Source organism: Actinia tenebrosa, unplaced genomic scaffold (genome assembly GCF_029948245.1).
Source record: "Actinia tenebrosa isolate PJP-AT-01 unplaced genomic scaffold, QUT_ActTen_1.0 PGA_scaffold10__47_contigs__length_13832649, whole genome shotgun sequence".
Taxonomy (NCBI): Eukaryota; Metazoa; Cnidaria; class Anthozoa; order Actiniaria; family Actiniidae; genus Actinia; species Actinia tenebrosa.
In genome coordinates, this window is record NW_028292570.1 from 11797149 (window position 1) to 11868733 (window position 71585).

The 71585-nt window shown below is 44.3% G+C and overlaps 4 protein-coding genes across 4 annotated transcripts; 1 reads left to right on the forward strand and 3 right to left on the reverse strand.

Annotated features, from left to right (window-relative positions):
- Nucleotides 1-29109: 29109 nt before the first annotated feature.
- Nucleotides 29110-30521, forward strand: LOC148913052 (uncharacterized). Its single transcript, XM_089026964.1, has 3 exons — nt 29110-29570; nt 29689-29943; nt 30329-30521. The coding sequence occupies exons 1-3, from the start codon at nt 29305-29307 to the stop codon at nt 30486-30488; spliced, it is 681 nt and encodes a 226-aa protein (XP_088883090.1). The 5' UTR covers nt 29110-29304; the 3' UTR covers nt 30489-30521.
- Nucleotides 30260-33183, reverse strand: LOC148913053 (uncharacterized). The gene is made up of 6 exons (XM_089026760.1): nt 32961-33183; nt 31954-32205; nt 31712-31883; nt 31422-31570; nt 30970-31167; nt 30260-30883 (listed from the first exon to the last, which is right to left on the reverse strand). The coding sequence occupies exons 1-6, from the start codon at nt 33181-33183 to the stop codon at nt 30756-30758; spliced, it is 1122 nt and encodes a 373-aa protein (XP_088882886.1). The 3' UTR covers nt 30260-30755.
- Nucleotides 33184-38204: 5021 nt separating this feature from the next.
- Nucleotides 38205-45338, reverse strand: LOC148913054 (uncharacterized). The gene is made up of 4 exons (XM_089026761.1): nt 45226-45338; nt 43647-45158; nt 38361-43599; nt 38205-38293 (listed from the first exon to the last, which is right to left on the reverse strand). Exons 2-3 carry the CDS (start codon nt 44855-44857, stop codon nt 38634-38636), a joined length of 6177 nt encoding a protein of 2058 aa, XP_088882887.1. The 5' UTR covers nt 44858-45158; nt 45226-45338; the 3' UTR covers nt 38205-38293; nt 38361-38633.
- A 294-nt stretch (nt 45339-45632) lies between these two features.
- LOC148913055 (uncharacterized) lies at nt 45633-46617 on the reverse strand. The gene is made up of 4 exons (XM_089026762.1): nt 46336-46617; nt 46078-46224; nt 45850-45994; nt 45633-45769 (listed from the first exon to the last, which is right to left on the reverse strand). Exons 1-4 carry the CDS (start codon nt 46615-46617, stop codon nt 45633-45635), a joined length of 711 nt encoding a protein of 236 aa, XP_088882888.1.
- Between the last annotated feature and the right edge of the window lie 24968 nt (nt 46618-71585).

Genomic DNA, 71585 nt, shown 5'->3' on the forward strand with positions numbered 1-71585 from the left:
ATCACTCATCACCACCATCACCATCACCACCATCATTATCACTATCATCATTACTCATCATCACCATCATTATCACAATCATTATCACCATCACCATCACCACCACCATCACCATCACCATCACCATCACCATCACCATCACCATCACCATCACCACCACCATCACCATCACCATCACCATCACCATCACCATCACCATCACCATCACCATCACCATCACCATCACCATCACCATCACCATCACCATCACCATCACCATCACCATCACCATCACCATCACCACCACCATCACCATCACCACCACCATCACCATCACCATCACCATCACCATCACCATCACCATCACCATCATCACCATCATTAGTCAGCCAATACTTAACCAACAATGCATTGACATCTTATAATACCCGACAATCAAACTGCCAATGATCATGAATGTCTTACTATTATATACTACTAAAACATATTAATATTTCTGTGTGGTTGGCCTGTAATAGGCACTTCTCTCGATCTGTCTCCTTACCATACGAGCTGACACCTAGCAGCAGGTAGGGGGACTCGCGATTACTGTCGGGAATCATATGGATATACCCCGCCCTCACGTAAAGGTGGCCGCATCGGGAACAACCCGTAAGGTCGCTATGGGTATTATCCGCGTAATTCAATTTGAAAAACTCTCTACGGGTTTTATTGGTGCCCCTGCGTTACTAAGTTTGAAACGTAATTTAAAAATCCATTGAAACATTTTGTCACCCACGGAAATTTAAATTTCGTAGGGCCACAAACAAAGGTTAAAATATATCCTAAATATAGACGGACGCCATCAGAAGCATTAAAAATAATACCGTACGCAAACTCCGAACTCAGGTGTTGGATCATTTAAATGCTGACTTCGCCTTTACGACTTTTATGGAGGGAGATACAGATGAAACTATGAACGAAGAAAGAGCTGAGAAGATAATCAACTTAATGCCCGAAGGAGATTACCGTCTTGAATTGACGTTTATTGAGTATTTAGATTGTGAATGGACGATAGAAAAAGGCCTTAACCCCATTAAATCGTCTGGTAAGCGAAACTTGTTCATATTAAATGAGCATACGCGCCCGGGAGCGTTGGTAGGCGTAGACATGTTGTTCTACGAAGTTGCCTATCCAGTTACCGTTGTCATTTACGGTGCTTACGAAATGAAAAAGCCGGATGTTAAGAAGCTTAAGCCAATGCGACATCCTGGCAACTGTGTAGGAAGATTGGTAAGGGAATTCTTTGAAGATTCCTCCCGTGGCGGCAAGCTCACATTAAAGAGAAGAGAAGCCATAAGGAAATAGGAAGATGCCACCCGCAAGGCTGGGGCCACAATAGACAACATTAAGAAATTAGAAACTGCCTTAGAAAGGCGAATACACGTAAAAGACATTACGGACGGGTTTATTTACCCCGGAACTCACAAATATGGAGGCAAAGGCGCACCTATTATCATTTACCAGCACAACGGGCATGCTTGGAGAGAATTAAGATTCCCCAGAAAGAAGGAAACGAAGATCTACGAAAACACGCCACTTGCGAAATTGGTCCACGAGAACTCCATTTGGCTGATGGATTCCGAAGGAAGTCAATTTATGACGCAAGACGGCACTTTATATCGTCCTGAAGTGGAACATCAACGCATTCAGAGCGCTTGTGAGACATTAGGGGAAGACGTCTCAGACGAAGTTCTTAGCTCCCGTAGCTTAGACTTTCTAGCCGCAAAGAAAAGAAATGGCTGGAAACCAACCCCAAAAGAGTTCGGAGATATAGCCAAAGCATTCGTGGAACACGGTCACGGAGGTTTATGGAATATGGAATACTACGAAGATGAGTATGTTTCCTTAGACATGAAACATTGTTACCCCGCATCTTTCAAAGGCCTTGGCGATTGTAAGGAGTATTACGACCGTTACGGGCATCCAGACTCGCAATTCTTCCGCGTATCTTTACCAGGTCACTACGACGCCCCAGCTACGGGGTTCGTTAGGCTAACCACGTGGAAGTTAGCGAAGGACTTACATCCAATAATTTACGCGTGGTATGCCAAACATCTCCAGGAAAAGCAATGGATACCCGTACCCCTTCTCAAATTCCTCGAAGAGCGCCAACTTCTCACATACACCGCACACGAAGCCATACTATGTCATTCCACCTTTACCAAGTGGTTACCGGAGCACAACCCCACAGCGCGTGTTATCATAGGTAAATTCACCCAAGGCGCTAAGGAAGGTGAAAAACACATGCAGCGACGTTTAATAACGGACGAAGGCGAACTAAGTTTCCTCATCAAACTTGCCCATGACCAGGGAACGATGGTATCTGTGGAGAAGTGGGACTACTTAGTAGAAGGTGAGCAGACTCGTAAATGGAATGCTTTATGTTACTACCAAGACCATCGACCACAGTATTACCATCTGCGTGCCAGCATGCTCTCTTACGCGCATATTAATCTCCTCGCAATGCTCCTGCGGTTTGACAAAGAGGAAGTACCACGCGTAGCTACGGATTCTTTGTATGTGAAACCATGTGTTCTGGAGAGGATGAAAGAGTATTTACACCGAAGATGAGTTGGCGGAAAGTGGTCAATGGCGCGTCAAAGATGAGGAGATAAAAGCTTGGAGAGAACGTGTAGAATATCACGGAGAACACCTCCGCGGTAGCGTGGAACCTAACTGAGGAACCTTTACCATCCGTAGCCGACCCCATTTCCTACCAACGCTTCTCCTATCTGTACGGTACCGGAGGCAGCGGTAAGACGACGCGTGTTTTGGAACTCTTTCCTAAGATAAAAGTGTTAACGCCGACGCATCGTTTGGAAAGGGAACTGCAAGAAATGGGTCACGACGCTCAAACGTACTACAGCTTCTTCCGTTGGAATGGCCAAAAATGGGTACCGGAAGCAATCCACGACATTCCTCCGGTGATACTTTGGGATGAAATTTGTACTGTGGCTTTAGAAATCCTGAAGGAGTTCGTAGACTTCCTCCGCGGGAAATGTCAGGTAATATTTGCCGGAGATCCTTGCCAGCCTCCTCCAATAGCTGGAGAAATGCCACACGAATAGTTATTAGAACTCGTAAACTATTCTGAGTACGTTGATACAGATTACCGCATCAAGGATCAAGTACGCAAGCTGAAAGCGGAACTGAGGGGTCTTACAGACGCCGAGCTATGCAAGACTCTCCGTAAACGTGTAAGGGCAAAGTCTTACGACGACTTCCTACTTGCATGGCATCCGGGGGACTTTGGTATTGAGTAGCAAGCGCGCAGCACAATCCCGAATACAAAAAGATCTATTCAGAGTACACCAAGAACGCTTCCCGGGGCATTTGGTACCCGTCTGTTACAAACCCCACGACACCCGCATGCAGAGGAAAGACGTTTGCGTGCCAGGCACCAATATTCAACTGCAAAGCGCGGATAACGCATGACAAAGCCTGGGTGCCAGTAGAAAAGGTGGAAAAAATAACCTCCCACCGAGATTGGCGGTTGGGTTATTGTATAACCATTCATAGCGTGCAGGGGATTACCATAAGAGAGACCCTGTGGATAATAGATCAGCGGCTATGTTGGAGTAACCTCATTTACACCGCTGTTAGCCGCGTGGAATATGCCAAGCAGTTGAAAAGAGCCTGGGGTCCGCAACTGTGTTACGATAAGACGCCAGAAGACGTAGCCAAAGAGAACATCGCAAAGAAGCTCCTCCGCTACAAAAGACATGATGAAGAAAAAAATATGACGTTCGACCTATGCGTGGACGACGTCTATAAGAAAGGCGCCCGTTGCGCAAAGTGTAACATACCTCTCTTATGGAGGTTTGACCCGAATGACGATCAGCAGTTCTCCGTGGATCGTATCAACAACAAGCGCGGGCATTGTAGAGGCAATGTAAGACTGACATGCCTAGAGTGTAATCGTGCGCGTGGAGCAGCACTACTCTGAGTCTTTGGGGACTATGAGCAGCTCTTCCTTGACGAATCCACGACTTAGGCCATTTAGGTAATACAAGACGGGTTGCCCTTCCTTGGTGACGGACTTCGAAATCTCATACGTTTCCAGAGACCAGTTAGGATTCGTGGCCCTCTTATTGCCACCTTCGAGTTCCCCCGGCTGATAGAGGTATCTGACCACTATGTTGCGGGGGAGCTTTTTTCCCTTCAGTCCGACCGCCCTCGAACTTCTGACGTAGGACTTGTGTTCCACGTGTTTCTTTTTCATAGCATCCTTGGGTCTTATTACCGTAGCCCTGGACTCCTCGTTGTTCAAAGCCGCGATGACCTGGGGGAGCCTCTGAGTCCATTCCCTGTTGCGTTTGGAGGGATCTTCCAGCTCTTTCCAATACTGGTATCCAAAGAGACGCTCGGCCAGGGTCTTATTGAATCTTTCGACGATGCTCTGACCTCTGTGGTACTCTGCTTCGGCTCTCCTAATCTTTGTGTCGTGGTCTTTCAGGGTCTTGGTAACCACGCCCATGAACTCCGTCCCCGCATCCACTTGCAGCATCTTAGGCCATTTGAAAACGCGCTTATAAATCCTACTTAGGGCTTCTGCGACTTCCCCAGAATCCTTGCTGGTTATGGGTTCGGCGTCCTTGTATCTGCTTGCGATATCAACTACGGTCAAAGCGTATCTATAGGTCTTTCTTCTCACCTTGTCGTGCGGTAAGAAAAGCAAATCCGCCTGATGAACTTCATTGGGGGCATTTACGGTGAAGCTGGTTATGGGTTCGGCTTCCTTGTATCTGCTTGCGATATCAACTACGGTCAAAGCGTATCTATAGGTCTTTCTTCTCACCTTGTCGTGCGGTAAGAAAAGCAAATCCGCCTGATGAAATTCATTGGGGGCATTTACGGTGAAGCTGGGCCTAGGAATGTACTTGGGCACGGGAAGATAAACCTGGCAGAGGGTTTGTTTTTTTAGCCAGTTCTTAGCCGTTTCTTTTGATACCCTGACCGCGGCTGCAAGTTTCTTGATAGCTGACGCTCCTCTCCAATAGCCTTCGGGCCCATAGTAAATCCTTTTGAGTTTGTCCTCAGTTCGACCCATTATATAAATTTGGTTCAAGCGAAGGATAAAACAAGATTGATCTTGCGTCCGTTGAAATCCACCGTCTCTCCATCCACTTTGATGGTGACGTTGATACTTTCTACCAAATGAGACAAGTCATAGCTTAAAGAAATGGGGGCGTATTATACCAGGTCAAATGGATTGCCTTTGGGCGGAAACTTGGACATAAGAGAAGACTTTTTTCCATTGTTGTAACTATGAACCAAATCGCAATAGACTTCGTAAGAGGATGCGACTTTCCATTTCACGGGTATGGCCGTGTCGGTAATCGTCTTGCCCGAGGCACATAATAAAGATCCCAATGGGTCAAACTTTCCAAAAGTTACTGAATAGTTTGGCATATTATGTTTGAGGGTCATTTCGTGTGGTAATCCCGTGGTGAGAGTATAACCGCGCTTGGCGAGCTCCTTAGCAAAAGTGATTGGCGTGTAATGTCCATCGGGTAGCATTTCACCTTGATATTTGCCAGGCGCCTTAAGTACGGTGACCATGCCATTGACTAGATTATACCTAGAATTGTACAAAGAGCAACTAACCAGCCGAACCTCATAGGCTTTAATGGGGGGATTCAAGTAAGTGGTAAAGTTATTCTTATCGCTTTCCCAAAAGACTATCATATATATTAGACGCTCATGCTTCGCGTCAAGCAAAATACGCCAAAGCCGCGCCTCCTGCCAGCCCTGCAACGCCTACGAATACCAGTTCATTGTCTTTTTGTTTCTTAGAAGGTTGGTAGTAATTCTTAAACTGAGGCCTTTTTAACCCCGTTAATGCCGCGGGGTGTGCTTGCGCATAGAGCTTAAAGGCGTAGTCTGTGTTTTCGAAGTTCTTATCCGCCTGCATTTTGTCTTGGTAGTTCTTATCCAACCAATCCCTGTAAGCTTGTCTTTTTTCATTCCAAGCAGCAACGTCCCTTTGATATTTCTCCAGCGCTAAGTCGTGTCTCTTCCTCTCCGCGGCGCCGCTTTTGTCGCCTCTAACTAATCTATCCAAATATTGACCGCCATAATTAGCTCCAGTGAATGCTAAAGCTGCGATGACTCCACCTGCGATTAAACTAGCCATATATCAAGGGCGTGAGCGTAGCTCACACCGTAGGGAGGTACGTTTCCTTCCGTAGGTAATCCTTTACCATGATAGCCCCGCCCACGGCAGTGGTCATCTTAGCAAAATTAGCGAAGCTCTTGCTTGGGTCTTCAGTAAAGTCTTCTTTGAGCACTTTCTTACCTACCCAACCAATACCCGCAACAATGGAAGTAATAATAGCGGCCTCTTCAACAGTTTTCAATAACACGGTTGACATTATATTACAAAGCGAGAAGGTTATTCCATCACGGGTATTTTGCTTCTCTTAGGGGGCTCCTGCGTCACATGTACGGGTTCTACCTTTGGCTTCGTAGCCCGCCATTGTAAGTAGAGGCTGCCTGCTGCTATAGCAACTCCCAACGCGCCGATGACGTACCCAGGATTAATAAAGGATTCGCCTTCGTCCTCCACCTTTTCCTCTTTTTTGGCTTTGTTCTTCCTATTCATCTCCGCGAGCTTCTTCCCTGCAGCGACTCTGCCTGGGGACTTAGCCTTGGTGATCTTTTGCTCCTCCTGAGGTTGCTCTGCGCTTGGTGCTTCACTCATTTATACTAAGGACTTGAAGGACTTGACAGGTAACTTAAGGTGACCTGGGTAAGTACTTAAGGACGACTTGACTAAGTACTTGAGGCGACCTGAGGATGACTTGACTAAGTACATGAGGCGACTTGATCAGGTACCTCGGCAAGTGCTGCCTTAAACACCTTTTCAACGTCTCTGTCCTTCTTGAAGTCCTTCCAAGACACCAGTACATCCTTCAAGTCGACGTGCTGAGCTACGTGAAGTGCCGCAGAGGCGACCGCCATTAACTTACCGCACTTCAAAGACAACCACCCACAGGTTATCTTAAGTTCTTGAGCAATAACGTAGTCCTCGCTTATGTCCTTCCGCAGTTGCTCCACGTCGTCTATGGGCAGTGCAAGTCCGAGAAGCTTGGTGGCCAGCTTGATAGCGGAGTCTGCTACGGCGTCCGTGGTCTTACTCGCAAGGGCAGCCTCGTACCTTTTATGGAACTTCTTAACCTCCTCTTCTGACAACTTATTTACCTGCTCATGGGTAAGTTCCTTGCCTATCATTTCCTTACACTTCCCAGATGACACAAGGTTGTTAAGTTGTTCCTTAAGGTTACTTTCATCTAGCTGTGTGGGGACTTCATCTATCAACTGCTCAATCTCCATATACATTAGGAGTTAAAGATCGGAGATTTTTACCTCGTACGGAAACCTCAAAGAGAAGATCATCTTAGAATGTTGGTGCGTCTTTAGATGCCGCATGTATTCATGCAACTGTTCCTTGGATATTTCACCGCCGTAGTCGCTTAAGATGGTTTCAAAGTCTGACTTACTTGGAGTATAAAATACGACAAGTGAACCTATGTTTTCCCTGAAAGGCTTAGAGACGCTGGTAAGCTGCTGCGAGAGCAACCAAACGCTGATATTGTCATGTCTGCCGCTAAAGGCGAGTTTAACAAGCTCGGAAGTGCGTCTTTTTACGTCTTCCCCACAGGCAATGTCATCCAGTATAAGGAGTGTCTGTGTACTCACTCGTCGAGCCTCGCGAGACGAGAATTGTTTATGCCAGAACTTAAGATGCCCAGATAACTCGTTAGGGTCTAAGATATCTACAAAGAAGTCGTCATCTTTCGCGCCTACGCCCGTCCAGGTGCGGTTATTCACATAGGTGGTGCAAAGTAGCACGATATAGTCGAAACGGTATCTAAAGGGTCCTAATAGCTGCTCCACGACGAACTGGGTCTTTCCGCAGCCGGTGGGTCCTACTATCAGAGCGTTACAAGGCATGTGATTCGGTTCCATTATATTTCAGCAAACGAAGTTTGCTTCTAGAAGGCAATTTATTGCCTGGTATATATGGAGCCCGTGGAAGCAGTCAAAGCAATGATTAACGTCGTCAAAGAAAAGTCAGACCTGAAAAGGACGGTCGAAATGCAAAGGGAGGAGATAGACCGGCTGAATGAACGCGTAAAGGAGTTATATGAGGAAAATTGCGGCCTGAAGCGCGCGGAACGATTTGGCGCGCTGATAACGATGGCAACGTGGGCTAAGGAGTCCGTCGTGGACTTCAAGAGGTATCCCATATAAGGATTATTAAATTCTTATTATATATGGAGTGTGCATATTGTGATAAGGAGTTCAGCACCAAGCAAATGCTTAAATACCACATAGAAAGAAAGGTCTGTATGAAGTCAAAAGAAAAGCGCTGTGAACGATGTAGTCGTCTGTTCAGCAGCAAGCAGATGTTAGGATATCACTTGGATAAGGAGGTATGCCTGAAGAACGTCTGTAAATGTTGTGAGGAGGATAAAGATGAGAGTTGGCATCGTTTACGTTGTTCAACGCGTTACGAATTAGACGGCATTGCGTGTGAGCGTCACGGCGATATCGCGGCCCGTTGTTGCCCTGAGAAAACCAAGGTGCGGTTAATACGTCGAAAGAAGCAAATAGATATGCGCTTTGCAATGTTTGACCGCGTGGAAGGCGTGCCCTGGGAAGATAGGGAATATTGGGAAGCGGATTGTGAGCGATGTGGTTGCAGAAGGGATGGACAACATTTGTGGCAGTGCCTCTATGCGCAGGCGGAACCAATTACGTTCAAAGAGCACATGGATCGCGTTAAGGAATGGCACGATGAGGCCATGAGAACCCCCAAAGAAGAGGACCAATAAACCCTTCAAGGAGGGGATCGATTACTATTAAATGGTCGGAAACCCTCTTAGTAGGGGGCTTATTTTTATTAAATTCTTATTAAATTCCCCAAAAACCCTCAAAGAGGGGGATCGATTATTATTAAATTATTATTATTTTATTAATATCTTATTAACGTATTAATGGGTACGCGGGGATTATTATTAAATTATTGTTATCTTATTAATATCTTAATAATAAATAATAAGAAATAAATAATAATAAGGTCTCCTCTTTGAGGGTTTCCAGCCATTTAATAAGAATTTAATAATGATCGATCCCCTCCTAAGAGGGTTTTTGACCATTTAATAAGAATTTAATAATGATCGATCCCCTCCTAAGAGGGTTTTTGACCATTTAATAAGAATTTAATAATGATCAATCCCCTCCTAAGAGGGTTTCCAGCCATTTAATAAGAATTTAATAATGATCAATCCCCTCCTAAGAGGGTTTTTGACCATTTAATAAGAATTTAATAAAAACATGCCCTCTTCCTTTAAGGGTCTCAATATATGGACTGCATTACCTGCGAGATATCCGAAGACTGCATACTTCCTGAAGTTCAGGTCATTAAAGTCGCGCTGACCAACCCAAGAAGATCAAAAAAAAGTCACCCTCTCCCTTAAAGGAAGGTACGACTGTCTCTACTGCCGTCGCACCTACTTAGGCGACGACTTTATGGACCATTGGTGCCGCGCCGATCCCAAAGCGCTGCGGACTGTCGCTGACGCACTTCTTTCGACGACTGAAGGATGAAGTCGTTTATCCACATAAGGGAGACCGGGTAACTCTCCTTTCGATATCAAAGACCCAACGCCCCTGCTGTTTACCATGTGAACGCAGATGGGTAAATTCTTCGCCCTGGATCACGTACCGGACTCTGTCAGGTGCCCACAGCGAATACTCCACGCCCTGTTCGTCTTTGAGAAGTAATCGCATGCGATTTAAATCTTCAAAGACTACGTAATTTTTTATCTCATATGCTTTGCCCTCCGTTAGATCACGCCAGTGCGTTTGCCGGATCATATATTCTATGAAATATTCTCAAATGCGTCTGCAAAGTCTGCGTGCATTTGAAGCGCTTACAACACCATCTGCATGGTAGACGCAGACCAAGAGCGTAGTCTCTTATTGCGCGGCAGATATCATCGTAATCGTTACTTATTAACACCTTATAGCCATTTTCTTCGTATTGCTGCAACAATAAGCGTTGATTCGCGGATAATGCCCCGTTGCCTTTCGGAGTCTTCAGCTCTATGCAGAAGCCACGGTATCGCACGTGTGCGTTCAAGATAAGGAGGTCAGGCTGGCCGCGCTGATATCCTTTCTGCCAGCACTTTATGCGTTTGCCGTCCGAATCCTGTAGTTCGCCTAGACCAGGGGTTACGAGCATTTGGGGGTAAAACCTACGGATACAATCCACCACCTTTTTATGCAGGTCGAATTCATTCTCTATTTTGAAGACCAACTTGTTAGGGCCGTTAAAGCGCTTGTCTATTTCATATTTGCCCGTCTTACGTAATGCGGGCAATACGCTTTCGAATACCCAATCGCGGAACTCTACGGCCTTGGGTAGTTTGGAGCTAAATATCAGCTGATACAGACCAGGCTCAGAAATGAACACGGAATGTGGCTGTATAGTAAGGGAGCGGTGATTTGAAGCCCCTTGTAAATCAGCCCATCTTTCCTGGTATTTCTCTGAAACGTGTGCTCTAATAGCGTCCCTGGAACGTTCATAACCTAACGCAGCAGCCACTGCCTTCGCCTTAAAGTACAATTTGTCGCCTTGCACAATGCATTGCAGTTCGGTGTCGTTGTTTTCGAAAACGCGTAACATGGTATATATACCATATTTTCTTCGAAAATATTCTAGAATGACTGAGGCAACGAAGTCATTAATATGCAACGCTTTTCAGTTGGCTCATTTCTACGCTTAGTTGCGCGTCAGACACCACGAAGATATAAGTGTTTACCTTAAAGTCGGTACCACTTCCTTTGGTGCGCTTGATCTCCAAAGTGATACCATCCTGAGTGTTGACCAGCCGCAGACCCTGACCGTGCATGGTTTCATCGTTGATGGTGCGCATGTCAATCCACAGAGCGTACTTATCCATGAAGAACTCCTCAGGACTTATCTGGTCGCCGAACTTGCGCATCGCCTCCCTGTACACGTCTGCGGGCTTTATTCCCTGGGAGTAGACCTTGTTAGGTACTCCGTTAATACTAACGCCAGCGTTGGTAATGTTGGGGTTAAAGAACGCCTCAGAGTCTCTACCGCCCGCGGTATACGTCTTTGCGAACAGCATCATTAACCTCGTGAGACTTCTTCGGGGAATGTTAATGCTTTCATTGATGACCTCGGGGCCATTATTTTGGAAGCTAAACGTCTTGTACATTACCACGTGGTCGTAAAGGAATGCCTTACCTGAGCTGTATTCCATTCCAGCACTACGGGCCAGCTCTTCGCTGTAGATCGTTTCATATTGTAACTCCAGGTTCGTGATGGAGTATGGTGTCGTCGTACTAGGTGCGGCACTTAATCCACCCAGGATGTTGTTAGCATCTGCTAATGTCACTTCGAACTGCAGCTCTGACAGCTGTCTTGGGTAATACACACCGTGGTTCGTAATTACTTCGAAGTCCAGGGAAATGGCATACTTGGTACCATAGGCGGTCTTTATTTCCGTTGCCTTAGCCACTGCATTCTCGCCTGAGGAGTCCGTGGGTTGTGTCTTCGTAGGCGTACGCACCTTACGCAAAATAACGCTACCAATTCCTTGTTCTATCCTTTGAGCACGGTCGAATGCAGTCAACCATAAGTCCTTGTACGTGGTGTACAGGTCGTACCTATTCAAATCCAACAAGGATTCCCCAGCGAACTTAATACGCATTTTGGACACCAGGTTACGACCTACATTATTGACGATAATCCTTTCATCCGTGGTAGTAGGTTGCACTGCTAGGTCAAACCTTAACGCCAAGGTGCCAGGAACCAACACTAGGTTATCCGTTAGGCGGGGTACGCCTACGTACAGGGTTTCTCCTGGTTTTGCGCTGCTGGGGGTAAAGGTGACCCGGTGAAAGGTTCGTTCTGCCTTTAGTTTGCCAACCTGCTTAGGTAATACGTTGGGGTTTAACTTTGAGCTTATCATATATAATGAAAGTAGAAGGAACGGATTTTGACCCCCTTACCGAAGAAGGTCAGGTGGACTTTAACGATGAAGAATTCGATGCATGGACTAAAGGCGCGGAGACCGACCCCCTAATCTACGACGCAGCTTTAGCAAATAGGTACGGTAGTAGGTGAAAAAGCTTCAAGGCCGCCCTAAATCGCTTATGGCAATCGAAGAACCGCGGCAGCCCCGTTCCTGAGTACTTAGAACTTCAAAATATGAACGAACAGGGGGAAACCGTAGAGTGGGCAACGCAAGAGCTACGGATACGCTATCCTAATTTCGAGGCGGACGACATAAAACTCACAGAACGCGGAAATAAAGTCCTCATAAGCGTTCAAGACATGAGATATCCCGAAGCTAACCGTTGGACCAAACCACAAGTCCTTTTCGATGATAATGGCTCGGTTAAGGTTAACGTGGCAAGATTAAGGGGCTTCCAAGTGGCTACCCGAAGTGCTCTAGAAAGGTTGCCAACCCTGAATGAGAGGGTCGCATTAGAAAAACGCGCCGAGGGGCTACAAGAAACGTTGGAAGAAAGGGAGGCAGATTACATGAGACAGAACCAACTGCTTGCCGATGCTCAAAAGAGAGAACTTGATGACAAAAATCAGCAAATAACAGAAATGAGAGACCAAAGAGACAATGCCCTACGCGATAGAGACCAAACTCAAAAAGCCTTCGATCTTGCCCTGCAACACCTGGATATGAGTAAGGAAGAAGCTAAAAACTTGCATGTCACCATAGCAGGCTCTTTGGAGGAACGGCGGCAGTTGGTTGCCGAAATTAACACCAAGGAAGAGCAAATCCGGCAAATGAGCCAGGCCATCGAAGACTTGGAGGGGCAAATAGAGCGGCAACAGGAAATAATCAATGACCAGGCCCGCCCCGAAGAGGAAAGGGTGGCAGCTCAAAAGGAAGAAGAAACCCTTCAGGTAAGAGTTGCGGAATTACAGGCACAAAAGGAAAACCTGGAAAAGGAGCTGGGGCTTACCACCAAGGAAAAGGTAAAAAGGGCCTTTTTGAAGTATGGTATTCCCCTTTCGTTCGCAGTTGCTATTTCGAGCGTAGTAGGAGTAATCCTATCCACTCTTAAGGCTACTGGCGCAGGTGTAAGTGCAGTAGGTAAAGGGTTAACGGCATTAGGTAAAAAAATGGCAGCAGCCTTACCTGGGCTGTTGGGCTCCGTAATAGGCTTAACACTTAGGGCCGGCGGGGAACTGTTAAAGTTCGTGTTGAATAACATTTGTATCTTGGTAGTAGCCATTGGGGTGGTACTCCTGAAGAAGATGAGGGGTTGATCTTATCCTTGTGTATTACTGGCGGCTTATCGTCGTCAAGCATCCGAGGCATCTTCGACTGGGGATAAGTAAAGATAGTATTCGCGCCACCCTGATAATTTGGTATCAAGGGCAGCACACTCATGGTGCTAATGGGCTTATGATTCCAAGTGGCATCCGTCGGGGTATTTTTTGACGGGGCGGCATTTATCCGAAGGTAGGCAACGTCGTTGGGGAGAACTTGTAACTTCGCATATTGACAATTGGCTATCATGTGAAAAGTTACCGGCGTTAAGTTAAGTCTTCTGTGCTTAACGGTGGGGGCTCCGACGAGAAATCAGCTGGGTTCCTATTATTATCTTTTTTTCTGTAGGGTAGTAATGGGTGGTCATCCTCATCAACGATCCTAAACCCGACATTACACGAATACCCCGTCGAAATGCAAATGGTACACATGATTAATCCCAGGCCCCCAACCTTCACCCACAGCCCGGTGTCATGCCAGTGCTGTTCTAAGTAGTCCTTCTCCTCCAAATAATGAAGAAACCAATCTTCCTTCGCGTGTGGGTTGTCCATATATTTAAAGGCTCACCACCGTAAGAGTGCTGATGGTTGCGTGGTTATAGATAGTATCTCTTTGATTTTCTATGCTATTTACCGTAACCTTTCCTGTATCGTCTACTCTTATCTGCAGCTTTACCTTCCCATGGCAATCGGCGACCATGTTGAAAGTCCAAACCGATAGATTTTCGGCGCTTTGGGGGTTGGGCTCTACGGAAAAATGCGCAGGCTCCCTGGTGTTCGTTTTCGTGCGCATAGGCTGCAGTATGCCGTTGTCATCCAGGAACCTAAAACCCACGTTGGCATGGCTGCTCGTACCAATGCAAATGCTGCATATTATCAGCTTCTTTCCCGAGTAGTTCAAGTCTACGGACATCCCGGTGACGTCCACCCAAGCCGCCTGGTCGTATTTTTTCTCGCCTGTGTAAGTCGTATAAACGCAATCTACTCCAGCTACGTAGGGGTTGTTCATCGCCATATATAATAACTCAGACCAACGCCTGCGGTGGCTAAGCCGGCCTTTAGCAGGTTATGGTCATATTCCTCAGGTGGCATAACATGGACCTTCTTTGTGGGCTTGGGAATTGGTCTTTCTGCGTGTACCTTCTTTGGCTTCTCTACGAAGTGAGGAATACCCTTGGTCATGTCAGAGTTCACGTCATTTACCCCAAACTTCATGTCTTTGGTTGCTCGCTGCAGCTTGTTGTTGTAACCCACAACGGAATTGGCGTTGATGACCAAATTACTTGGCATTAACCAACAACCAGGCGACAAAGCGTAATCTAACCGCACTTTAGATTGCTGCACCGCTAATTGATATCTTTGAACTGACTTGGATATGTCATTTTCTATTATTGCGGACTCAAACAAGGTTAGGAATTCTTGTTGCGTTTCCCGCGAAGCACCTTGGGAACCAACAATGGGGCTGCGGGTATTTACCTGCGCTTCCAGGGTGCAGTAGACGAATGCTTCAATGCTGCGGTTGATCCTGGCTAGGTTTCTTAGGCCTTTTCCTTTTAATAATACAAACGGATCACAAGGACTGGGGTAAATTGTCTCAATCCTATCGATCAGCGTAACGTCATTCTTGCGACCACCCAAGTCGTAAAACTTTAGGACCCCGGGGTATCTTTGATGGTGCATGTCTGCCGAACGCACGCCGTCAACATGCCAGGCATAGATAATGCCCAAGCCATGCGTGGCGCCCTCCCGATAACGAAAGTCTCTTTGCTGCGGCTTAAACTCATTCATTAGTCTTTCTAGGGCAGCGGAATCGTAGTGGCTATTCATTCTATTGAATGGCTTTTCCCCCGGTAATGGTACATTAAGCTCCTTCAATATGCACCGCATAGTAAAGGCAACGTGGAACCTTAGAAAGGCAATGTCGAACATATCCGCGGCAACCCCGCAGCCCTTCGTAGCCGCCCAGACGGCAAAGTTTAACTGCTGCGGCCAGTACTTAAAGTTAGGCCCCTTTAACCATTCGTGGGCTTCTTTTCCTGAAGTGTGCGTAAGGTTAAAATCCGTAAAGATATCCCTTATTACTACGTCAAACGTTTGCTTACCCATTGGAATCTTCAAATGCGTTACTATTTTATCAAAGTTGTTTGCGCCACCTTCAGCATCGTAAAATGGGTAATCCTGGTTGGTTATTAATAGATTCTTTGGAAAATTAGGTAGCCTTTCTTTATGCTCGGGTGCCTTCTTTGTCATTTTTGGTTTTAAATCCTCATTGCTGTACATCCTGGAGCCGTTAAAGTAAATCCCATCGGGTCTGCGCTCAAACTTACTGTGGTCTCCGTGTGGAAACATCTTCCTAAATGCCCTTCAGTTCCAGTAATCCCGGTTGTCGTGATGTGGCTGCTCCTCAATATCATTCCCAAAAGCGTCGTACATTAGTATATAGAATGGATGTTATACCATCAGCACCTCAGTTGTATCCTGATCTACCCAAGGAGGGTCCTAACGAACTAAATGCAGAGAACGTTCGTCTGAATAAGGCTAACTTAATCCTGGCTTACTTGGAGGGGCAAACAAAGCACTATGAGAAGGTCAGAAAGAAATACGCCAGAGCCCGGAGCACGCTGCACAAAATCGCAATAACAACCGGGTCTATGTCTGTCGCGTTAACAGGCTCCGGCGTTGCTACCTCTTTGACGGGTCCTGGCGTCGTCGTTGGGGTTCCTTTGGCCGGCGTTGGTGCAGTCTGCGGCATTGTCTCGGCTATTAGCACCAGCATTATGAAGTCGTTGTCTGGCAAAATATCCAAGCATGACACAACAATAGCTCTGTCTAGAGCTAAAGCTAATACAATCGCCGACCTTGTCTCAAAGGCATTGCGCGACCGTAAAATAGACGACGTAGAGTTCTCTTTGATCCTGGCTGAGGAAAAGAAATACGAGGAACTAAAGTCTGGCAACAAAAAAACAGTCGTAAAAGATCTTTCCGAGGAATCTCGCAAAAAGATCTACCAGGAAGTAAAAGAAGAGCTCCAAAGAAAGCTAGCTCAGTGAGCATCTGCTTTGAAAAGAGTGCAGCGGGCTTTTACTTACATATTGAGCGCCGGTCATCTCCTTGGTATCCATGCTAACAGTGGATGATTGGGATCTATTTTGTAAAATATTTCGTAAATTACGTCAGGGTAATAAGGAATATCCTTATCCAACCGACAAAACATTCACTCGGCTTTTGTCATATCAGAAACCTCGGGAATAGACTTACCGGTAATTTCAGACAAAAGGTAGGGAATAGCCTTGTAATATTTCCCTAGCTTTATTTTTTTCAATGTCTTCCGTAGACTTTGTGCGGTTGGCTCTTCTAAGTGGTCTATGATTTTCTTCTTTACTTCGTTGTCTAAATATACCGGGTGTAAACCTTGGATATGACTCATCCAGTCCCTAAAGTATTTTATTCTTTTGTATGGGGTCTTCTTACGACCTCCATTAGCGTAATATTGCTCTCTGGTAGCATTTGGCACGGCATTACGAATGTTCTTACCACACTCGAAACACTGTGATGACGTGTCATCTTCTATTTGCATCTTTTTACCACAACACCAGAAACCCTTGGGTTTGGGTATGATAACTTTGGGTCTTAGACAAATTATACAGAAATTGTGGATAAACTCTTTACATTCATGCATCGTATATCTAAGAAATATTTTAACTTAGTAACGCAGGGGCACCAATAAAACCCGTAGAGAGTTTTTCAAATTGAATTACGTGGATAATACCTATAGCAACCTTACGGGTTGTTCCCGATGCGGCCACCTTTACGTGAGGGCGGGGTATACCCATATGATTCCCGACAGTAATCGCGAGTTCCCCCTACCTGCTGCTCACCTCCCTAAGTAGTATAGGGGATGGGGGTTCTAAAACAACGACCACCGGAGGATTACCCGTCTAAAGTACCCCCCTCGATTTAGCCCGCCATTACACGCATCCCACTGAGATAGGTTTAAATATGTTAGTCTATATATGGAGTGCGAAGAGTGTAAAGAATTCTGTCCAATTTACGACTTTTGTGTAAAGTGCTTGAAACCCAAGTTTAAGCCCACCAAGCCAAATAAGTATATTTGTTGTGGTAAAAAAATGCGAATAGAAGAGGATACGTCAGCACAGTGTTACGAATGCGGCAAAAATATCCTTAATGCCGTACCAAATGCTACCAGAGAGCAATATTACGCCAATGGAGGCCGTAAGAAAACACCTTATAAGAGAATAAAATACTTTAGGGACTGGATAAGTCACATCCAAGGTTATCGCCCCGTGTACCTTGACAACGAAGTAATGGAAATGATTGCGCTTGACTTAAAAGAACCAACGCCACAAGGTTTAAGGAAGACATTGAAAAAATTAAAAGTAGGGAAATATTACAAAGGTATTCCCTACCTTTTGTCTGAAATTAGCGGTGACTCTATTCCCGAGGTTCCTGATATGACAAGGGCTGAGTGGATGTTTTGTCGGTTGGATAAGGATATTCCTTATTACCCTGACGTAATTTACGAAATATTTTACAAAATAGACCGCAACCACCCCCTGTTAGGATGGATTCCGAGAAAATGAAAATGTAAAACTGGCATTTGGGCTTACGGGGTTTATTTCATCCCGCGCCAGAGGCCCTCTAGTACGCACATACATCGTTCTTACGACCCCCCAGGGGGTGAACTCCGGACGGCGTCCCGAGACACCCCCTGACTTTTCCAACTTTTCCTCGCGAAACCCCCCGTCGCGGGGTTGAATCGCACTTTCTATTTTTCCTTTCCCACCCCTCCCACGGTTGCTGTGAGTGGGGGAGGCTTTTTTTTTTCCACTCACGGCAACCGGTCCAAATGTGTCTGCAGCGAGGCTCGAACTCGGGGACTCTGGGCCTCCCCAGATTCAAAGTCCAGGAACACAAGCGAACGCCAGACACACAGGACGCTTAAGTATGTGAAAATTATTATATTTAATTTGCATATGACCCAGACAGTCGGCGTTCAATATGCAAACAAAATTCTGTCTCGCTTTTTTCAAAGCAAATATTTATTGAGCGAGCTTTCTTTAAAGCTCCTCTTTTGCTTCTTGGTAGATCTTTTTGCGAGATTCCTCGGAAAGATCTTTTACGACTGTTTTTTTGTTTCTTATGTCCGTCTTTAGTTTCTCGTACTTTTCCTCTTCGGCCAGAATGATCGAGAATTCTACGTCGTCTATCTTTCTGTCACGCAATGCCTTTGAGACAAGGTCGGTAATAGTATTTACTTTAGCCCTTGACAGAGCTATTGTCGTGTCGTGTTTTGATATTTTCGTAGATAGCTTTTTCATAATACCCGTAGCAACAGCAGAAATAATGCCACAGGCTGCCCCAACGCCGGCCAAAGGAACCCCAACAATTATTCCCGGCCCAGCAAGCGAAGTAGCAACGCCGGAGCCCGTTAACACTACGGATATGGATCCTGAAGTTATCGCAATCTTATGTAGCGTACTCCGGGCTCTAACGTATTTCTTCCTAACTTTTTCGTAGTGTTTCGTCTGCCCTTCCAAGTAAGCCAGTTTTAAGTTCGCTTTGTTAAGTCTGAAATTCTCTGCGTTCATTTCGTTAGGTGTAGTATAGGGAAGATCTGGGTACAACTTAGGTGCCGATGGTATAACATCCATTATATATACTAATGTACGACGCTTTTGGAAATGACTTTGATGAGCAACCACATTATGGGGACTACTTAAATCGGGGAGATCTTGAAAAGATGTTTGAGCATCGTCAAGAACCTAATGAGGTGTATGACGATTTGAAACCCGCGCCAAAGCATCCTAAGATCTTACCGCCCGGTTATGTTAAACCAAAACCCGTGCATAAAGAAAGGCGAAAGGTAAGCAAACAGCCTAATTTTCCAAAGAATCTATTAGTAACCAATCAGGATTACCCATTTTACGATGCTGAAGGTGGTGTAAACGACTTTGACAAAATAGTGACCCATTTGAAAATTCCAGTGGGTAAGCAAACGTTTGAAGTAGTAGTAAGGAATATCTTTTTAAGGATTTTCACCTTACGCACACTTCCGGGAAAGAAGCCAGGGAATGGCTAAAAGGACCTAACTTTAGGTATTAGACGCAGCAGCTTAACTTTGTAATTTGGGCGGCTACGAAGGGCTGCGGCGTTGCCGTGAACATGTTTGACACTGCTTTCCTAAGGTTCCATGTGGCTTTTACTATGCGTCGTCTATTAAAGGAGCTTAACGTACCATTGCCGGGGGATAAGCCTTTTGATGGAATGAATAACCACTACGATTCCGCTGCCTTAGAAAGGCTAATGAATGAGTTTAAGTCGCAAAGGAGAGACTTTCGTTATCGAGAGGGTGCCACGCATGGTTTAGGTATTATTTATCTTTACCATCCAGATGGCATACGTCCTGCAGACATGTATCATCAAAAATACCCAGGTACATTAGAGTTTGCAGACTTAGGTGGTAATACGCAAGACCTTAATCTCATTGATAAAGTGAAAACGATTTACCCAAGTCCATGGGATCCATTCGTACTATTAAAAGAAAAAGGCCTAAGTAACCTAGCTTGAATTAACCGCAGCATAGAGGCATTTGTGTACTGCATCTTAGGAGCGCAGGTAAATACCCGCAGCCCCATTGTTGGATCCCAAGGTGCTTCACAGGACACGCAACAGGAATTCCTAACTTTATTTGAGTCCGCAGTAATAGAGAATGATATATCCAAGTCAGTGCAAAGGTACCAAAAAGCAATACAGGATTCTAAGGTGCGGTTAGATTACGCTTTGTCGCCGGGTTGTTGGCTAATGCCAAGTAATTTGGTTATTAATATTAATTCCGTTGTGGGTTACAACAACAAGCTGCAGCGAGCTACTAAGGATATGAAGTTTGGAGTGAATGACGTGAACTCTGACATGGCCAAGGGCATTCCTCACTTCGTAGAGAAGCCAAAGAAGGTACATGTAGAGAAACCATCAAAGAAGGTCCGCGTTATGCCTACGATACCTGAGGGATATGACCATAACTTACTAAAAGCTGGCCTAGCCACCGCAAGCATTGGTCTAAGTTATTATATATGGCGATGAACAACCCCTACGTAGCTGGAGTAGATTGCGTTTATACGACTTACACAGGCGAGAAAAAATACACCCAAGCATCTTGGGTGGACGTCACCGGAATGTCTGTGGACTTGAACTACTCTGGGAAGAAGCTGATAATATGCAGCCTTTGCATTGGCACGAGCAGCCATGCCAACGTGGGCTTCAGGTTCCTGGATGACAATGGCATACTGCAGCCTATGAGAGCTAAGACGAACAACAGGGAGCCTGTACATTTCTCCGTAGAGCCGCCAATGAATAGCGTCGAAAATCTATCGGTTTGGACTTTTCACATGGCCGCCGATTGCCATGGGAAGGTAAAGCTACAGATAAGAGTAGACGATACGGGAGAGGTTACGGTAAATAGCATAGAGGATCAAAGAGACAAGGCTTATAACCATATGACCATTAGCACTCTTACAGTGCTTAGGCTGTAACATATATGAATCCACATCAGAAGGAAACTCATTACGTTTACTATTTAGAGGAAAGAACCATGATGAATCTACTGATTGGAAAAACGCCGGCATGTGGGTTGAAGTCGGGGGCGCTGCATTGATCATTTGCACCATTAGCGTTAATACGGGCAATGGTGCGAATGCAGGGTTTAGACTTATTGACGAGAATGACGAGCCCCTGCTTCCTTATCGAACTTCGACGAACGCTAGGAAAGTTACCCATTTTTCAATGGAGCCCTGCACGGTATCAAATGAAGACTTAACGCCAATTACTTTTCATATGTTAGTCAATTGTAAGTATGCTCGGCTGCAACTTCTTCCGGCTGATGGCAACGTTCGAATAAATGCTGTGTGAACTCCTGCTATAGATGCTACTTGGAATCATAAGCTCATTAGCACCATGAGTGTGTTGCCGCTAGTTCCGTATTATCAAGGCGGCGCGAATACTATCTTTACTTATCCCCAGTCGAGGATGCCTCGGACGCCTGACGACGATAAGCCTCCAGTAATACATAAGGACAAGATCAGCCCTTCATCTTCTTCAGGAGGACCACCCCGATAGCTACTACCAAGATCCAAATGTTGTTGCCCACGAACTTCAACAGTTCACCGCCGGCCCTAAGTGCCAAGGAAACGACAGAACCCAACAGCCCAGGAATGCCGGCTGCCATTTTCTTCCCTAAGTTCGTCAAACCAGAACCCAGTTTTTTTACGCCTGCGCCCGTAGCCTTAAGCGCGGACAAGATTACTCCTACTACGGTGCTAATAGCGACCGCAAATGCCAGCGGAACGCCATACTTCATGAGAGCTCTTTTTACCTTTTCCTTGGTGGTAAGCCCCAACTCCTTTTCCAGGTTGTCCTTTTGCGCTCGTAATTTCGCAAGGCGTACCTGAAGGGTTTCTGATTCCCTTTGGGCAGCCCCCCTTTCCTCTTCGGGACGAGTCTGGTCGTTAATTATTTCCTGCTGTTGTTCTATTTGCCCCTCCAGGTCTTCAATAGCCTGATCTCTTTGCCGGATTTGCTCTTCTTTAATGTTAATTTCGGCAACCAACTGCCGCCGTTCCTCCAAAGATGCGGCTATGGTGACATGCAAGTTTTTGGCTTCTTCCTGGCTCATGTCCAGGTCTTGCAGGGCAAGATCGAAGGCTTTTTGGGCTTGGTCTCTTTCGCGTAGGGCTTTATCCATTTGTTCTCTCATCTGTACTATTAGCTGATTCTTGTCGTCAAGTTCTCTCTTTTGAGCATCAAGGAGTAGTCGGTTTTGTCTCATGTAATCTGCTTCTCTTTCTTCCAACGTTTCTCGTAACCCCTCGACGCGCCTTTCTAGCGCGACCCTTTCGTTTAAGGTTTCCAACCTTTCTAACGCACTCCGGGTAGCCTCTCGAAAGCCCCTTAATCTCTCCACGTTGACCTTGACTGATCCAGTATCATCAAAAAGGACTTGTGGTTTGGTCCAACTGTTGGCCCCGGCATGCCTCATGTCTCTGACGCTTATAAGAACTTTGTTTCCGCGCTCTGTGAGCCTTATGTCGTAAGCCTCGAAACGGGGATAGCGTTGCCTTAACTCTTGAGTTGCCCACTCTACGGTTTCCCGCGCGGTCGCCCCCTGTTCGTTCATATTTTGAAGCTCCAAGTACTCAGGGACGGGGCTGCGGCGGTTCTTTGATTGCCACATGCGATTTAAGGAGGCCTTGAAGCTTTTCCACCTGCTACCATACTTGTTTTCTAGGGCCGTGTTGTAGATTAGGGGGTCGGTTTCCGCGCCTTGGGTCCATGCGTCGTATTCTTCATCGTTAATGTCGACTTGGCCTTCTTCGGTGGTGGAGTCAAAATCCGTTCCTTCTACTTCCATTATATATGATAAGCTCAAAGTTAAACTCCAACGTATTACCTAAGCAGGTTGGTGGACTAAAGGCAGAACGCACCTTTCACCGGGTCACATTCACACCCAGCAGCGCAAAACCAGTAGAAACTTTGTACGTAGGCGTACCCCGCCTAACGGATAACCTAGTCTTAGTCCCTGGCAAGTTAGCGCTAAGGTTTGACCTAACAATACAACCCGACACCAAGGACAAGCGCTATACCGTCAATAACGTAGGCCGCAACTATGTTTCCAATATGAGAATCAAGTTCGCCGGAGAATCCTTGTTGGACTTAAATAGGTACGATCTGTATGCTACTTACAAGGACCTATGGTTGACTGCATTCGACCGAGCGCAAAGGATATAACAAGGAATCGGAAGCGTTATTCTTCGTCCGCTTCGCAGCGAAACCAACCCAGCGCCTACCGACTCCAGCGGCGCGACGGCAGTAGCAGATGCCACGAGGGTAAAAACCGCCTATGGTAGCAAGTATGTCATACCATTGGACTTTGAAGTGGTTACTAACCATGGTGTGTACTACCCCAGGCAACTAAGTGAGTTACAGTTCGAAGTAACCTTGGCGGACACTACGAACGTCCTAGGGGGAATGGACACCGCAATTAGCGGGGCCGTGGATCCCTATTCTGTTACCAACTTAGAGCTGCAGTACGAGACGGTGTACAGCGAAGAGCTGGCCCGTAGCGCCGGCATGGAATACAGTGCTGGGAAGGCATTCCTTTACGACCACGTAGTGATGTACAAGACATTTAGCTTCCTGGATAAGACGGACGAGGTTATTAACCAAAGCATTAACCTCCCCAGGCGTAGCCTCACGGGGCTAATGCTGGTGTTTGCTAAGCCCTTTGAGGCTGGTAAACGCAACTCCGAAGCCTTTCATAACCCCGGCATTACTAACGTGGGGGTAAATGTCAACGGAGTACCTAACAAGGTTTACTCCCAGGGAATAAAGCCCGCAGACGTGTACAGGGAGGCAATGCGCAAGTTTGGCGACCAAATTAGTCCTGAGGAATTCTTTAAGGATAAATATGCGCTTGTGGATCGATATGCGCACCATCAACGACGAAACCATGCATGGTCAGGGGTCTGCGGCTGGTAAACACCCAGGACGGCATTACTTTGGAAATCAAGCGTACAAAGAATGCCTCCGCAGGCAACACCGACAAGATAAACTGTTACGTCTTTGTGGTCAGCGACGCGCAGCTAAGCGTAGAAATGAATCAGCTAAGGAGCGTTGCATATTAAGATATCCTCTTGATATACCATGTTACGCATCTTCCGCAATGGCGACATTGAACTGCACTGCATAATGCAAGGCGACCAACCGTACTTCGAGGCAAAGGAGGTGGCTGTTGCGTTGAATTACGAAAACACAAGTAAGGCTATTAGAGACCACGTTCCTACGAAGTACCAGAAAAGATGGTCTGATCTAAAGGGGGGAACGAAATGGATCCCCCTTAACGTACAGCCACATTCCGTGTTCATTAGCGAGCCTGGTCTTTACGAATTGATATTTAGTTCTACGTTACCCAAGGCAATTGAATTTCGAGCTTGGGTTATGGAGGAAATCTTACCAAAGACGAGGAGGTACATTATGGATGAGTATAAGTCTGATAAGTTGACGTTTAAGATTGAGAACGAGTTTGACTTACATGAGAAGGTCGTAGACTACATACGCCGGTTCTACCCCGAGATGATCATTACGCCCGATCTGGGGGAGCTACAGGATACGTACAAAAGACGTCATGAATCCTGGCAGAAGGGGTATAAGGGCGGTCAACCTGACCTGCTTATCCTTAACTCCCATAAGGATTACCGAGGCCTCTGCATTGAGTTAAAGACGCCTAACGGTAGGGGGGTATTAAGTCCCAACCAGCGGGAAATGCTGCTTAAGTTCAAGCAGAATGGCTATCTAACCATACTCAGCAACGATTACGACCTGATCTGCCGCACGAAAATGAAGTATGCTGAGGGCATCCGCCTGCCCTGCATTTGTGGTCGTCTACTCAAAAGTGAGGAGACCTTGTTGGTGTTTTAGCTCTGGTGATTCGCATACATTCGCATTTCTCGGCATTAATTTTCAGAAGCCATTTGTTACACCAAGCAGAGATACGCGATAAACTTTCTTGGATAGAGTGGGAGACATCAGATGGTTTGCTAGAGTTGAATGATAGTGTGTCGTCGGCAAACATTTCACTGGCACATATTAGATTCTCTGGTATATCATTCACGTACAACAAAAACAGCATCGGTCCAACAAAACTTCCCTGGGGCACTCCAGACGAAACCTTAGTCCAGTTCGAACTTTCACCCTCTAATACAACACGTTGATATCGTTCATGTAAGAAATCACTCAGCCATTCAATAATTTGACCACTAATCGCAAACTGCTGTAGCTTTGAGATGAGATGAACATGCAGAACAGAGTCAAAAGCTTTCTCGAAATCCAAAAAGACAACATCTGATGTTTTGCCCTTATCCAGAGCTGACGCCCATGTGTGGAATAAGTGGATAAGTTGGGATGTACACGAAAGGCCAACTTGGGCCTTTCGTGTCATGTCATATGTCTGCCGTTTGCAAGAAGAAGAAACGTTATTCTTATCTGTCTATGAACTACTATTCACACTGTTACTATCACCGACCAACTGGCATTAGGAAGAACCAGTGATCTAGAAAAGACGAAGAAACGGCATTTTGACACAGTAGATCATTCAATCTTGTTAAACAAACTCAGTTATTACGGAATTAGAGGTGTAAGTAATGATTGGTTTAGATCCTACCTGTACTGACGAACCCAGCCTGTTGAATTGAACTACCATGTAAGTCAGAATGAATTAGTTTCCTATGGGGTTCCCCAAGGATCTGTGCTTGGCCTCTTACTCTTCTTGCTTTATATTAATGACATTTAATATATATATTTAGGCACTGCCTAAAAGCGGAGCTCCCGATAAGGAAGTCACAGGGAGCCCAATTTGAATGAAACTGAAAGGTAAAAATAAGATCGGGGGGAAAATCGTCAATCATTTTTTATTCGAGATAAAGATAATTTCTCCCATAATAAAAACCGTGCAGTGAAATCGAATCGAAATGCACTACATTGTTTTCTTTACGCGAGTGTACTTTCCCACTTAGGAATTTTGTACATAACTCACCACCACCCCCACGGGCTAGTTTTGTTCTTGGAAGATTCTTCGACAAAGTTTTCCATGGCCGACATTTTTAGGCTTTGAATCTCTTTTACTTGAAGAAAAACGAAAGATAACTACCTCGGATGTCTTTCATTGAAATCGAAAAACTGGAGATTTAGGACAAATCAAGACTGAAAAACGGACTCGAAAACTGGTTAAGGTGAGCAAAAAATAAGCTTACTACGATGTTTGGTTTTTCATAAGAATTTTTATGTTTTTATATGAAATGTATTTTTACCACAATGAAAATAAAAAAATAAAATGATTTGGTAGCATCAGAGAGAAAATTGGCTGGAGATCATAAACTAACTAAACTCGAGAAGTAAGGCCCTGAACGTTAAAGCCAAATGTGTCATCAGTTAAAAAATAGCTTTCTTATCCTAACTCTTCATTAATATATTTATTTCTTTCATATAAGCCTAACTACTTTTCAAGAAGATTGAAAACTATGTACTTATTGACTGAGTTGGGTCGGGCCGGACGGGAAAATATTTGGCTCGAGGTGATGTCGTACGGACCGAGCGCAGCGAGGTCCGTACAAATGACCAAGAGCCAAATATTTTCCCGTCCGGCCCGACCCAACTCAGTCAATAAGCATTTTATCATATGACCCAACTTTTATCGTAAAAAAAGGCTGAAAGATCTTGCTAGACTTTGATAAATACAGCGCGCGTAAACGAGAACCAATAGGAGAATTCCTTTTTATTTGATTGAAAAGAAGTCATTTAACAGTCACTGTAAACACGAGGCACATTTCAAGAAGTAAAATTGTTTTTAATACCATTGAAGGTTCTAATAAGGTTCTTACTACACTTCGCAAATAGCTATTTGGTCAAAAGTCGGGGGAAAATAGCAGCTTGGGAACTCAAGAATGTATATGTCAACTCTAAGTGTTTTCATGGACAAATTTCAACGTTTTTAGACTTTTAGTCTTCTTCATCTGACTCGATCATAAAACGACGTTTCTTGGGTTTGACCAGGCACGAACTACAGCTTTCTTCATGGCCTGAAAGAACAAGATTCTGAATGTTCAATACTCCAATGTTTGCTCCCCCAAACAAAGAACCTGCAGCGGCAGTTGAACTTGTAGTCCGTTGCGCCGAGACATAATTGCTTGCTGCTGGCTTCGTGCTTGACGTTCTCAACACCACTCAGTATCTTCGACATGTTTCGTTGTTGGCTCTCAGAGGCAACCGCATAACTGTCAAGACTCTTATGGCCACTCAGTTGAGCCACAATGTTGTGTGGAACACCAGCATCCAGGAGGGTTGTGATACCAGTTTTACGTACGGAAGGGTTGGTAATTTTACCGGCTTTTGACTTCGTGAACTTCAAATCTTTTGTTGCTTGAGACAGGAATTCGCCAATCTTGTTCTTTCCCATCGGTCCATTTAGGAACCACACTTGATCATTTGGCCTCCTTCTATGGTTTATAGCAAGAAAAAACGGACTTTCTGGACTTTTGGCTTCTTCGGGACGCCTGTAAACAAACTGCTTATAGCAGGCCACAGGATATTTCTTGTCGCCGCTCTCATAAGCTCTTGGTCGGAAAGCTCTCTGGTGCTCATTTTCATCGACGTGTCTGGTTTTAGTTTCTCTTTCTTGGAACCACTCTACATACTCTTCGCCATTTATTTCATCTTTCTTCAAAAGTACGTCTCCAAACTTCAGCAGCTGTCTCGCTTCATGTCGTGCTCTATGACCAAAATGCAAAGTAAGCAAGAACCACATAGTACGGGAAAGGATCTCTGGATCATGGACTCCAAACTCGTTTTCATTAAAAATAGCATCAATATCTTTGCTTGTCAAAGGAGCAGTAGCATTTGGCTTGTTTCCTTTGCCTTCTTTTCTTAATTCTCGTCGTCTGAACATCAAGGCTTGTCTGGAAAGCTTAAACTCTTCATCTTTTAAGATGTTTACTTTTGCATTTTTATCGTCGAGGTATCGCTCGATACTTCTTGAGAAGGACGACATTGTATCAGGTTCGTACAAAGTATTGTCTTTCTTTTTTGCCTTTATGTAAAAGTTGGAAAGAAGACTGTCAAGTTGAGGCGGAGGGATATTCTCAATTTCTCTTTCTTCTCCACATTCTTGTAAAAAGCGCTTCAGTACGTTCATGTCATACTTAGTTTTGTTGATTGTACTTGTTTTCTGTTGTGCTCGGATGTATTTCTGTATTTCAGGGCCACTGGGTTTTCAGTACGATGTGTTTTATTGTAACTGTTGTGTGTCCCCTCTTTAAATAAAGTTTTATTATTATTATTATTTTTTTATTATTATTATTATTATTATTATTATTATTATTGTTATTATTATTGAGCAGATTTGACTCAAAATATGTCGCTTGCTGAGCCAGTTCAGTGTTAGATATCTCGTCTGGATAGTAGAATTCCCTTTCGTAGTGTTCGCTTAAATTGTCAGTCATTTTAGCTTCTTTTTAAATGAAATTTAATGGTTACATCCGAAGAGGGCCGGACGGATTTTTCCGGCCCGCTTATGTCAACCCGTCCGGTCCCCATCACGTGACTTTTTCCAATGGTTTTATTAAAGCGCGCGAGCAGGGCAGTACGGGTCATATGATAATTAAGCTTACTAGATTTTGAGATTCGATTTTACCAGTTTTCATCTGTTTTCATGTGTGAGAAAGATACTGAAATCAAGAACGAAAAAAGTTTTCCACAAAGTTTACATTCAGCTAAACTTGACAAGAACAACTGAGACAAAATAGAAAATAATGCAAAAGACAATGTCTTTATACAATAACATCTCTCGACAACACAAATTTAAGCTCATTTGTATAACCTGATCATACTTGCTCGAACAGCTTAATAAACAGTTGAATATTTGGTAAAAATGTATATTTCATTCAATAATTAAATGAATTATCTGTAGAAAGATATAAAATTATTGAATGAAAGTCTTCATAGGTTTGCCAATGGGACCCCGCGATAGGAGGCGAACATGACAAAGCTGCATTTTTCTTGAACGAAAAACATACGATAGTTGGTTAAAAACAACCAAATTGTTAAAGTCCCTATGACGCTTATTTTTTGTCATTTTTTTAACAGTTGTGTTAAAAGTAGAAGGTCTTGGGAGACTATTCGTTTAATTTTTTTACTCTCAACGATATAATTTTTTGATTTTGAGCGCTTTTATTTTGACTCCATAAAAGTTTGGACGAGCTATTGGGGACCTGGTACCTAGTGACGTCACAGGAGTAAGTTGTTTGCGTCTTTTCACCATAACTACAGTATCCTGAAGCGTGTTCCAGGTTAATAAGTGAAAGTTTTGCCTTGTTTTCTGTAAAATGTCCTCCGAAAGCCACTCTTCAGACTCAAGCGAATATTCAGACGACTCGGAGTGGAATTATATCCCAGGAGTTTATAACATAGAATCGGAAAATCAGACGGCGGCTGCGGACATTTGCTTTGATGAAGAAGAATTTAGTGGCCCATATGCAGACGAGCCTCTAGCAGAACAAGACTGGCTTCTTGAATACAATAAGCGCCAAAAAGAAAAAGAAGAAAGGCTAAAATCCCTAGAAAGACGGTTTTCAGGAGTTGAAGCTAACTGGTAGGTTAACAAAGTTATAACTGGTCGCACAGTACTTTGTTTATGTCCGTAATGTGTCGTATTTTATCCACGATCCACGTGAGTTTTACTCCTAATAAAAGCTTTCATGTCTTCATAGGTGTTCTTGTGGTCATTGCTGCACTGACCTTTCACAAAATCCAAACGAATGTTATTGCTGCATGGATTTGGACAAGACTAGCGAAGCTCTTAGCTCGTTGTGGGTTCTGAATGAAGTTCGAGAGCCGCCGCCATGTATCACTCTACATCCAGGTTTCACAACCGTGTGCCTAGACAAATGGTCATTGAGAATGGCTGCCGCAAAATATCGGACTATTGATAAGAAGACATATAAGCAAACGGGATCGGAGAATTCGTAAGTGAGCGTTTCAAGTTACGAAATTCTAAATGAGTTTGGCAAATATTTATACCGCCTAATTCGCTAACTTGGTCCTATCACATGGTGGCAGCATGCAGCTGATATGCTGTATTCAGAACTTACCAACTGCTTAACACTCTATAAAAAATAGACCTTTCCAGTCTCATAAACAACAACAATAAATCCTCCCCCATCCTGCCTTCAGCACAAAAAAACACTATGTTGTCTATATATGACCCTCCCCATGTTCAGCCAGCCAAAATTTACATTTTCTCCTTTATACAGCTAACACTATTAATAGCCTGAGTCGAAATATGATGCATCTGTCCAATATTTAATTCTTTCTAATTTGTACTTTTAAAATTCCTGATTTTCTTTATAGCTTCTTAAGGAGTGTGGCCTACAGGGAATATATCTTTCTTGTCCATGGGCGAATTGGCAAAACTAGGTTGCCATTACCTGCATGTGCTTACCACAGAATCAGAAGTACCTTCAAAAGTGAAGATGACTTTATAGGATTTCAAGAAGATGATAATGAATAAATTATAGAGAATGGTTTTCATACACCCATGAAACAGTTACTAACGTCATACATATTTAATTAGTAGGCCCTAATCCCCCCCAGGGGGGATACTCTGCCTGGATTTGGGTAGGGGGAAAAAACCACTCTATCTGTCAATTTGAAACATGTAAGGATATCTTGTGGTGCCAAGATATACCTCAAAAATAGTACAAGAAATATTTCATTATTGAAATCAACCAGAAATGGTAATACACAACAGTAAATAATAATAACAACATCATTTTTTTCACTTCTGATTTTTTGGACACTCTACAACATTTTTATGTCCTTTCATTGGATTGTTGCAAAGCCGGCAGTGTGGTTGTTGCCGTTCTGTTCTTTGTTGTGCAGCTGCAGCAACTTGTAATTGAGGTACTATGAAAAAATAAAATCATATAAATACACATAAATACATATAAGTTTTTCTTTTTTTTACATTTTTTTGATAAAAAATAAAATACCTGCAGCTGTTGGGGGAACATCCTGGGCAACCATAGACTTTCTTTGAATTCTCTTCATTATGGCTTCATTTTTTGGCTGTTTCTCCAGCATCGTATTCATTGGCTGTGGTGCCATGGTCACCAATTCTTCAACTGCCAATGCCAGTGTTCTGTTTTGTTGTTCCACAAGAAATGTGTTGTAGATCTCTTCAACATAATCTTTTTTTTTAATGAATAGATTAATCAAAAAATATCAGATTAACAAATATCCATAATAATTTAAAGTTTTGGCAATAAAGGTATACAATATACTTAATTCATGACTTTCATGACTTTGATTGGAAAAAGAAACAATATCAATTTCAAAATTTTGATTTTAGATTTATTTGTTTGGTTTTGGTGATTTGTTATGATTAATTATTCTTTGACCTTCAAAAAAAAAAAAACAACAACAAAAACATTCACGCACATACCATAGTTTGGCTGGACTCTAACATTTTGGACAGTTGCCTCACCATTCTTAAATTTTGGATAGACTATCTTGACCTGGTCGGTGCCATCTTCTCTTTTTAATGTTTCTCGGTGAAGATTGTAGTTGAAGTGTGTGGTAGCTATAATATGTCTTGAAGGGTAAAGATACAAATGCAAAATGTGAATTTCTGTATAAAATATTATTTCAAAGAAAAAATTATTTTTTATTGGGGACATGTACCATCTCCAATAGTAAGTAAATAAAAAAAGATTAAAGAGGCCAATACCTTACCTACAAAACATTCCTGAATAAGAGTAGGCAATCATTTTGGGAGCGTAGTGGTTGAGCACAGAATGAAAACCTTCCAAGGAACTAGTTTGTTCTAAAGGTGATATCTTCTTGATGCCATTTACAAGAGATTTCTTTGTTAGCCCTGCTTTTAGTTTTTCGAACGCCACAGTATCTATGAAAAATAGTGGTAAATTTTTAGTGTATGATGTTTTGTTTTGATTTTCTGGATAATGTTAACAAACCTTCTTCAAGCCATTTTCTATCTTGAATGTTGTCATCATGAGCACACTTGTTGAATAATGGGATAGGTAAATCTTTGTGTCTGTTAGTTACATGGTAGAGAAATGACTTAAACTTTGCCCATATTACTTCACCATTTCCTGTCAAGGTTGTTGTGGCGCTCCAAAATAAATGGTTCTCGCAGGGCTTGATCCAATTCAATATTGCAGAGCAACCACTGATCTTTGATGTCTTTGTGAGAACTTTGCGAATTTCTAAAATAAAATGAATACATTTTAGTTTAGTTTCTTCAAATAGAAGGGGAATTTCTGTCAGAAATGTTTCATACTTTTTTTAAAGGTGCCAAAGATCAAAGTAATGGGTTATATTTGCTAAACGCTCCCTCATATGTTTGGCAATTGAAGTGTGTCTATCTGTGATAACAGTTCCAATTGCTAGTCCACAGCCTAAGAGGTAATTCATGCACTCTTGAAAGCCAAGGTATTCCATTGCTGGACTGCTTCCTGCCACATTTCTCTGTAAAAAAATAAAAAGGCAAAGTTTTAACAAATTCATTGGTAAATGAAGTGGAATTTAAATAGTGGCAATTTCTCCTTTCTCTTAAGCAGTACCACAAAAGATCCACAAGACATATTCATATTATTTCATTAGGTTGTAATTGGAAGCTTACTTGAATTAAAGAAAATGTTATAATTGAGGAAATTGTGCAGGCAAAAATAGAGTAGGCACAGTATTTTGCACTGTGTCCCATGCTATCATGCCTGCCATCTCCTGCAATAATGATATTTTCTCCTATTTCTTTCAATTTCTGGAACATTCTTTCTTGATACTTTTTCCAGAACAGGTACACGGCTGGAAACAATTTACTCTATGAAATAAAAACAATATTGTCTTAAATACATAACACAGACAGGAGAGGTGAGTAATAATAATTACAAAGAACAGAAAGAAAATAAAAGGGAGAGAGGGGCAAACAAAAATACATACAACAGGGTAGGTAATATCCTACCCTTTGATGTCTGAAGTATGTTCTCAGTGAAAGACAGGATAACCCCATATGTTTGAACATCTGCATAACCTTGGAAGCTGCACTTCCTGACAGCAAAATCCCAAAACATAGTAAAAAGTTTCCTGCAGCCATTCTTGTCCCTGGCAGTCTGAGGCTGACTTGACCAAATCTGTACTGGTTTAGGACATGCCTTGTTTTTGCAAATGGTTTGAACTTCGACCATCGTTCCCGTTTTTCTGGTCGACACAACAGGGTGGTCCGTTTTGCAGACATGGCAGATATCGAACAAAATCAGGAGCTTGGAAAGAAACACAATGTATTTAGGTTGTTCTCTCAGATTATCCGACCAAGTTCTACAAAAAAATGAAAGACATCTCTTCATTGATCTAACAGAAACATAGAAGGTTGATCAAAGATATTATTTTAGATGGAATACCTCTTGTCCACGTCTTCGAAGTTGTCCTCTTCCTCTGAGTCGGTCTCGTCCGTTCCAGTTTCAGGTTCATATTCTGTTGCTGAAGAGTCGTCGCCACTTCCGAAATCTGGTAGCAGCAGTAAGGGGAACTCGCGGAGCGCCGGCAGAGGCAAAATAGACCCCCGGCCCCCCCTGGACTTTTTCGGGTTTGACGAGGCCCTACAGGGGGTCTTGCGCGATCCGTCGTCAGCGCGAAAAGTCCCTTACTGCTGCTATGTTGGGTACCGCAAACGGAGGTTAAGATATTCCTTAGATATAGATGGACACCATCACGAGCATTCGTAACAAAACTGTGTGCCGACTGCGAACTCAGGTATTGGATCGCCTGGATGCTGACTTTGCCTTCACAACATTTAGTAGAGTGTACAGAATCCCATTGTTTCGGCAACCATTTTCGGCTACTTTTTTTTGTGTTCGCAACCGCGTTGTATGGATCGTCACTGCGTGTCCCAAAAGAGTGTATGCGTTTTCCGAAAGATGGGAGAGGACGATTCGTTCCCCGCCAGCGGCAAAGAATGTCGACAACGAAGTTAAATCTTTGTTAAGTATGTGTGGAAACTATTTCGAAAGGTGTCTCAGAATGTCGACAACGAAGTTAAATCGTTGTTAAGTATGTGTGGAAACTACCTAGCATTGCGTGTCCCAAAAGAGTATCAGAATGTCGACAATTAGGTTAAATCTTTGTTAAGGATGTAAATGGAGGCTAGGACTGCTTGTTGTGTCACTCTACTACCTTTTTTGTCCAAAAGATGTGCGTGCCCACTGCGCTGGCACCAGAAATGTCCGTGGTGCGAAATGCCTCTCCATGGTAGCAAGGGCCCCAAAACGAGTCCTCGTAGCAAGGGCGCGCGGGAAAATCCATAGTAGTAGCCAAAAACCTTCTGCTCCTAGATATAGACATGGACTCCCAAAAGAGTATTTCGGTTACATTGCAAGAAATGGGCATACGTGCAAAGAGCAGAGTGTTGGCGCATTTGCTGCTGGACAATGCATGCGACGGGAACTTGCTGCCGGACATATCCAAATGCGACTACCTACGCAACAACGAAGGTACTACCAGTTTGCAGCCGCTGGAAGGATTGCCGCCATTCGTAGACGACATATTCGTATATGGTTTCGTTGCGGAAGAGAATTTGTATGGCAAGAAGCTGCTCTGCAGAAATGCAAAGACAATAGTTGCGCAGATATCTACGGCAGCAACAGTGGCATTTGGTGGGTTTCTGCCCACGAGTATCGTACATACCTGCAAGCAGGGAAAGATCGTAGAAAACATCGCAAAGATAGAAGAGCGCTCCAATGCCAAAGGCAAATGGTATGGAATACACAACACAGATCCTGCTGGATACTTCGTGGCCAAAGTAGACACTTCGGAGCTGCAAATAGAAGATGTCGGGGAAAACGTACGCAAATTCTCCATGGCTTTGTATGGGCAAGGATATGGCATCTACTCCGTGGACTACACACAGGATTTCTCCGGTACTTTGGACAGAGCTGCATTGGTGCGCAGACTGCGGCAAATGGGCTACAAAGAACAAGGAGAAGTTGGTTGGCGCGAAGGTACCATTTTGGACAATACGCATGCCGTCGGGAACCATGTTTGTACTTGGATGGAAGACGGAAAGAGAACCAAAATATACAACAAGATAGTGTCGAACTTCGAGGCCGGAGAAGTGCAAAACCCAGTAGGAGCAAAGTTGGCAGAGTACGTGGATTGTCCCAACGACCATTTGCGTAGGACTTTCCTACGCCCAGACGTGCAAAAAAGAGGATGCACTAGGGTAGAAATATCCATCTACGGCAAAGATTTCTCCAAATCCCACACCAATGCCATCGCGGAAACACTAGAACCTTTGCAGGACATATTCGTAGTACAGCCGCCAAAGAATATGTGGTTAGCACTTGCGGAACATTTGGACAGGTGCTTGTGTATTTGCTGCGAGGAGACGAAAGAAATATTCCTAGCTTGGTACTGTAATTTGGAAACCAGACGCATAGCCGGAGTGCGAGTTCGTGGCAACGACAAATGGGAACAATGTGTACTTTGGACCATAGCAGAGTTTGGCCTGCGCAAATGCCCCATATTTCGCATGGATGTGCTTGGTATGGAACCTGTGGAAATAGCTCTGCTGCGCTGCTACACAAAAAACTCGCCTACGGTATTGGCGGAGTCCAAATTCCCCACCCGAGTGCATACAAATGCCCCTGCCATTGCCACAATGCTGCCTCCGACGGAACACATAGAGTGGATATGGCGTACGAAGAAGGCGCAAAGAATAGGAGTAGAAAAGAGTCTCTTCGGAATACTGGAAGTACCTACGGACCGCAGGATATCCTTTCTGTCCAAAAGAAAGCGGCAGCAGCGCTTGGAAGACATACGAGACGATTTGGAAGGCGACGAGTGGGTAGAAGCCACGCAAAGATACCACGCAGAGCTGTCGGAACAAAAGCAGAACATCCTGCGGCAAAAAGAAGAAGACAGGCGAAAGATAGAAGAAGAGTTGGAAAAGTACGAAAAGCTGTTGGATAGGATTTCCAAAAGAACAGACAATCTGCGTAGATTGTTCTTTGGAAAAGAAAGCTCGTTTGGTCCAGAGACGCCCAGAGCCAAAGTGCATAGGATGGACCAAATACCCGCAGGAGACTACAAAATACTAGGATATGCGATCCCCAGAGACTTGGGGTCGGCAAGGGGGCACCGAGTAGTATTGCGGAGGAATAGAGAAACGTCTGTGGCATGGGCCACGGAAGCCCTATTGGAGGCATTTGCAGCTGGAAAGTTCGAAGCAAATGGCAACATACGCACTGCCATACCAGGAGAAGAAATATTGCTAGAGTGGAAAAATGGCATAGCAACTGTCTTCGTACCGGAATGACCAGGCTTGGACACATACCACGAGTTGGCCAGAAAAATAGACCACAAAATGCCGCAGAATCCAGGAAAGCTACTGAAAGTCGTAGCGCCACCAAACAAAGAATGCGTGCAGGCGCTGCGCATGCAGCCGGGCGAATACCAATGCCGGCGCTACGCCAAAACCACCTACAGGGAAAAAGAAAGGACAATCCTGTTTCTGTCCGAAAAATGCTCGGAGTGCGTATTGGAGGGCTGCACCGCGGAACATGCAACCACTCCGGTATGGGGACACTTTCTGGAGGAGCAGAAAATAGACTGGACGTCTCCACCACCGCTATACTGCAAGATTGGTAGAGAAAAGACCACCAAGGCAAAGAAGAAAGACAGACTGGCGCACGTCTCTACTCCGGAATCCTAGCCCTGCAAAGGGCGTTCGTCTCTACTCCATCTCCGGAATCCTAGAATTTCTCTGCGGCTCCGCTGGATGTCTGTAGTAGACAACTTTGGGTGGTTGCATGCGCGCCCAAACAATGGCAGCTATGCCTGCGACTGCAAATAGTACATTGCCGGCTATTTGCCAGTCTATTTTCGTGGATACTTCCTCTACTTCGTTCTCTATTTCTTCCACGTCTATTTTCTCGAACGAATTAATCTTCTTCCTGCTCCATTTTGGCTAGCAATTCCTCCTTTGCGTCTCGGAGTTCTTCTCTAGCTTTTTGGAGATCGTCCAAGACTATAGCAAAGGAATCCTGCACTTCTAGGAAATGTTTCTGCAGGTCTGTAGTAGGTTGTTTTTCGGGTATTGCTACCTCCAGACCATTCTCTCGCTCTATCCTGCGTATCTTGGGAATACCCACACCATACTTTTTGGCTACCTTTTGCAGCCCTACTCCATTTCGTCGATCTTCCAACAATCCTGCGATCTCCTCTTCGGATAGTATCTTTGGCGTGGCCATATATATTTACAACCACATGTTTTTTGTGTCTAGACACCTATGGATCCATGGACAAACACTATGGATCCATATGGTAGATACCTGTTTGTCCACAGATATAGCATGTATTTGTACATAGCTACAGGTATAGCTGCATACATGCTGGGAAAACAGCGGACAATACAAATACTTTTGGAAATCTTGGAAGGTCTCTACCGAGCGCAAAAGACAATACGAGGAATTCGCCTACCGGGCTACGTAGCGACTTTGGCACAACTACCACGGCGGGGGACACGCATACACTCTTTTGGGGACACGATTGCACATCTTTTGGACAACAAAAAAGGCACTGACAATCCATACACTCTTCCATAGGTTGGATCTTTGTTCAGCCACCACGGAAACTATTCCAAAGAGTGTCTTAGAATGTCGCCAACGAAGTTAAATCTTTGTTAAGTATGCCTGGAAACTATTCCAAAGAGTGTCTTAGAATGTCGACAACGAAGTTAAATCTTTGTTCAGACACTTTTGAAATAGTTTCCACACATCCTTAACAAAGATTTAACTTCGTTGTCGACATTCTAAGACACTCTTTGGAATAGCACATACACATCTTTTGGGACACGCATACACATCTTTTGGACAAAAAAGGTAGTCGAGGCGCGGACAAACGATACACTCTTCTAGTCGACACTTTCGAAATAGTTTCCACACATACTTAACAAAGATTTAACTTCGTTGTCGACATTCTGAGACACCTTTTGAAATAGTTTCCACACATACTTAAACAACGATTTAACTTCGTTGTCGACATTCTGAGACACCTTTTGAAATAGTTTCCACACATACTTAACAAAGATTTAACTTCGTTGTCGACATTCTAAGACACTCTTTGGAATAGCACATACACATTGTAGCGGACATCTTCTTTCGTTCAGTGGGGACATCTAATTCAGTAATGGGTACACAACGCAAAACGCTCGTCGATTATATCAGCGTTTTAATTCTCGATAATCTTGATGTTCTTCAGTTATTTCATTCACAATAGACAGATTTATAATTACGAGGTTCACTAGAAATAAAAAGTTACAAATTAAAAGCCTATATCTTACGGAAAATCAAATATAATCTTGACATACCATATGGTGTACGTATTACGATCGTCTTGCTGCCTGTCCCGGCTTACATCCCATAATTTCAACTTATGAATATTAATAACCTACGCTAATTAGGAAATCAAATAGTTGTCGTCTACATTACTGGCCCCAAATGAGGCATTTCTTATGGATCATTTCTTAAATCATTGTCCTGACGACAATAACAAATTAATTTGGTTTCATAGCACAATTATCAATTAACTCAACAATGTTCTTGTGTAATTCGCTAACAGTGCTTCCTTGATTCTTGAGGCTTTAATCAACTCCTTCCAGCAAGCACAATTTGTGAATGGGACGGACCAACTCTGTCTTAGACGTCTTGACTCTTGCGGAGCGTACAAGTCCCTCCCTTGCCTTGTAAACTTCTAGTACACATGCCAGAGGCCACTGGCCCCGTTTAACGGTCTCGTCCACCACCAAAACAACATCACCTTTCGCTAGGTTCCTTTGTGGGGAGATCCATTTCTGCCTCAATTGTAAAGTTGGTAGGTACTCTTTGAGCCAACGGCGCCAGAACAGATTGGCTAGATATTGACACTGTCTCCATCGACGTCTGCCATAGTTATCAGAAGCCGTGAATACACCTAGAGGCATACTCGCTCCTGGACGCAGTAACAGGATATGGTTAGGCGTTAAAGGGGAGTCGTCCTTGGGATCATCACTGCAAGTTGTCAACGGCCTACTGTTAAGAATGGCCTCCACTTGCGTCATTAAAGTCAACAGGACTTCGTCTGTAGTAACTTGCTCCCTCAACAGGGCCCTTAAAATGGACCTTACAGATCTTATGATTCTCTCCCATATTCCACCCATGCTGCTGGCTCCTGGGGGATTAAACTTCCAGACGATTTCTCTCTGTTTTAGGAAACTCTCGATCTTCTGAACATTCCATTCTTGTAAAGATTTGCGTAGCTCTCTCTCACCACCCTTATAGTTAGTACCATTGTCGCTTCTGATTTCGATGGGTCTTCCTCTGCGATTCATGAACCGCTGCAACGCATTGATGAAGGAATCTGCTTCCAAGCTATGAGCAACCTCTAGATGTACGGCTCGTGATGTTAAACAAGTGAAAATGCATCCGTACCGTTTCTCTGTGCTCCGACCTCTTTTCACTAAGAATGGACCAAAGAAGTCTGTTCCAACAAATGAAAATGGTGGTTCGTCAGGGGTGAGCCTGTCAACTGGCAAGTTTGCCATCTGTTGGGATATAGGCGGGGCCTTACGTCTTCGGCAGTCAAAGCATGTCGTCAGCACACGTCTAATTAGGGATCTTGCGCTTACTATCCAATATCGCTGTCTTACAAGGGCCAGTAGGTGTTCTCTTCCAGCGTGGCCGTACAGTTGGTGATAATGTCTAATAACAAGCTCGCAGACAGGGTGGTTCTTCGGTAGAATTGGTGGATGTTTGGCTGCATCAGAAATTGGGGCGTTCTCTAAGCGGCCTCCAACTAATAAAACTCCTCCTTTAAGCACGGGGGCTAGCTTGAAAATGCAACTTGCCTTTGGTAGGGGTTTCTCTCTTGTGGAAACTTTGACTTTCGACTTCTCAATCTGTTTGCTCAAGATATTCACTTCCCTTGTGAAGCCTTGGCCTTGTACATCCTTGATAATCGCAACTTCTGCTTCTCGAATCTCTTTCACAGTTATTCTTCCTCTTGTAGCAGGCTTAACTTCAATATCATGCTTTGAACTTCTTAACTTGTTTACGAAGTAGTTTCTGAATCTCAGCATCCAGGCAATGGCCACCTTTAAGCGATACCAATCAGAGTAATGCTCGTACATTCGTTGCAGGAAGTTCTTTGAGTCCCTTTGCTGTGCCATATAGACCTGTCTCTCTCTCTTCACTTCAGGGTCGTCACTTGGTACCTCAGATATCTTGAGAACTGGTGCTGGCCACGAATCTTGGCCTTTCCATAAAAACTCAGGGCCGCACAACCATCGCCTTCCTTCGTCTCCTGTAATTTTCTCCGCGGTCAAACCTCTGGACGCTTCATCCGCAGGATTGTCTTTGGTATTCACATATCTCCACTGCTTGGGGGTAGAAAATTCGTGAATGATAGCAATCCGATGTGCCACGAAGATGTTGAATCGTCTTGAGAAGTTGTTGATGTATTGAAGCACTGTTGTAGAGTCAGTCCAGAACGTCGACTCAGTCAGCGGCAGATCTAGCTCGGCTGTTAACATCTTATCAATTTTGACTGCTACAACGGCCGCCGATAGTTCTAAGCGAGGAATGGTCACTGGTTTTACAGGAGCGAGCCTTGACTTCCCGTTCAGGAACGAACAATGTACTTCCCCATTAATGTCAACCATCCGCAGGTACGATACGGTGCCATAAGCTGACTGGGAAGCATCTGCGAAATGGTGCAATTCATAGGTGACGATGTCTCCAAGGTCAGGTGACTTCAAGCATCTCGGTAGCTTCATATTTGACAGTCTTGGTAGGTCTTCTAGCCATCTCTTCCACTCAACGAGGTTATGTTCAGGGATTGGGTCATCCCATTTTAGTTGCTGTCTACAAAGTTCTTGCAAGATTAGCTTGGCTAACAGGACGAATGGAGCAGCGATACCCAATGGATCATAGCCAGAACTCGTTATGGATAACATCCCACGTCTTGTAAGAGACCTTTCCTTTACCTGTGTCTTAAATCCGATGCAATCTTTCTCGACATTCCATTCAACTCCTAAGGCTCTTTCCGTCGGAAATCGTTCAAAGTCTAGTTCCTTTACAGCCTTAGCTCTTTCAGATTCAGGTATCGACTTGAGGACTTCTTTACTATTGCTCATCCACTTTGTGAGACGAAATCCTCCTCGTCGTAGCAGTTCAGTCACTTCAGATGCAGTTCGTATAGCGCCTTCAACAGTACTTGTCGACTTCAGCATATCATCCACATAGAAGTTCCTATGCACGATGTTCACAATCTCATCATTAAATTCGGTTTGATTGTCGTCAGCTGTTTTTCTGAGTGCAAAATTCGCACAACTTGGCGAAGACGTTGCACCGAAAATGTGGACTAGCATTTGAAAATTTGCTGGCTGTTGACTAAGATCTCCATCAGGCCACCAAAGGAATCTAAGCATGTCACAGTCCTTGGGCTCAACCTTGACTTGCAAAAACATAGCTTCGATATCTGCTGCTAGTGCTATGGGCTCTTCGCGAAATCTAGTAAGGACGCCTACGAGATTGTTCGTTTGATCAGGTCCTTGCAATAGTTGGTCATTTAATGACATGCCTTTCCATTTGGCGGCGCAGTCGAATACCACGCGTAGCTTCTTGGGGGTAATCACAGCATGGTGGGGTAGGTACCACACTCTCTTCTGGTCAAAATTCTCGTTGGGAAGGCGACGGGCATAGCCCTTAGTCAGATGGTCATCTATAACTTCTTTGTATTTCTCATAAAGTCCAGGATCGTTCAGGAATCTTTGTTTTAATGTTGCAAGTCTAAACTCAGCCATCGGTCGATTGTTCAATGTACAATAACTGCTGTTTCTCCACGGCAGGGCCATTTGGTAGTGACCCTCAGATAAAACCGTGCTTTCCTGCATGATAGACAACGCTCTTTTATCTTCTGCTGACATGCATTCTTCGGAACTTAGTACTGCATCTCCGAAATCGGTCCTCCAGAATCTTTCAACTTGAGCCTTAAGCTCATCACCATGGGAAGATATGTAGTGTGCGTTCAAGCTTTGTTGATGCGCAGACTCAGTCATCGGTCCTACGATGGTCCATCCAAGGAGTGTCTTGACCGCATACGGTTCCTTCCGTTGTCCTCGTTTCTCTTCTAACGCCCAAAAGGCTTCAGGCGTATCATTGCCGATGAGTAAAGTAACTTCATCAGTGTCTATTTCAGGTATTTGTATTTCTGCTAGATGTGGCCACCTACGAATGTCTTCATCTCTGGGTGCACCTTCTGTAGTGATGTGCAATTTTTTGACTGTCCATACGGTCGGTATCTCGACGACATTGTCTGAGTCAAGAGCTGTAACTTCCAAACTCGCGGTTAATCCCTTTCGCTGAACGTTTGCCTTTTCGATAGTTGTCAACGAGAATGTTCGTTCGGCGCCTTCGATTCCCAGCTGTTCTATTAGGCGTTTCTCGCACAATGTCGTGTCGGATCCTTGGTCCAAAAGAGCGTAGGTGACAACAGATCTCTGACCTTTCTTTCCACGAACCTTTACGGGCACGATTGGAAGACATACTCTTTTCTCCTTGGCAAGAACATCGACGCTGTTTACGCTATCAGCCTTGACGACATTATAATTTTTAGCACTGTTCGTATTGTTACTTGAATCCTGGCTCGGCTGTTGATTAAGGTTAGAGCTGTTCGGTGGATGCAGCAACGTGTGGTGTTTTCCCTCACAGGAATCCACTTCACACTGTTTTTTCTGATAGCAATTCTTTGCTCTATGTCCTCGCTTAAGGCAGTTGTCACATAACCCTTTGTCTCGAACAAACTTCATTCTTTCACCTTGCGTCTTCTTCTTAAATTCATCGCAGCTTGTGAGAAGATGTGCTTGGGCACAAAGACCACACTTTACCTGGTCGTTTAAAGTATATGCGGCCCTCGAAGCTAATTGTGAATCCTTTGTTGTTGCCGTCACTTTCGGCGTTTCTGCTTGGTGTGTCGCTAGGGTGGTAGCTCTTGGCGGCCTTGGCGTGTTCTGAAACGGTTTACTTCGGGGTCGCATTCTGTCCCTGGACGTGTCCTTTGAGTCCATAATCTGTCCGAAAACAGGATCATTTGCGGCCTTTGCTCTCTCAGACAAAAATTCGGACATATGGTCTATGCTGGGTTTTCCTCCTCCGCTTCGTATCACTCTAGCCTTCTCGAGCCACCTAGCCTTTAGGTGGACAGGGAAACGTTCTGCTATTTTCTTCAAGTTGTCAGCATTGTTCAAGTCGTCATAATATCCAACGGCACGTAGAGTTAATTCACAGTCCTTTAACTTATCGGCGAAAACTTGCAGGCCTTGTCTATCAGACGCCCTCAGCGGGGGTCCCTCAGTTACAAGATCAATGTAGGCCGTGGCTATGACATAAGGTTCGCCGAATCTTTCAAGCAATAACGTTCGTGCTGTGAGGTAGCCGTCGGTAGAGTCCAATACTACACAGTTCTTGATCACTTCTTTCGCCTTGCCCGTACAATATTGCAGTAAATAATTCAATCGTTCTCCGTTATCCTCAGTCTTTGCTTCAATGTTCTGTTCGTAGTTGCGAATAAACCTCCAGTAGTGTAATGGGTTTCCATCAAAGGTTAATAGCTCTGGAGCTCTGGTTTAGGAAGCATTAAAGCGTTGGTCATGGCGCTGGTGATCCTTTCTTGCTGCTTTATCAGTTGACTGAGGACCTTCTCATGGACTGCTGGCTTAGGTGGTTCATCGTTATTGGCAGTGTCGCTTAGACGGTTATCATAATCAGCGACGTAGAACTCGGGTGTGTTCAGGTCCAGCCATGCCTGTGGTGTCGGTGCATGTGCAGCATGAACAAACTTCGGTTTGGGCTTCCTGTGTACTACATCAGGCCATTCTGTCGTCGTAAACGGGTTACTTGAGCTTCCCCTTGTCGGTGTTGCTAACGAACTGCCAGGCGTCTGGGCCATCGGGGCTGCGAATGGGTTAGTGGAGATCGGTGTTATCGGAGTTGCAAACGGGTTCACAGGGAGGCGCTGTCTAAAGTCTGCAACTCTAGTCGATTCCTTTGGGGCACTTCTTGGTGTGGAGCCAAAGGGGTTTGAACCAGGTAACACGTCGTCGTCGTCGTCGTAAAAATTGTATAGCTCAACTCGTTCGGCCCTTTCATAGATTTTTAGTTCAGTGTTTCTTTGTTCCATTTCGTGTTGAGCTTTTAGTAATGTGTGTCGACGTTTTATTTTATTGACTTGAATTGCCTCCTCTAACCGCAATTTCATCGTCATCTCTTCAATTCTTTCTTGCAATTCTTGCTCTTCCTTCAACTGTCTAATCTTAAGCTCGGCAACAGCTTGATCTGCCCTCGCTTTCAACTTTAACTTCGTTGCTGTACTTGATTGGGAACTTTCGTTAGAGCCTGCTTGGCTACTAGAATCGCAGGGTTCGACAAGAGGCAGATCAAAGTCAATGAACGGTCTTTTGTTCCGGTGGGTCCACGCATCAATTTCTCCCTCAATGTCTTTTTTAGCTTCTAGCTCTCTACTGTAAATGCCTTCAGCTTCTTCAATATCCAACTGTTCCTTCAAGCATTCTAAGTGCTGTTGACAACACCGTTCGAAGTTATCAAATGTGTTCAATATTTTCTGCCTTATCCTCAGAACGGTATCAATATCATTGAAATTCTCTGATTTCATCACTTCTTTTATATTTCGATAATTCTTTGTCAATTGGCCAATATATCCCGATCTTGAGCGTCTTAGAGCTTCAGCTCTCTCTTCTCTCACTCCGTCACAACTTTCACGATCAGCGGGCTTCTTGCGTCTTGCCGGCGGGCTTCCTGTGTCATCATCCATCGCTGCACATGGAAATTCGAGGAATTCACAAGCCGTACGATTCTTGTAAACACTCTTCGGAGATGAAATAAACGCTGGATAACTGCAGAATCAAGCTTAATAAATGTCCATCAGTCGGTGAATGACATATGTGAACAATAATGTAGCGGACATCTTCTTTCGTTCAGTGGGGACATCTAATTCAGTAATGGGTACACAACGCAAAACGCTCGTCGATTATATCAGCGTTTTAATTCTCGATAATCTTGATGTTCTTCAGTTATTTCATTCACAATAGACAGATTTATAATTACGAGGTTCACTAGAAATAAAAAGTTACAAATTAAAAGCCTATATCTTACGGAAAATCAAATATAATCTTGACATACCATATGGTGTACGTATTACGATCGTCTTGCTGCCTGTCCCGGCTTACATCCCATAATTTCAACTTATGAATATTAATAACCTACGCTAATTAGGAAATCAAATAGTTGTCGTCTACACACATCTTTTGGAACACGCATACACTCTTTTTGGGACACGCAGTGACGATCCATACAACGCGGTTACGAACACAAAAAAAGGTAGCCGAAAATGGTTGCCGAAACAATGGGATTCTGTACACTCTACTAACATTCGTGCATCGTATATTTATAAGATATTTTTTACCTCCGTTTGCGGTACCCAACATAGCAGCAGTAAGGACTTGTCGCGCGGGTATTTCCCGCTGCCGGCGCGTTCGGAATAACGCGGGTAAAACCCGTGAATATACGACATCGATCGCGAGTCCCCCTTACTGCTGCTCTGGTTTTTCTGGTTCCTCATCTTCTATATACATCTCCTCTTGATCATCACTCCTCTGTACATGTACTAACTCTTCGCTCTGGAAATTTTCATGTTCTTTCAATTTTGTGGAAATACTCTCCATGTCTAGAAAGAACAACGGAAGCAATGTTTTTTACTTTCCCGCAAGTTGTTTTATATCGTAACGCCAAAAATAATTATTTTACCCTCTTCCATTTTCCGAATCAAAGATAAATATCTTTCTTGCTTTGTCTTCAGGTCAACAATCTTGTTTCTTAATTTCCGGTTCTCGTTTGCAAGCCTTTTACATTCAAGGCACGAGTCTGGAGTTTGTGTGGACACATGATGAATCTAGATGGTAAAGGACAAAACATTTTGTAAGGGAATATTTCCACATAACTTTTAAAGTGCAGTAAATATTTTGGATAAATTACCTGAACACAGATTTGTTCTAATGATTCATCAGGCACCACATTCTCAGCATCCTGAACCGGAATCGTACTACCGCAAATCGAGTCGTCACCGTCTCCGGTCGATGAACAACTTGGTTCGCTTGCAGTTTTCATAACTTCTCTAACAATCTAAAGATGTAGGAAAAAGAAGAAGCATTATTGGAGACAACAAAATATCAATTACCAGAAGGTAGCGCGAATAAGTTGAACCATACCTAAAATATTATGATTGTTACATACCTTGCGTGTTTCACGTAGATCTGAAGACGGCCGTGACGCGCTTGAAGAATCTTTTGCCGGCTGATGAATTGATGGCACTGGAACTACCCCTACTTCGTCTGAAATTAGCCTTGGAACAAACGAAATAGTAGAAGGTATATCCAGTGGTCTCCTGACAAAGTCTTCTGGACGAAAATGCTCGGAACATACACGAGAATTCGTGGTCGGACTCCACTTTCGCACGTTTGGTCCTGACAAACCGAAGCCACTGTCGCCGTCTTTTCCTTGCTTCAGGAGCTTCATTGTCCTCGAAGGGGATTTTATGCAGTGAAATCTGCCTCTCTGGATCAGGAGTGTTCGAACATCCTCCCACTACACACCGATACGGCATATTTATAACAAGAGAATAAAACAGAACTCCCCAACTACGAGCAATTAATTATACACCATATGTAATTTTATGGCAACTTTACTGGATTCATATTGTGTCTTACTCCGGTGACGTCACAGCACAGGCTCCCATAGGCTTCCTTTTGCTCGGTCAATTTAACACAGGAAGCCCAAAATTTAATTTTTTGCCACTTTTAAAGCTCTTAAAAAGATACTTTTACAATTCATACTCGAGAATTTTATAAACGAATAGTCTCCCAAGACCTTCTACTTTTAATACAACGGTTAAAAAAATGACAAAAAATAAGCGTCATAGGGACTTTAAAGATTTACAAAGCTAAATAAAAGACGAATATTTGTTGTCGTAATATGCTCTCCGTGTTATATTTCCTCCAGCATTAAAATAAATTAAACTTATCTATAGAAATATTAAAAGTTTTGAGAGGAAAGTCTTTGATTTGTCGATTCGTCGAGAAAAATGCTTGTCAAAAAAAAATATATATATATACGATTGTTTGCTAAAAAACACACACCTGAATTCTTGAAGAACACTTCTTGATCCATCTTTGACTACATGGAAGTCGTTTTTATTTGCTGTTGGTCTATAATTTGTCCTAAAGCTATTTTTTCTGTGCTTTCGAGAGCCGCACTTGCGAGTAGTTTTGCTTTGACATCAAACGGGATTCCTGTGTTGTATACACGGACGAACGTACGTACGTACGGACGGACGGAAGTGACGTCAGCCAAGCCATGAAAAATCAACTCGATGGTTTCCCTATTTTTCTTAAGTATGGTGCTCCGCTCGCGCGGGAGCTCCGCTATAAAATTTCTGACAAACTCAAGTTTTTTCTCTTTGCAGGTGATACTAATCCACTCTATGCTCACAAAATAATCAAGTCAGTCGAAGATACAGTTAATTTAGAATTACCCAAATTAAGTGATTGGCTTACGGTAAACAAATTGATCCTGAATATTAAAAAAATCCAGCTTTGTTATTTTTCGGCCCCGTCAAAAGAAAATAAATACAGTTGTTAATATCAAAATATTGGATAATTCCCTCAATAAATGTGTCCCTCTTGATTGCAAAGATTATGTTAAATATTTAGGCTTAATAATTGATAGTAAACTATCTTGGAAAAATCATATCGATAATATCAGTTCTCAAATCAGTAAAACTGTAGGACTTGTTGCCAAATTGAGGCATTTCGTTGCACAGAATACTCTATTAACTTCATATTGGTCTCTAATTCATCCATACCTTTCCTATGGAATCAGTGCTTGGGGGCAAGCCTCCAAATCACATCTTACTAAATTATTAACTCTACAAAAACGAACTTTAAGGTTTATTTATTTTGCTGGAAGAAGATAAAGTGCCATTCCTTTATTACTTTAAGGCCAATATACCCCCACTAAATATTATGTTTTTTGAATCTTTAGCAAATTTAATGTATGATGTCACTAATAATAACGCTCCCGTAAACATATGCAAACTATTTACCTTCATAAGTGATGTTCACTCATATAACACTAGATTGTCAGCCTCTAAAAAATTGTATACTCTACCCTCTCGAATTAACATTGTTACGTTTAGTGTTTATATTTTTAGGCTATTAGTGTCTCAAGCGTTTATTTGCATTAATACCTAACCTATCCTTTCTTGTTCGTATTTCGTTTCCGGTGTAATATGATCCTTTAGCGTCCCCTGTCTTCACGTGTTTTTCTAGTAGTCTTAAGTCTTAACATTGTTCTGTATTCTGTGGAGTTTTTACGCCCGAAAGATGTAAGTTTTTACCTCAGAATTTTATTATGTTTGTACTTTATCCTGCCCAAGTGATTCCTATTCCTCATCTCATTATTGTAATCGTTTATTGTAGTTTTCACCGTGTATTGTCTAATAAAAACATTTCAAGACCATGCACTGGTTGAACACTAGCGTTTTCTTGCTGTGGAGTGCGACAGCCTTGGAACCGCGACAAACATCCAAAAAATTCTCTTTCTAGAATGGGCGTAAGATCGTGGAATAAAATTCATCTTTGCTTAACAAATGTGTCGAAGAGGGTGTTTCAAAAAGAGAACAGGAGATTGCTTTTTTTATTTATTGAGTCTAAAGGATAGTATGTTGACATCTCTGAGCTAATTGATGATTTCCCTCAAATGATCACACAAACGAGTTAATTTTCTTATTAATTTAACATGATACTCACTTTCATTATTTCAATATTTTTTTCTTTTTATTATTATCAATACATATTCAAATGTTAGCCCATAAGTTTGTAGTATACTATTTGTTCGTACTGATTTATATTCATAATTATTATTACACCTGTAAAATTTTGTCTAGTATAGTTGTTGTATTTGTATTGTATTGAAATTGTAAATAATTTACCATTCAACCTGCCTATGTTTTTACCATTTGCAGGTTGTTGGGTTTTTGTAATTTATTTATTGTAATTAATAAAAATAAAGCAGGCCCGTGTAATAATATATACCTGTCACGCAACAGTAGGTTCTATTATGTAACAAATGTAATATGACTCTCTCTCTCTACGCATGTGGTATCACGTTAAGCACCAGAATAAGTATACCGAATTATTCGTCATTAAAGCAAGCAATCATAAGCAAAGCCTCCACTAAATACCATGACATGGTGTCGGAAGTAAAGCACTAAACACACAAGACACTGGAAGGTCAGTAATATTAAGAAATAAGCGTTTTTTTTGGCAAGAAACACATCAAGCATGGCGACAGGGTTCATGACCCCTGTTATGAACTGGCAAGCTGGAGCCGATATCACCGACGAATTTGCTAGATTTAAACAATATTGCCACTTAAAATTCACCGGTCTGTTCTCAAAGAAATCAGATGTAGAAAAATCCTCATATATATTACTTTGGATAGGCCGTCAAGGCGTAGATATATACAACAGTTTCACGTGGGCCGACGACGATGACAAAACAAAGCCCGACCTTATTTGGTCCAAATTCGAAAAGCATCTTGCACCTAAAACTAACTTTAGATTAGAAAGATATCAACTTCAACATCTAAAACAAAATACCGATGAGAGCATTGATGATTTCATGACTAGGTGCAGGAATCATGCAAATAAATGCAAGTTTAGATATCAACAGGAGTTAGAAGAACGCCTGATTGAACAATTGATTATAGGCACTAAGCACGTTAAAGCTCAAGAGCGCATACTAGAGCACGGAAACGACTTAACGCTTGACAAAGCAATCGAATACGCCAGAACATACGAAGCAACGATGGCGCATATAGCACAGCTATCCAACAAACCGCTTGACAACCAAAGCGTGCACACAATAGGAAAATCCGGAACCGGAAACATGAGAAAATGTGGAAACAGCGCAAACACTCACGAATACCGAAAATGTCCCGCATATGGTTCTACATGCAATTACTGCTCCAGAGCTAACCACTGGAGTAAAATGTGCCGCCAAAAGAACAGGCCCACACAACAGCCCACAAACCAACATACGACACAAGACAAAAAACCATCCCATCAAGACAGCACACAAGACGCACGTCACAAAAACAAGCGCGTCCATGAGATGGTGAACACAAATGATTTACATGAACATTTTGACTCATTGAATTGTGAATCAATAAGTGTCGATAACGTCAATACTAAACCCAGAGATGAAGTATACGCAACACTAGGCGTTCGATTGGCCAACATGCGAAACGCACAAGCTGCAAACTTGAAGGCCAAGGTAGACACAGGGGCACAAGCCAACATCCTACCAATCCGACTTTTCAAACAGATGTTTCCGGAGAAAATTGGTCCAGACGGAAACCCTCTACCTAAAAGCCTAAAGCCATCAGCAACAAAGCTCACAGCATACGGCGGATCAGAAATCGGTCAACTAGGCATATATGATATAGAATGCACACACAACAAATTACAAACCAAAGAACCATTCTACATCACCAACGCGCCAGGCCGTGCAATCATAGGCCTGCCAAGAGCACTAGATTTAAGGCTAATTACACTGAACTGTTCTGTGGAAACACGGGATGATGCCAAGCCACCACACGGCCAAAGTCAAACAAACCACGCTACGAGCCAGAAGATAGAAAGTAAAGCACAGCTATTATCCGAATACCCCACCTGCTTCGACAGCATCGGAAAATTCCAAGGCGAATACCATATCACGCTGAACCCCAACATAGCCCCTGTGATTCACCCACCAAGAAGAGTACCAATCAGCCTTAAGGATGATATCAAGCTAGAGCTAGACGAGATGATGGAACAAGGAATAATCACAAAGGTCCGAGAAGGTGAACCCACCGCATGGGTCAACAGCCTAGTCTATAGACGCAAACCCAACGGTAGAATAAGAATATGTCTGGATCCTAAAGATCTTAATGCCGCCATTCAACGTGACCACCACGTTAAGCCAACACTAGAAGAAATTCTCCCCAAACTTAGCGGAGCCAAGCATTTTTCAATTCTAGATGCCAAAAGCGGATACTGGAACGTCGTCCTCGACAAAGAATCAAGTTACCTCACAACTTTCAACTCCCCGTTTGGCAGGTACCGGTTTCTGAGAATGACATTCGGCCTCCGTATGTCACAAGACGTATTCCAATCCAAAATCGACCAGACCTTCGAAGGCTGTAAAGGAGTCATTGGAATCGTCGACGACATAGTAGTCTATGGCCAAACAGAAGAAGAACATGACCAAAACTTGCACAGCATGATCCAAAGATGTGAGAAGACTGGGTTAAAGCTCAATCCAGACAAATGTCACATAAAGCAAGATAAGATCAAATTCTATGGCATCATCTGTAGCGAAGCTGGAATACAGCCCGACCCTGCAAAGGTGTCCGCCCTGAACCAGATGAAACAGCCAGGAGACCGCCGAGATCTTCAAACCTTCCTAGGACTAGCAACCTACATGAGTCCTTTCATACCCAACTTAAGCACACTTACAGCACCTTTAAGAGGTCTACTCAAAGATAACCAAGTCTTCACTTGGAACGCCAACTACCAAGCAGCATTTGAGCAAATAAAGAAGTCAATCACTGATACAACCACACTAATATATTTCGACGATAGAATGGAAGTAACCCTACAAGTTGATGCCTCGACCAAGGGTCTTGGAGCATCCTTACACCAAGATGGCAAACCAGTCGCTTTTGCAAGCAAATCGCTAACTGAAACCGAAGCAAGATACGCTAACACCGAAAGGGAACTTCTAGCAGTAGTATACGGTTGTGAGAGATTTCATACTTATCTATTCGGACGACCATTCGCAGTGCTTACCGACCACAAACCTCTAGAAAGTATTCATCTCAAGCATCTGATATCTGCACCACCCAGATTACAGAGAATGCTACTAAGATTGCAGCCATACGACCTGAAAATCAAGTACATACCCGGCAAAGACATGTTGATAGCAGATGCACTCTCACGTCTATCACCAGAAGATCACCATCCCATTGGAAACATGGAAGTCCAAGTACATGAGGTGTACCCTCAATTTAGCAAGACCATGATTGAAAAGATTTGTGAAAACACCAGCGCAGACCAAGAATTAGCCACCCTCAAGCAAGTCATCTACGAAGGCTGGCCATCAACCATCAAAGAAGTCTCAAAGAGCCTAAAGCCATACTGGCCATTTAGAGACGAATTAGGAATAGATGACGGAATACTAACAAAAGGTCAAAGAATCATCATTCCCGTAACGCTTCAGAATGACACTCTACAAAAGCTTCACGCAGCACACCAAGGAGCTGAAAAGACAAAGCTCAGAGCCAGAACTTCTGTGTACTGGAAGAACCTTAACAACGATATTGATAAGATTACCCAATCATGCCCCATTTGCCAACAACATCAGGCATCTAATGCCAGACAACCGTTACTGCCAACTGATACCTCCTCGGCCGTGGCACACCATAGGAACTGAATCTGTTCCACTTACACGACTCTGAATACCTTCTGATCTCTGACTTTTACTCCAAATACCCATTCCGTTAGGAAGATACCCAAAGGGCAGAGTAATAGCAGAACTGTCATTAATGCGATGAAGCAAATCTTCAGCGAGCAGGGAAAGTAGTATAGGGGATGGGGGTTCCAAAACAGTGACCAACCGAGGATCACCCGCGTAAAGTGACTACCCGATTAAGTACAGGATTACCCGCATCCCAGCGATATGTGTTTAAATATGTTAGTCTATACATGGAGTGCGAAGATTGTAAGAGGACTTTTAAGAGAGCAGCGGATTTGAAGAAGCATTTGAAGATGAAGACGAAGTGTTTGAGCAGCTATGATTGTAAATGTGGTAAGAAGTTCGATACGAAGGTGAAGTTGTATTGGCATTGCCAGGACTGTAAGTATGACTACGACGATCTGAAAAGGGTCTGGAATTAGGTATAAGATATTTCCTAATATATATGGAATCCCAAACCAACTTCGAGACGGTGTCAATACCCGGTAACGGTGAGATTGATGTTAGGCAGTTTTGGACGAGGTCAGAAAGGAAGGTCAAAAGGACGCTACGAAAAGGCATAGAAGAATTAGGAGCCCTGAAAGCGAGCATAATGGTGGAAGTAAGCCTGTCACAAGATGAGGTAACGACGACAGCGATGCTGCGATCGAAGTCGCTGGTCATATTAGAGTCCACGAACCTGGACAGGTCGCTTAACGAAGCCTTAGAAGCAATCACGGAGACGCTTGCTAACTACACGAGACAAGGGTCAGGTTGGATAGTGGAGGAGGTAGAAGGAATAGAAGTAAGCGTGGCAAGGTAAGTACCCATACGAGGAGGAAGTTACGTACCACTGCCAATATGGGTAGAAAGGAAGAAAGCAATAGTAAACGTGAAGAATGAAGACAACAGATGCTTCATGTGGGCAATAAGGTCAGCATTGTATCCAGTAGACAATAATCCATGTAGGACAAGCAATTACCCAACCGACGACTTGGAGTGGGATGGCGTGGAGTTCCCAATGCAGCTGTTAGATATCCCAATATTCGAGGAGGAAAACGACCTAGCCATTAACGTCCACGGGGTAAGAGACCAAACGATAGTGCCACTAGTGCTGTCAAAGAGCGAAGGAGAGCGAATACACCTCTTCTACCACGGCGGACACTACTCATGGGTTAAACATATTGGCAGACTGTTTTACAGACATACGAAGCATAAGGGTAAGAAGTACTTCTGTGATTGTTGTTTGTTATCGTTTACCTCCGCAAAGTCTTTAAAGGAACACGATGAGATCTGCCGTGGCGTTGAGGAAGTAGCACAGCGCATACAGCTGCCCACTCAAAAGGAGTTAGAGTATTCAGACCACAAGAAGCAAGCCCGAGTACCGTACGTGATTTACGCAGACTTCGAAGCAATCATTACGAAAGAAGACCAAAAGAATGGTGCCACGAAAAGGCTGGGATTACACGAGATCTGCTCTTACGGGTACATCGTAGTGCGTTCAGATGGGCAAACAGACGGACCAGTCATCTACAGGGGTAAGAATGCAGCCAATTAATTCCTAGAAGCGTTAAGGGGAGAGGAAGAGCAAATAAGGCGACAATTGAGGAAACCAAAGAAGGTAGCATTTACCAAAGAAGGTCAGGAAGCATACGCGAAGACAAAGAAATGCCACGTATGCAAGCAGCGTCTCCTACAATATGGCAGACAAGCCAAGAAAGCTTGGGATGAGGAGGGTAAATACCTAGGAGAAGCACACTTTAAATGTGGTACATACCACAAGAAAGGTGAGAAAGCAGGAAAGCCATCCACGCACTGCATTCATTGTCACAAAAGATTCGTAGAAGACTTCTACACGGACAAGGTGCTGGATTACAACCAAGCGACGGGTGAATACGTAGGAGCAGCCCACTGGAGATGCAGAACGCATATGGATCCAGACATGGAGATTCCCGTGTTCTTTCACAACCTCCGCGGGTATGACTCCCACCTGCTCCTACAAGGAACAGACGGTTCCGACGTAAAGTGTATACCCAACAACAAAGAGCGTTACATGTCCGTAACGGTAGGCAAGCTGAAGTTCCTAGATTCGCAACAATTCATGACGGACTCCTTAGCAAACCTTTTGAAATACAACACGGAGTTCCCCATCTCCCAACAATACGGTGCGGAACGAAAGGGAGTGTACCCGTACGAGTACATGGATTCCTGGGAGCGCTTTGAGGAGCCCCTACCACCCAAAGAGAGATTCTACAGCACCCTAACAGAGTCAGGGATAAAGGACGAGGAGTACCAGCACGCATTAGACGTGTGGGAGAAGCATGACTGCCAAACGATGGGTGACTACCACGACATCTATTTGAGATCAGACGTGGTAACTGCTGGCTGACGTCTTTTAAAGCTTTCGAAAGATGGCCATGGGAATACTACGGGTTGGACCCCGCTAACTTCTACGCCGCGCCAGGGCTCAGTTGGAGTGCCTTGCTGAAAAAGACGAACGCGCAACTGGATCTACTAACGGAGTACGACATGTACCGCTTCATGGAAGACGGTATCCGCGGCGGGGTTTGCGGGCCCAGCAGGCGATACGCACGAGCAAACAACCCACTAGTAGAGCACGACCCCGAGGAACCAACCACGTACCTTTTCTACTTAGACGCAAACAACCTCTACGGTTGGGCAATGTCGCAGTATCTACCCGTACGCGACTTCGAATGGGACGACGTAAAGCCCATAGAGTTTTACCTAGACGTAGACAAGGAATCCTACAAGGGTTACGTCCTGGAGGTGGATTTAGAGTACCCGGAGCATTTGCACGACGCACACGACGAGTTCCCACTAGCACCAGAAGCGATAGAGATACCGTTTAAGCAGCTAAGTCCCCTGCAAAAGCAAATGTGTCCTAGCTACAAACCCTACAGGAAGCTAACGATGAACTTGATGGACAAAAAGAAGTACGTCGTTCACTACCGCAACCTACAATTCTACGTGCGGCACGGCATGCGCGTGAAGAAGATACGCCGAGTGTTAAAGTTCACGCAGGAGCCATGGATGCGTTCCTATATCGACTTTAACACCCAAAAGCGAACAGCTGCCAAGAACGACTTCGAGAAGAACCTGTTCAAATTAATGAACAACTCAGTGTTTGGTAAGACGATGGAGAACATACGCAAGCGTGTAAGCATCAAGATAGCCAGCACCAGAGAGGACGCAGAAGCATACGTCTCCCAGCCTGGATTCGTAAGATACGTAGAGATGTTAAACTTCTACGTGATTCATATGAAGAAGGTGAACCTATTCCTGAACAAGCCCGTATACACGGGGTTCACAGTGTTAGACCTATCAAAGTTGCTCATGTATGAGTTTTACTACGACAAGCTAAAACCGAAGTACGGAGACCGGTGCCGCCTCCTATACACAGACACCGACTCCTTAATATTAGAGGTGCAGACGGAAGATGTCTACCGTGACTGCATACCCGACATAGACGAGTACGACACGAGCGGTTACCCAAAGGAGCACTTCCTTTACTCCCCGAAAAGCAAGAAGGTAATCGGTAAGATGAAGGACGAGATGTTAGGCAAGCCAATCGTGGAATACGTGGGGTTAAAACCAAAGATGTACAGCGTGCTAAAGCTGGACGGCGTGGAAAAGAAAGCTAAAGGCGTAAAAAAGTACGTCGTTAAGAAGGACATTACGCACGAGTCCTACTTAAACGTGCTACGTACACGTAAGGAGCAGCGGCATAAGATGAACAGCCTACGCAGCTACGGGCATCAAATACACAACGTTACGCAGGAGAAGGTGTCGCTGTCCGCATTTGATGGTAAGAGGTGGATGTGTGATGATGGTATCCATACTATAGCATTCGGACATCATACAATAAGCAGTTCTTCTTTGATGAACCCACGCGTGGGACCATCGTGAAGATAATACAAGATGTGTTGACCCTTCTTAGCTATCGCCCTTCGGATCTGGTAAGTTTCCAAAGACCAATTAGGATCCGTAGCTCTGTTGGATCCTCCTTCTAATTCACCCGGCTCGTAGAGATATCGAACCGTGACATCGCCTATTCTCTTTTCCTGGGGGACGACCGCCCTTGAACTTCTGACGTAGGACTTGTGTTCCACGTGTTTCTTCTTCATAGCATCCTTAGGTTTTATTCCCGTAGCCCCGGCCTCCTCGTTGTTTAAGGCCGCGATGACCTGGGGGAGCCTCTGAGTCCATTCCCTGTTGCGTTTGGAGGGATCTTCCAGCTCTTTCCAATACTGGTATCCAAAGAGGCGCTCGGCCAGGGTCTTATTGAATCTTTCGACGATGCTCTGACCCCTGTGGTACTCGGCTTCGGCTCTCCTAATCTTAGTACTGTGGTCTTTCAGGGTCTTGGTAACCACGCCCATGAACTCTGTCCCCGCATCCACTTGCAGCAGCTTGGGCCATTTCAAAACGCGCTTATAAATCTTACTTAGGGCTTCTGCGACTTCCCCAGAATCCTTGCTGGTTATGGGTTCGGCGTCCTTGTATCTGCTTGCGATATCAACTACGGTCAAAGCGTATCTATAAGTCTTTCTTCTCACCTTGTCGTGCGGTAAGAAAAGTAAATCCGCCTGATGAACTTCATTGGGGGCATTTACGGTGAAGCTGGGCCTGGGAATGTACTTGGGCACGGGAAGATAAACCTGCCAGAGGGTTTGTTTTTTTAACCTGTTCTTAGCCGTTTCTTCTGATATCCTGGCCGCGGCTGCAAGTTTCTTAATAGCTGAAGCTCCTCTCCAATAGCCTTCAGGCCCACAGTAAATCCTCTTGAGCTTGTCTTCTACGCGGGGCATTATATGAATTCCAAGACGAGATTGATCTTTCGCCCGCTGAAGTCCACCGTCTCTCCGTCCACTTTGATGGTGATGTTTATGCTTTCTACCAATTCGCGGGACAAGTCATAGTTTAAAGAAATGGGGGTGTATTCTACCAGGTCAAATGGATTACCTTTGGGCAGAAACTTGGACATAAGAGAAGACTTTTTTTCATTGCTGTAGCTATGAACCAAGTCGCAATAGACTTCATAAGAGGATGCGACTTTCCATTTCACGGGTATGGCCGTGTTGGTAATCGTCTTGCCCGAGGCACGTAATAAAGACCCCAATGGGTCAGACTTTCCAAAAGTTACTGAATAATTTGACATATTATGTTTGAGGGTCATTTCGAGCGGCAATCCCGTGGTGAGAGTATAACCGCGCTTGGCGAGCTCTTTAGCAAGGGTGATTGGTGTGTAATGTCCATCGGGTAGCATTTCACCTTGATAATTGCCAGGCGTCTTAAGTACGGTGACCATGCCATCGACTAAATTATACCAAGAATTGTACAAAGAGCAAATTATGAGCCGAACCTTATGGGCTTTGATGGGGGGATTCAAATAAGTGGTAAAGTTATTCTTGTCGCTTTCCAAAAAGACGATCATATATATTAGACGATCATGCTACGCGTCACTAGAGGCAGCTTAGACTAAATACGCCAAAGCAACACCTCCTGCCAGCCCTGCAACTCCTACGAAGACCAGCTCGCTATCTTTTTGTTTCTTAGAAGGCTGGTAGTAATTCTTACACTGAGGCTTTCTCATTCTAAGGCACATCGACCCCGTCGATGCCGCTGGGTGTGTTTGCGCATAAAGTTTGAAGGTCGTAGTCTGTATTTTCAAAGTTCTTATCCGCCTGCATCTTGTCCGCGTAGTTCTTGTCCAACCAATCCCTGTAAGCTTGTCTTTTTTCATTCCAAGCTGACACATCCCTTTGATACTTTTCCAGCGCCAAATCATGCCTTTTCCTTTCGGCGGCGCCACTATGATCGCCTCTGACTAATCTATCCAAATACTGACCACCATAATTAGATCCAATAAATGCAAAAGCTACGATAACTCCGCCTGCGACCAAGGTAGCCATTTATATGTTAGGAATGTACTTTTCCTTTTGTAAGTAGTCCTTTAGCATGATAGCGCCGCCTACGGCAGCGGTCATCTTAGCAAAGCCAGCGAAGCTCTTACTTGGTAAATTCTTCCTTTAGGACTTTCTTACCTACCCAACCGATACCCGCAATAATAGCAGTAGTGATAGCTGCCTCTTCGACAGTTTTCATCAATGTAGACGACATTATATCATATCATTAGAAGGTTTTCTTTTTCATCATCTCCTCAAGGGAATCCTTTGCCAATTTGATACCTATTACCCTAACGACGGTAATGGAAGCGAGCAACTTTACGAAGTTAGAGAAGCTCTTACTTGGGTCGCCTACGAGCTCCTCACCTATGACTTTCCTACCTATCCAACCGATTATAGTGAAGCCAATAGTTTTACCAAGGGCACTTCGGAAACCCAAAGACAACGTATCCATATATCACAAACGAGAATGTTATTCCATTTCGGATATTCTGCTCCTCTTAGGCAACTGTACGGGTTCCACTTTAGTAGGCTTCACGTAGGCCTTATATTGGAAGTAGAGGTTGCCTGCGCCAATGAGGACCTCCAACGCGCCAATGACGTACACCGGGTTGAAAGAGGATTCCTCCTCCACCTTTTCTTCTTTTTTTGCTTTGTTCTTCTTATTCATCTCTGCGAGCTTCTTGCCTGCGGCGACTCTGCCTGGAGATTTAGCCTTGGTGATCTTGGTATCTTCTTGAGGTTGCTCCTGGGGTTTCTCCTCTGGTTCACTCATATTATACTAAGGACTTGAAGGACTTGGTAAGTACTTAAGGAGGACTTGATAAGTACTTAAGGATGACTTGAAAATGACCTGGGTGCGACTTGACTAAGTACTTGGGATGACTTGGTCAGGTACCTCGGCAAGTGCTGCCGTGAATACCCTTTCGACTTCTCTGTCCTTCTTAAAGTCCTTCCAAGACATCGTAAGTTCTTTCAAGTCGATATGCTGAGCTACATGAAGTGCCGCAAAGGCGACTGCAATTAACTTACCACACTTCAAAGACAACCACCCGCAAGTTATCTTAAGTTTTTGGGCGATGACATAGTCATCTCTTATGTCCTTCCGCAGTTGCTCCACGTCGTCTATGGGCAGCGCAAGTCCAAGGAGTTTGGTGGCAAGTCGGATAGCGGAGTCTGCTACGGCGTCCGTGGTCTTACTTGAAAGGGCAGCCTCGTACCTCTTATGGAACTTCTTAACTTCCTCTTCTGACAACTTATTGAATTGCTCGTGGGTAAGTTGGCATCCTATCATTTCTTTGCACTTCCCAGAAGACACCAGGATGTTAAGTTGCTCCTTAAGGTCACTTTCGTCTATTTGTGTGGGGACTTCATCTATGAGCTGCTCAATCTCCATATACATTAACGTCATAAGGAAACCTCAAAGAGAAGATCATTTTGGAATGTTGGTGTGTTTTTAAATGCCGCATGTATTCGTGTAACTTTTCCTTGCTTATCTCGCCGCCATAGTCGCTTAAGATGGTTTCCAGGTCACTCTTACTGGGTGTGTAGAAGACGACAAGTGAACCTATGTTTTCCCTGAAGGGTTTTGAAACGCTGGTAAGCTGCTGCGAGAGCAACCAAACGCTGATATTGTCATGTCTGCCGCTAAGGGCGAGTTTGACAAGCTCTGATGTGCGTCTTTTTACGTCATCCCCGCAGGCAATGTCATCCAGTATGAAAAGAGTTTGCGTATCCTTAGGGAATTGCTTATGCCAAAACTTAAGGTGGCTGGATAACTCATTGGGGTCCAATATGTCTACGAAGAAGTCGTCATCTTTTACGCCTACACCCGTCCAGGTGCGGTTGTTTACGTAGGTGGGGCAAAGCAGCACTATGTAGTCAAATCGGTATCTAAAGGGTCCTAGCAGCTGCTCTACTACGAACTGGGTCTTTCCGCAGCCGGTGGGTCCTACTATCAGCGCATTACAAGGCATGTGATCTGGGTTCATTCTATATCTAATGAATCCCCTTCATATATATGGAGGCAGTTCAAGGAATGGTTGACATTGTTAGGAAGGAAGTCAGATCTGGAGGGGACGGCAGAGATGCAAAGGGAGGAGATAGACCGCCTGAACGTACGCGTAAGGGAGCTATATGAGGAAATGTGCTGTCTGAAGCGCGCAGAGCGGTTTGGCGCTTTGATAACTATGGCAACGTGGGCCAAAGAGTCAGTTGTGGACTTTATGAAATATCCTTTGTGATTCTAATGAGGCTTATTAAATATTTGTTATATATGGAGTGCGACGAATGCGGTAAGGAGTTTAGCAGTAGGTAAAGATTAAATTACCACGTTAGGAAGGCGGTGTGCAAGAAACCCCGAGAGTATGCATGTGAACATTGCTCGCGGCGCTTTAACAGCAAGCAGATGTTAAAGTACCATGAAAAGAACAGGGTTTGTTTAAAGAATGTCTGCATCTACTGCGAGGAGGACAAGGAGGACGATTGGCACCGCGAAAGGTGTCTTACCCGCTATGAACTGCAGGATGTTGTCTGCTATGAGCATGGGGATCTTGCGGAGCGCTGCTGCCCGGAGGAGACCAAGAAGAGACTCATACAGCGTAAGAAGAAGATAGATATGCGCTTTGCGCTGTTTGACCGCGCTGAAGGGGTGCGGTGGGAAGATAGGGAATACTGGGAGGAGGGGTGTGACCGCTGTGGATGTGTCAGAGGTGGTCAGCATATTTGGCAGTGCTTGTTCGTAAACGTTGACTCTAAGACGTTCAAATAATACATGGAGCATATTACCGAGTGGCGGAATAGTCACTGAAATCATATTCTTATTAAGGATTTGTTAAGGCCCGGAAGCTATTTCGAGAATATCCTCATTATTCTTAAGGAATTGTTAATCCTGAAAACTATTTTGAGAATATCTCATTCATTATCGTTATTTCGTTAAGGAACAGATAATAATGATGAATATTTTTGAACTTTTTTGTGGTAATTAACAAATCCTGAATGAGAATGAGAATATTTCTGAAATAGTTTCCGACCCCTTAACAAATCCTTAATGAGAATAAGGATTTTCCTAAAATACTTTCCGGGGCCTTAACAAATCCTTAATAAGAATGAGGATCTTTTCAAAATAGTTTCAGATATATGTTTGCCTACGTAGTAGCATTCTTTGGGGGTTTCCTAATAGGCGCCTGTGGTTACCTTAAATATATGGACTGCTTATCATGCGAACCACCCGCAGAGTGCATCATGAAAAGGGTTTATAAAAAGCTGCGAACGTTGCGGCAGCGCATCCTTTGAGGGCCACAAGTGCCAACCTACGAATGTAGAGGAGACTCAGGCTCATACTTAGCCACCTCGAATACCCACCTGCCGCCCTGCTTACCGTAGCTGACGACATGGGTAACATCCTGTCCTTCGATGGCGTACCTTATCCTATCAGGCGCCCACAAGGAATACGTCTTGTCTCCTTTCAAGACCAAACGCATACGGTCGATATCTTCGAAGACGACGTAATTTCTTATCTCGTAGATTTTCCCTACCTTCAGGTCCCTCCAATGCGTTTGTATCATCTTAATCGCGTCGAACTTTGCCTTGGGCAGCGACTCAGTCATCATATATCCTATGGAATCTTTTATGGTGTGCATCCAAGGTGTCCACGCTAAGGAACTTCCTACGGCAATACTTACAAGGTAAATGCAGCCCTTGAGAATATTCCGCGATACTCCTGCAAATGACGTCGTAGTCGTTGCTAATCATCGTCTTAAAGCCGTTGGTGTCGTAGTGCGCCAGCATTTGCTGCTGCGCCTCCGACAACACTCCGCTGCCTTTGGGCGTCTTCAATTCCAAACAGAAGCCATTGTATTTTTTATGCGCATTTAAGATCATCAGGTCCGGCTGCCCCCGCTGGTAAACCTTCCGCCAGCTTTTGAGTCTTTTGCCGTCGGTGTCTTGAAGCTCCCCAAGGCCGGCAACCACCAACAGGTCAGGGTAAAACCGCCGCTGGTAATCCATAACCTTCTTATGTAAGTCGTACTCGTTTTCTATCTTGAAGACCAACTTGTTTGCGGTGTCGAAACGCCGCTCTATTGCGTACTTGCCGGTCTTACGCAGCGCGGGGAAGACCTCTTCAAATAAACACCCAATCGCGGAACTCTACGGCTTTAGGCAGTTTGGAACTAAATATCAACTCGTAAAGGCCAGGCTCGGAGATAAACACGGAATGTGGCTGCATAGTAAGGGTGTCGCGATTCAAGACCCCTTTTAACTCAGACAGTCTTTTCTTGTACTTATCCGAAACGTGCGTGATCAAAGCATCTCTAGCATTGAAATATTCTAATGCCGCGGCGACTTCCTTTCCCTTGAAGTACAGTTTATCGCCTTGCACTATGCATTGCAGTTTGGTGTTGTTGTTTTCGAAGACGCGTAACACGGTATATTAGTCAAATATTTTAATACGCAACGCTCTTTAGCTGATTCATTTCTACGCTTAGCTGCGCGTCAGACACAACGAATACGTAGCAGTTTATCTTAGTACTGTCGCTGGCATGTTTGGTGCGCTTGATCTCCAAAGTGATGCCGTCCTGGGTGTTTACCAACCGCAACCCCTGACCGTGCATGGTTTCGTCGTTAGTGGGGCGCATGTCTATCCATAACGCATATTTGTCCGTGAAGAACTCCTTTGGGGCAATTTGGTCGCCAAACTTGCGTGCGACTTCACGGTACATGTCTGCGGGCTTTATCCCCTGGGAGTAGACCTTATTAGGCACTTCCGTTAATACTAACGCCTACGTTGGTAATGTTAGGATTAAAGAATACCTCGGAGTCACGCAATCCTGCGGTGTATGTCTTAGCGAACAGCAACATTAACCCCGTTAGGCTGCGTCGTGGTATATTAATGCTTTGGTTGATGACCTCTTCGACGTTGTTCGTGAAGCTGAACGTCTTGTACATCACCACGTGGTCGTAAAGAAAAGCCTTTACGGCGCTATATTCCATGCCTGGCGCTACGGGCCAGCTCTTCGCTGTACACGGTCTCGTACTGCAGCTCCAGGTTAGTAACGGAGTATGGCTCCACGGCTGCTGAACTTACGTCCTTTCCCTGCAGGATGTTCGTAGTATCTGCTAGTGTTACTTCGAACTGCAACTCACTTAACTGCCTTGGGTAATACGCACCACGGTTCGTGATAACTTCGAAGTCCAACGGAATGACGTACTTGGTGCCATGGGCCGTCTTTATTTTATCTTCTCCTGAGGCGCCGGAGACTGCGCTTCTTACCCTGCGTATGGCTGCGCTTGCGATTCCTTGTTCTATCCTTTGCGCGCGGTCAAACGCAGTCAACCATAAGTCTTCGTACGTGGTGTACAGATCGTACCTATTCAAGTCCAAAAGGGATTCCCCAGCGAACTTGATTCTCATCTTTGATACCAGGTTCCTGCCGACGTTATTGACGACATGACGCGCGTCTGCGGTATCTGGCTGCACCGCTAAGTCAAATCTTAAAGCCAAGGTGCCAGGAACAAATACTAGGTTATCCGTTAGACGGGGTACGCCTACGTACAAAGTTTCTCCTGTCTTTGCGCTGCTGGGGGTAAAGGTGACTCGGTGAAAGGTGCGTTCTGCCTTTAGGCCACCAACCTGCTTAGGTAATATGTTGGGGTTTAACTTTGAGCTTATCATATATAATGGAAGTAGAAGGAACGGATTTTGACCCCCTTACTGAAGAAGGCCAAGTCGACATTAACGACGAAGAATTCGACGCATGGACCCAAGGCGCGGAAACCGACCCCCTAATCTACGATGGGGCCCTAGCACACAGGTATGGCGAAAGGTGGAGGGCGTTTAAGGCCTCCCTAAAACGAACGTGGCAATCGAAGAACCCCAACTCCCCCGTTCCCGAGTACTTGGAACTTCGAAATATGGATGAGCAGGGGGCAACCACGCGGGAAACCGTAGAGTGGGCAACGCAAGAGCTGAGGATACGCTATCCCCGTTTCGAAGGCTGACGACATAAGGCTCACAGAGCGCGGAAACAAAGTTCTTATAAGCGTCAGAGACATGAGGCATGCCGGGCTCAATCGTTGGACCAAACCACAAGTCCTCTTCGATGATACTGGCTCAGTCAAGGTCAACGTAGCCAGATTAAGGGGCTTCCAAGAGGCTACCCGGAGTGCGTTAGAAAGATTGGAAACCCTGAACGAAAGGGTCGCGTTAGAAAGACGCGTCGAGGGGCTACAAGAAACGTTGGAAGAAAGGGAAGCAGATTACATGAGACAAAACCGACTACTCATTGATGCTCAAAAGAGAGAACTTGACGACAAGAATCAACTAATAGTACAAATGAGAGACCAAAGAGACAAGGCAATACGCGAAAGAGACCAGGCTCAAAAGGCCTTCGATCTTGTCCCTGCAAGACCTGGACATGAGCAAGGAAGAAGCAAAAAACCTGCGAACCACGATAGCCGGCTCTTTGGAGGAACGGCGGCAGTTGGTTGCCGAAATCAACACCAAAGAAGAGCAAATCCGGCAAATGAGCCAGGCTATCGAAGACTTGGAGGGGCAAATAGAACAACAGCAGGAAATAATTAATAACCAGACTCGTCCCGAAGAGGAAAGGGAGGCTGCCCAAAGGGAAGTAGAAACCCTTCAGGTACGCCTTGCGGAATTACGAGCGCAAAAGGACAACCTGGAAAATGAGTTGGGGCTTACCACCAAGGAAAAGGTAAAAAGAGCCCTGATGAAGTATGGTCTTCCCCTTACGTTTGCGGTTGCTGTTTCAAGCGTACTGGGATATATCCTATATGCGCTTAAGGCTACGAGTAGGGGCTTAAGCAAGGTAGGCAAAGGACTGACGAACTTAGGAAAAAAGATGGCGGCCGGTTTGCCGGGGCTGTTGGGTTCTGTCGTTTCCTTGGCACTTAGGGCCGGCGGCGAACTGTTGAAGTTCGTGAGGAATAACATTTGGATATTAGTTGTCGCTATTGGGATGGTCCTTCTTAAGAAGATCAGATGATTTCTTGTCCTCGTGTATTACTGGGGGTTTGTGATCATTATCACGTCCTCTGCTCGTCTTTGGCTTGGGATGGACGGTGTTAGCCCCTGGTTGATAATATGGTGTTAAGGGTATAGCAGTAATCGTGCTAATGGGCTTATGATTCCAAGTAGCATCTGCAGCAGAATCGTGCGTAGAATAAGCAACATTCATTCCAACGAAGCCGGCATACTTAGAACGATTTACGTTAAGAGCATCACTGGGACGAACTTGAAGCTTTGCATATTGACAATTAGCTGTTATGTGAAAAGTTACCGACGTTAGGTTTTCCGCGCTTTTTGACGGGGGCTCCAACGAGAAATGAGCCGAATGCCTGGTATTATCTTTTCTCTGTAAGGTAGTAATGGGTTGTTGGCCTCATCAACTAGCCTAAACCCAACATTGCAGCTATTCCACCCACTAATGCTAATGGTACTTTATCATCTAATCCCAAACCACCAACTTCTGCCCACAGTTCGGTATCATACCATTTATTCCCATAGTGGTTCTTTTCCTCTAAGTAATGAAAAAACCAATCCTCCTTTACGTGTGGGTTCATATACTTATTACCGTCAACGTGCTAATGGTCTTGTGATTATAGGTTGTATCTCTTTGATTTTCTATGCTATTTATCGTGACCTTTCCCGTATCGTCTACTCTTATTTGCAGCCTTACCTTCCCATGGCAATCGGCGACCATGTGGAAAGTCCAAACCGAGAGATTTTCAACGCTGCCGGGGTTCGGCTCTACAGAGAAATGCGTAGGCTCCCTGTTGTTTGTCTTCGCACGCATAGGCTGCAGTATGCCATTCTCATCTAAGAATCTAAAGCCCACGTTGGCGTGACTATCCGTGCCAATGCAAATGCTGCATATTATCAGCTTCTTCCCAGAGTAGTTCAGGTCTACGGACATCCCGGTGACATCAACCCAAGATGCCTGGTCGTATTTTTTCTCGCCTGTGTAAGTCGTATAGACACAATCTACTCCAGCCACGTAGGGGTTGTCCATATATTACAAAGCATAAAGATCCATTAGCTTAATACTGCCTCTGATATCTTTCATCTTAAGTGTACGACCATTGAGCTCTATCATCATCGAATAATTATAATAAGGGGCAAATCTAAACCATATGCCTTGAGGTAATACCCCTGGAACTGCTATTCTCCATAAGCTCGGCCTCCTGTCTAACGCAAATATCAGTATATAAAACAAATAGTGGCTCGTATCAAAATCGCTAGCCAACTGTACCGTATTAGTATTACCGCTACCATAAGGAATACCTCCAAAACTCCAGTGTTCCCGCTTTCGCGCGGTTAGTGATACCGCGGAACCGGCTGGTCCTTGAGGTCCCGTAGCTCCTACTGGACCCTGAGGACCCTGCGGTCCTTGAGGTCCCCGTTCTTTTTCATTTCCCAATTCATGTGGGTTGCTTATGTCCATATGTAATAGCTCAGACCAATACTTGCAGCTGCTATACCTGCTTTTAGTAGGTTGTGGTCATATTCCTCGGGTATGGTTGGCAGGGCGCGTTTTTATTTCTTTATGGGTGGTTTCTTCACATGTACTTTCTTTGCCTTCTCTACGAAGTGAGGTATGCTCTTAATCGTCGTAGAGTTAATGTCATTAACACCAAACTTCATGTCTTCGGTTGCTCGCTGCAGCTTGTTGTTGTACCCCACGACGGAATGTGTGTTTATTACTAAGCTGCTTGGCATTAACCAACAACCTGGTGATAGGGCGTAATCTAACCGCGCCTTTGACACTGCAAGCTGATATCTTTGCACTGATTTAGAGATGTCGTTCTCTATTATCGCTGACTCAAACAGGGTTAGAAATTCCTGCTGCGTCTCTTGCAAGGCACCATGCGAACCAACAATGGGGCTGCGGGTATTTACCTGTGCTCCTAAGATGCAGTAGACGAATGCTTCGATGCTGCGGTTGATGCGGGCGAGGTTCTTCAGACCTATGCCTTCTGCAGCAAAGAACGGCGCCCAGGGGTATTTCTGCAGGCTTGCTATGAAATAGATTAACGTTCCCTTCGACCCATCGCCTCCTAAGTCTGAGAATTCGTAGTCGCTGGGGTATCCCATGCCCGGCGTCTCGATGCTAGCACCTCCGGCATACGTGTAAGTTTCTCCTAAACCATCTGCTGCGCCTTCTTTGTTACGGAAGTCGGGGTCGGAGAGCTTGAACTCATTCCTTAGACGTTCCCACGCGACCTTGTTGTATTTGTTGTCCTTTGCGTTAAAGATGCTGTCGCCTGGTAAAGGCGCACCAAGCTCCTTCAATATGCGTCGGATGGTAAAGGCGACGTGGAACCGTAAGAAGGGTATATGGAACATATCCACTGCTATACCACATCCTTTGGTAGCAGCCCAGACTCCGAAGTTCAACTGCTGCGACCAATAGCGCATATTGGGGCCTGCTAACCATTCTCTTGATTCTTTACCTGTTGTATGTTTTATCTTGGTCTCTTTGAAGATATCACGGACTCTTGTCTTGAATGTCGTAGGACCTACAGGAATCTCTAAAGAGGTGACCATTGCCGCAAAGTCATCAGCTCCGCCTTTGTTGTTATAAGTAGGGTAATCCTTGGTGGTTAGTATCAGATTCGTTGGGAAATGAGGTTCGAAATGTACTTCCTTCTTAGCAACAGGCTTCGTAGGACTCAGATCCTCATTGCTGTACATCCTGGAGCCTTTGTAATAAATACCATCGGGTCTGCGCTCGAACTTGTTGTGGTCTGCGTTAGGAAACATCTTACGGAATGCTCTCCAATTCGCGTAGTCGCGATTGTTATGTGTAGGGGTCTCTTGAATGTCATTCCCAAAAGCGTCGTACATTAGTATATAATAGACGTAATACCATCAGCTCCTAAGTTGTATCCCGACGTTGGTTACCATACCACTACGAAAGACACAGGTCCTAATGAATTGAATGCTGACAACTTTCGTTTAAACAAGGCTAACTTAATTCTGGCTTACTTAGAAGGACAAACGAAGCATTATGAAGAAGTTAGGAAGAAGTACGCTCGAGCCCGTAGCACTTTACATAAGATTGCGATAACGTCGGGGTCTATGTCTGTTGCTTTAACAGGTAGCGGCGTTGCTACATCATTAACGCGCCCCGGAGTAATCGTAGGCGTTCCTTTAGCCGGCGTTGGAGCTGTCTACGGTATTATCTCCGCCATTACCACCGGCATTATGAAACAGTTGTCTAATAAGATATCGAAGCATGACACAACCATAGCCCTTTCCAGGGCAAAAGCTAACACCATTTCTGATCTCGTTTCCAAGGCTTTAAGAGACCGTAAAATAGACGACGTTGAGTTTTCGTTAATTCTGGCTGAGGAGAAGAAGTACGAGGAATTGAAGTCGGGTAACAAAAAAAACAATCATAAGGGATCTCTCCGAGGAATCTCGAAAGAAGATCTACCAAGAAGCAAAGGAAGACCTACAAAGAAAGCTCGCTCAATAAACATTCACTTTGAATTCACGTCAACGTCTGGGTATCCATGCTAACAGTGGATGATTGGGGTCAATCTCTTGGAATATCTCGTAGATTGCGTCAGGATAGTAGGGGATCTCCTTATCCATCCTACAAAACATCCACTCAGCTCTGCTCATGTCGTGAACCACCGGAATAGGCTTACCGATAAACTCAGACAAAATATAGGGTATACCTTTGTAATATCTTCCTAGCTTCAACTTCTTTAGCGTCTCCCTTAGGCTTCGTGTTGTTGGTTCTTTTAGGTCAAACGCAATCAATTCCATTACTTCGTTATCAAGGTACACGGGGCGATGGCCTTGGATATGGCTCATCCAGTCCCTAAAGTACTTTATCCTCTTGTATGGAGTCTTCTTACGACCTCCGTTGGCGTAATATTGCTCCTTAGTAGCATTTGGCACAGCGTTTGTGATATTCCTACCACATTCGTAACACTGTGCTGACGTATCCTCCTCTATTCGCATCTTCTTACCACAGCAAAATATACTTATTTGGCTTACTAGGTACAAACTTAGGTTTCAAGCATCTTATACAGAAGTCATAGACGAACTCTTTACAATCTTCGCACTCCATATATAGACTAACATATTTAAACACATTTCGCTGGGATGCGGGTAATCCTGTACTTAATCGGGTAGTCACTTTACGCGGGTGATCCTCGGTTGGTCACTGTTTTGGAACCCCCATCCCCTATACTACTGGGAATCCAAAAATAGTCCGCTGAGATAACGGCCCTCAGTACGACAGTGTAGCATTCCAAGAATTTGCCAACGAATATGGTTTCCACCACGAAACCAGTTCTCCACACTACCCACAAGGGAATGGATTCATAGAAGATCAAGTTAAAACAGTCAAAGGTGTTCTCATGAAGACCCTCGAGAAACGACAGGATCCAAGTATGGCACTGCTTTGTCTACGCACCACACCCATTGACAATAAACTTTCATCGCCGTCAGAGTTGCTTTTCGGAAGAAAGCTGCAAGATAACCTACCCCGCACCATCAACAGGAGTGCCAACAGTGATCAAATAACCGACCGGCTAAGGGAGAAACAAGAAATCCAAAGGTTCTACCACGACCGTAATGTCAGACCTCTACCCGAGCTAGCAAGAGGTACCAACATCACCGTTCAGAATCCCTCGACCAAGAAGTGGGAGCCTGCAGTCGTCAAGGAAAAGCTTGAAGCACCACGCTCATACTTAGTGTACGTCACAAACCGGAAGTGAGCTTCGACGCAACAGATGTCACATCAGAGAAGCACCCCCAGCGGCAGAGCAACCCACCAGTGAATATCAAGAACCAACAGAGACCAGAGGCAATGCAGAACCTCTGGAAAACAACGGAAGCCACGCACCTGGGACCACAGTTACCCGAAGTGGAAGAATCATAAGACCGCCCAACAGATACGTTTAAAGACAAAAGAAAAAAAAAAAAAAAATTAGGCACTTGCAAGCATGAGCAAGTAGTATTACTGTTATTACATATGATATTTTTCTATTAAGATAATTTTAAGCGTTTCATAAATTTATTTATTTATTGTTAATGGAAAGGGGGCTGTAATAATATATAATTGTCACGCAACAGTAGGTTCTATTATGTAACAAATGTAATATGACTCTCTCTCTCTCTACACACGTTGTGTCAAGTTAAGCACCAGAATAAGTATACCGAATTATTCGTCATTAAAGCAAGCAATCATAATCAAAGCCTCCACTAAATATCATGACAGCCCGTAGGCTGGGGGGGGGGGGGTTCGAACCCCCCCCCCTCCACCCCCCCCCCCCCCCTTCCCCATCCCACACACACACACACACACACACGCGGAAAAGGTCCGGTGTCCACCTGGTATTTTTACTAATAAAACAATACTGTAAAATTGCTTATTTGTAAGCAAAAAATTAATGCGTGTTGAACTGGTTAAATTCTCGCTTTAAATTTAATAAAATATTTTGCATAGTATGTGTTGAGTTTTCTGTGGAGCAGCAGCATATTTTGGCGGGAAAATATATTTTAGTCATGTCTGCCGTTTGCAAGAAGAAGAAACGTTATTCTTAATCTGTCTATGAACTACTATTCACATTACTATCACCGACCAACTGTCATTAGGAAAAAAACAGAGAGCTAGAAAACAAGGCGAAAGAACGGCATTTTGGAAGGGTTAGTGTCAAATGGTAAGCCGTATTCCGCATTCAGAAATTGAAGAAGAAAGTGAGTTTTGTTTGCATTACTTGGGTTAAGAAACTTCTTTTAACAGTTTTAATCTGTTACAATTTAAAAAGCAATATGTACCACAAAGTTTAGCCGTTTAGCTATTTGCCTACCTCTGAGTATATTCGCAGCCTTTCAACGACGCTTAGAGAGGAAGAACTGTAGACATAGTTGCGTCAGTCATTAAGAAATGCTCTCTAAGCATCTTTTTAATGATGCCTGCCAAGCACCTGTTTCCCCCCACGCTACGCATGCTCAGAGTCT

Bases quoted from the DNA above. Each gene is read 5' to 3' on its own strand.
- LOC148913052 (XM_089026964.1), top strand. From the start codon at position 29,305: ATGTCCTCCGAAAGCCACTCTTCAGACTCAAGCGAATATTCAGACGAC. The intron at 29,571-29,688 runs GTAGGTTAACAA...ATGTCTTCATAG, and splicing joins TCAGGAGTTGAAGCTAACTG to GTGTTCTTGTGGTCATTGCT. The intron at 29,944-30,328 runs GTAAGTGAGCGT...TTTTCTTTATAG, and splicing joins CAAACGGGATCGGAGAATTC to CTTCTTAAGGAGTGTGGCCT.
- LOC148913053 (XM_089026760.1), bottom strand. From the start codon at position 33,183: ATGGTCGAAGTTCAAACCATTTGCAAAAACAAGGCATGTCCTAAACCA. The intron at 31,884-31,953 runs GTTTGTTAACAT...TATTTTTCATAG, and splicing joins TAGAAAATGGCTTGAAGAAG to ATACTGTGGCGTTCGAAAAA. The intron at 31,571-31,711 runs GTAAGGTATTGG...TTACCCTTCAAG, and splicing joins TATTCAGGAATGTTTTGTAG to ACATATTATAGCTACCACAC.
- LOC148913054 (XM_089026761.1), bottom strand. From the start codon at position 44,857: ATGGATGATGACACAGGAAGCCCGCCGGCAAGACGCAAGAAGCCCGCT. The intron at 43,600-43,646 runs GCTCCAGAGCTA...ACACTACTGGAG, and splicing joins TTAATGCTTCCTAAACCAGA to GTTTATTCGCAACTACGAAC.
- LOC148913055 (XM_089026762.1), bottom strand. From the start codon at position 46,617: ATGAAGCTCCTGAAGCAAGGAAAAGACGGCGACAGTGGCTTCGGTTTG. The intron at 46,225-46,335 runs GTATGTAACAAT...CTACATCTTTAG, and splicing joins ATCTACGTGAAACACGCAAG to ATTGTTAGAGAAGTTATGAA. The intron at 45,770-45,849 runs GTAAAATAATTA...TGTTCTTTCTAG, and splicing joins GATTCGGAAAATGGAAGAGG to ACATGGAGAGTATTTCCACA.